Raw genomic sequence first — 72,089 nt, 5'->3', positions numbered from 1 at the left:
ATTGATAGGTTGAACACTTTTTTTCTTAAATGTACTTGCTACTTATATTTCCTTACCTGTGAATTTCTTGCTTGTGTCTTCTGTATAATGAGATTTTTGTGGTCATTTATCAATTTAAATTAAGAATACAACCCTTTGCAATATTCATTGTAGATATTTACTCAGTTTTATGTGTTTCTTAATTTTAAATGATACTTTTAAGATACATACATTTTACATTTCTAGGAAAGCAAATACACTGATATTTTCCTTTCTGATGTCTTCCAATGCTTTCAAGTTTAGAGAGTCCTCCTGATCTAGAGATCAGATCTTCATCTTTTAAAAAATTAAGTTAAATTAGAATTTTACATAGAACTGTTCAATCTCTCGTAACTTAATTTGGAATGTGTTTTTAAATAAGATCTGGAAAGTTAAATAAAGTCTTTGGACTTATGTAAAAATAATATGTAATGCTAAATTTGATAGCGCTTGATGATTCTGATCAAATGATCAAATTAATCTAGCCAAATTCGCATTGTCTACTTTCGACTTTAAAGGACCAAATTATGTCCATATTCTACATATCTTTAGAGGTATAATGAGTTTTGAAGAAAAGCAACCATGAGGGCAGTTATTAGGTGTTCTGTCTGAGTCCCGTTTCTCAGCTTGTTTGCAGCTATACTGCACTTGATTTTAGAGTGAAGCTCTCTAGTTATTATTGGGCAAGCTGAACTAATGCAGTGGTGGGTCAATGGTCACTGTTCTTGCAGACATGAAATGAAGCTTAATTTTCTGAAGAAGCCACCGTCACTGATATGAAATGGCATTCTAGTGACATTTTCTTCTCAGAAGTTAGTGCTGCTGCCTGTGTTCTGAAATTTAATCTGAGGCCCAGTGGGCAAGTGCTCCGACAGGAGTTAAGAATAATGAGTCATCCGGGTACCAACATCTGTTTCAAGTTGGAAATTGATGCACTGTTATTAAAAAAAAGGACTTCTGGCTTTTCACAAATGAACAGTTAGCATCTCACTGCTTTAAGAATTTGAAAAATGTTTTTATTTTGCTATCTTATAACTGACTATATAGTGGTGAAATTCTCAAAATTATTTTGAATTTGTGGGAAGAACATTAACGTTATTTGCTTTCTGAATCATTTTTCCCTAGAAATTGAAATTAATTTAAAGGAAATTTTATAGATCCAGGCACATTTTTGATGAGTGTCACTGAAGATGACATTTTTATGTGACTAAATTTATGACTGTATGGCTCAGACCAGGAGGTGTTTCTTTGGTTGGTAAGGCTAAGTCCCAACCTCAGACCCTTTGGGGCTGAGGTTATAGAATGACTATTGTACAGATGGAACAAGAGTGGGAAATAGTCCCAGGCAAGTAATGGCAGCTCCATTTCATGGTGAACTTCCTGTCACATTTTATTTCCCAGGTAGGTGGCAGTAATCATAACACTTTAGTGAAGAAAATAAACCTTAGGCATAGAAAGATTCCAAATATTTGTATAAAATGTGAAATGTCTACTTAATTACCCAACTACTTTTAAATAGTCAGGTTTGAGGTATTATGCAGTTGAAATGTTTGAATTGATCTATTTGTTTTTATGTGGCTGTAGTCTTAACATGGCAGATTAATAAATATTTGTACTGATTCTTTTCTTGATTGACAACTTATTATTTTCATAAATATGGATTATCTGTGAGAAAACTAAACTACTGAGAACTTCAGATAATGAGTTCTCTTTATAATCTTCAGCGCTCCCCTATCACTCACTGTACTTATTCCATTGTAAATATCTTAAGAATATTCTCAGGGACCGGTCACTGTGGCTCACACCTGAAATCCCAGCACTTTGAGAGGCCAAGGCAGGTGAATTGCTTGAGCCCAGGAGTTCGAGACAAGCCTGGGCAACATAGTGAAAACCTACCTCTATGAAAAATACAAAAATTAACAGTGTGGTGGTGCACACCTGTAGTCCCAGCTACTTGGGAGGCTGACTTGGGAGAATTGCTTGAGCCTGGGAGGTGGAGGTTGCAGAGAGCTGAGTCACAGAGCAAGACCCTGTATCAAAAAAAAAAAAAAAAAATTATTCTCAGAAATCTAGTTTGTGGAAAAAAAATACTAAAGCTCCAAAATAATTATCAACTTCGCTATCTAACTTCAATTACTATAAAATCTATTAAATCTATTTTATTAATTACTGATTAAATTTGCTCTAAATTATTCTAAACAAAGGATTTGAATACTAGCAACTGTGAACTGATTAAGCTTCAGGATCTAGAATTCATTTAAAGATGTGTTTGTGTTTGTTTGTGCATGCTGTATCTTTTACCTTTTACTCATTTACAGGTATTAAATTCCCTAAGGATGCTCCAGAGAAGTTTCCATTATTCTTTCAGCAGTTAGAGAACTGCTTCCAGCTGAGCACCAGCTTATTCCACCAGCAGGAAAAAGTTTGTTCTTCCTATTATTCTAGCAGTTCACTCATCAATCTTGCTTCAGCAACTTATTGGGCATGAAAAATTGGTTAGATGAAAGTACTCTCTTGCTTTTGGTATATTTGTTGTCTTACAGGCAGCAATAACAATGACAACAATAACAACAGAAAACTAGAGAATTTTGAACATACGCCCTCTCAGAAAAAGTCTGAAAGAAAAAACATAGTTTTTTTTTCGGTGTGTTTTGAGAAGCAGCAGCGAGTGTCAACCTTAATAACAAGCAGAGAGGGACTGTATAAAGGAAAATATTTGTTTTGTTGAAACAGGGCATTGCAAAGGGAGTATGTGTGCCACAGTAAACTATGTGCATATTCAGGAAGGTAAAAGAAGACAAAGGTTTTTAAAGGAAAAATGATAAAGTTTACATAATTGTTTTAAGGTAATTATCCTTGACTAAAAATGTCAATAACCTTGCTGATCCGAGGTTGGACAGGTAGTTTCTGGGCAGATATCCTTGCAGAAGTACATTTTTGTGTAAAGCTGCCATGGCCTTTGTGCAAAGTTGTGGTTTTGCAGAGTCTTTTGTGATAGTTCTTGCTATTGGTCATTTATGCATGAGAACCCTTCCTTTGTGGACTTTCCCAGCTCTATTTGCCAGAATTTTAAACACAAGTTACTCCATTTTGACTCTGACAATGTTCATAGGAGTGTGGGAGTTGAAGCAGACTAATACTCTAATTTTTCTAGGCTCAAGATTGAATTTAAATTGACTTAAAATATAAAAATGAAATTATCATTTTTGAGGGACCTGTACAAAAATGCTATTTGTTTTTTTTCAAAGGATACTTGAAAGATAAATTTGAAAGTCACCCTTTATAGATCTCCTAAAATTAGTGGAATTATCTGTTTCCAATCCAAACATCTCTGGGTAATTAAAGAAACTAAGGAAACAACCTCATTTACAATAGCTACGAAAAGGACTCAGGAAAAAACAGCCCAGGAGGTGGAAGACTTGTATATTGAAATTTAGAAAACAATGATGAAAAAAGTAACAGCAGACACAAATAAATGTAAAGATATCCCATGTTCGTGGATTGGAAGAATTAATGTTAAGATGTCTGCACCACTCAAAGTGATTGTAGATTCAATGCAATCTCTATTAAAATCCCAATGGCATTTTTCAAACAAACAGGAAAACAATCCTAAAATTCATGTGAAACACATGACCCTAAATAGAGGAATTTTCAGCAAGAAGGGCAAAGTTGGAGGTATTGTACTTCCTGACTTCAAAATATATCCCAACATTATAGTAATCAGAACAATATGGTACTGGCTTAAAAAAGAAAAACAGACAAATAGATCAATTGGAACAGAATAGGAAACCCAGAAATAAACTCAAGCATATACCATCAACTGATTTTCAACAAAGGTGCCAAAAATACACAATGAGAAAAGGATAGTCCCTTCAATAATTACTGTTGGAAAAACTGGATAAACACATGCAAAAGAATGAAATTGGACTTACAGAATGCACAAAATTCATGTTGGATTAAATGGATTAAAGACTTAAACATAAGACCTGAAACTGCAAAGCTATTAGAAGAAAACATAAGAGAAAATCTCCATGACATTGGTCTTGGCAATGGTTTCTTGAATATGACGCTAAAAATCGACAAGGAGGACTACATCAAACTACAAAGCTTCTTCACAACAAAGGAAACAATCAACAAAATGGAAAGGCAACCTACAGAATGGGAGAAAATATTTGCAATCATATATCTGAAAAAGGATTAATATCCAAATGTATAAGAAAGTCAAACTCAATAGCAAAGATAAAAGTAATCCAATTAAAAATGGGCAAAAAATCTGAACAGATATTTCTCCAGAGGAGAAATGACCAACAGATAGAGGAAAAAATGCTTAACACCACTGATCAGGAAAATGTAAATCAAAACTACAATGAGATATCACCACACATATGTTATGACTGCTATTATAAACAACAACAACACCCCCTTCCCCCCCAAAAAACCCAAAAGATAACAAGTGTTAGTGACTATGTGGTAAAAAGGGAAATCCTTACATACTATTGGCGGGAATATATATTGGTGCAACCATTACAGAAACAGTATGGAGATTCCTTGGAAAAAAACAAAAACAAAAACAAAAACCTACCATGTAGCAATCTCACTTCTGGGCATATATTCAAAGGAATTGAAATCAGGATCTCAAAGAGATAACTGCATTCCCATGTTCATGGCAGCATTATTCCCAGTAGCAGAAACAATCTTAATGTCCAAGCAAGACACATGAATAAAGAAAATGTGATATTTACATAAAATGACATATTTTTCAGTGTTAAGAAAATCGTGCTATCTGCAACAACATGAATGAACTTAGAGGACATTATACTAAGTGAAATAAGCCAGGCACAGAAGGACAAATACTACATGATACCACTTATAGGAGTAATCTAAAATAGTCAAACTCCTAGAACAGAGAGTAGAATGGTGGTTTCCAGGGGGCATGGAAAGAGGGAAATGGGGAGATTTTAGTCATAGGGCACAAAGTTTCAGCTATGCAAGATGAGTAAGTCCTAGAGATATACTGAATATTATAATGCCTATAGTTAACAATACTTTATTGTACATGTAAAAATGTTCTAGGAGAGTGGATTCTATGTTAAATGTTCTTATAAAAATATATACAGACAAACAGACATATATACATGCATAGAAACTTTTGGAGATGATGGCTATGTTCACAGCATAGATTGTGATGACAGTTTCATAGTTGTATATTATCTCTAAACCCATCAGGTTTGTTCATTAAACATGTACAACTTTTTGTATATCAACCATACTTCAATAAAGTGGTTTAAAAACTACAACAGCTGGCTTTCATTCATTATATATTTGTGTTTAACAAAGTAATAATAAATTTGTGTTAAACACAAATATAAAATGAATGAAAGCCAGCTAAATCATAGTAAGGTAAGAAAAAGTTAATGGAAAATACTAGAATTCTATAGTCCTTTGTATGAAACTTTTGGAGCAGATGCTTTCAGATATTGGAAAGACACTGTGGTGCATATACTATGTATTGTGTTCCACCCTTAGTAGTTTCTACAGCAATGTTCTTTATCACTTTACTATTTCTGCAACAAAACATGTAAGCATTCATGCTAAATGAAGTAAAAGAAAAGTTATAAATAATATGCATTAGTTCAGGTTAAGTTTTACCACCCAAAGATTGGAGATAAAAAACAACAATCTTACAGATCTCTCAGAGCTTTTGGATTTAAGAATTCTCAACATGGTATTATAAATGGTATAAGACAACATATATGCACAACTTGGTTGATGACGCTTGTACTGACAGGATCAATGACAGAAAATGTATACACCAGCAAGTGAAAATTATATTAGCTCTCTCTTACACTGTGTCTCTAACTTTCTATTAGTCATTTCTCATACGTTCCACCTAACCCTCAAAGCAGCTTTGCACGTTTGAACTCATTTATCTCATTTTGTAAATAAGGAGGCCGAGGATCAGAGAAGTTAAGTAATTTGCTCAAGGTCAGATAAATCAGACAGATTCAAAGACAAGTTTTTCAAATTTCAGAAGCCTTTGCTTTTTCTATAGCATAATAATAAGCTAGTGAAAGAAGGCATATTCCCTGTATCAGCTGAAAACCAGGATCTGAAAACAGGTTTTCGGATGCTGGCTACCAGGCTAGATATTTTTCTGTCTTGTTAAAAATCTGACGAACTACTATTTCTTTATGGTAGATATTAACAGAATAATCTCAACCTATATACAAAGAAATAAAACAATTACGTGGTTCTGACATAGTTATTTAAACAAGTGAAAGATGTTCAAGCCATACCATCTCAGAAGGAGTTTAAGCATCTTAAAGGCATGGGGTACCTGAAGCACCAGCAGAAGTTCAGATAATGATACTCAAATTACTTGCCAGAAAAACTGACAACAACTAATTAATAGGTGATTTTAATAGCTTTAAGCAATGATTATTTTAAAGTAATTAGTCCTCTATTAATAAAAATAAAATTATTTAATGCAAATGTTTGCAGCTTAATAGCTCCTATAACTCGTCTTGTCTTCTGTTTTTCTATGGGATTAACCACATGACTCATCTATTTTGGCACTTAGTTCTAAGTTGTATAATTCTCTATTTTATGAGAATGTAATTTGTCTTCTTGGTTAGATTGCAACCATTCAGAGGCTAAGAATTTAATGATGTGCTCTCTTTCAATTCCAGTGACCCTAGGCTGGGTGTGTGGTCTGTATTTAATATGTAAAAATAATTAAGTCTGATCCAGCCATTTTGGTAAACATTATATTTTTAAACATTAGGGAAACATTAGGGTTTCTTCTTTCTACAAATGTGTTCTTGAATGACTTAGATTTTGAAATGAAATCTCAACCTCACACCCTGGCATACATATCAGAGTTCTGGTTGTTTGGTGTTACTTTAAAGCTGAGTTTGATCATATCAGGAACAATTTATGAAGCTTTCTTCTTATGACCTTTCTGACAAGTACAGTAGTTATGCTTTCAATGTACTTTATTAAATGCTTATGGAGATTTTCTTTTTAGAGTGCTTCACCTTAAAATAAGAATAAGAAAATCTTAATAATATTCCACGATCAGAGTATTTTACAAAATGCAGCGCCATTGCATGGAACAGAATTGCTGGCGATGCTAAAACAAATCTTGTGGATATATGAGCATTAACTCTAGCCTGCTGTAGATGAAAAAGTTAAATTTGATGAATCTTTCTCTTGAAAGGCTGTTCCAAGCTAACAGGTAAATCTTAATGGAGAATCGGTGACATAAACAGTGAATCAAGTAGTGTTTCAGGCTTCCTAAACAACCGAATTATTTAGATGTCTTCTAATATAAAATTCTTCATGCCTTTCTATTTCTGAATCCCCTGCCAAGAATATCGTCATCCTAAAGTATTCTTTGAAAAGAGCAGAATGATTCCCTCCTGGTGTTACTGCCCAAGGCAACTGGAGTGAGGGAGTGAGGGAATCTCCTTATTTAGAGTAGATACCCGATTAGTGCAAATGGCTAGCACCCACCACTTACTGAATCCTTGTGGTGGTCTAGCTCCCCCGTGTCACACAATTTTTGCCGTATCTCATTCAATCCTTACCATAGTCCTCCAGTGTCATTAGCCTGTTATTATTGATGATGTGATGAAGGCTCACTGCTGCTCAACGACAAGCTTCAGACTTTCAAAGCACGTGTTCTTAGAGGAAAGAAAAGTTTAATTCTACTATGACAACTTTAATTGCTAAAAAATTTTGCATGTTTTACAGGAAGAAAAAGAATATTGCTTATGAAGGGATCTAAAATCAATCAACATATATTAAATGGAACAAATTTTATAAAAACTTGGTCATTTAAAAATATTTTCTCTGCCTTATTAAGGAAAGTGTTTCTGTTTTAATAATTGCCTTTTCATGAAAATTTGAGATATTGTAATATTGATTTTAGTCCAGTTTCTCTGTTCCCGGACCGAACCGAGGATTGGGCTGCTTAATCTCGCCGTCCGGTAACGAGATGCAGATGAACTGGGAAAGAAGAGAGCTTATTTCTATAACAGGATACAGGGAGAAGACCAGGAAAATATCACCAGACCAACTCAAAATTACCAAGTTTTCCAGAGTGCTATATGTGCTACGTGTAAGTGTGCATTCATTTAAAGACATAAGTGATTAACTTCTTCTAGTCTATAACTAAGGTCTGAGTCCTGAAGACCTTCCTCTGGAGTCTCAGTAAATTTACTTAATCTAGGTGGGTGCAGGCCAGGTGTGATTACCCTTATCTTGTTTCCTGCTAAATCAGGGAGGTTTGGGGAGGGTCTTTAGATCTCAGATAAACTTGTTTGTGGAGGTCTGGGGAGTTTCTTCAGACCCCCAATAAAACTTGTTTAATCCTAAACAAGTCCTGTTAAGAATTCCTTCGTTATCTTGTCATGCTTCAAGGCCCAGAAAAGGCCTGGGCAAGACTCTTGGTAGGCTTTCGTTACATCCCAGCCTTTGTATAAGGACACTGGTTCTCGCAACTTTTAATATTTAATGTAATCATTCAGTCAGTGCTGAAACCGTTGTCATGGAGGCCTGCCTGTTGTGCTGTTAGTGACACCTGGCCTGCCACACCTGAAGCAGATATGGCCTCTTAAAATTTGTTGACTAAAAATAGACTGGGCGCGGTGTCACATGCCTGTAATCCGAGCACTTTGGGAGGCCGAGGTGGGCAGATCACGAGGTCGGGAGTTTGAGACCAGCCTGGCCAACATAGTGAAACTCTGTCTCTACTAAAAATACAAAAAATCATCTGGGTGTGGTGGCGGGTGCCTGTAATCCCAGCTTCTTGGGAGGCTGAGGCAGGAGAATTGTTTGAACCAGGGAAGCGGAAGTTGCAGTGAGCTAAGATCGTGCCACTGCACTCCAGCCTGGGCAACAGAGCAACATTCCGTCTCAAAAAAAAAAAAAAAATTCCCTTTCTTCCAGTTCCTATCAATCCATTTCCCTCACCAAGGTAACCACTGTGAACAGTTTTTTATCAATAAATTTACCCATTTTCTTGTACAATATTAATTCTGTATGTACACACAGAATAAGATATAATTTGACATCACTGACTCATACCAAATGGATTGTTCCACAACTAGATTTTTAAATTTAAAAATATATCTTGAGTATATCTTCATGCCAGATTAAATGGGCCTATTTACTTTTTTTTTAAACTTATTCCAGTATGTTCCAAAGTGTTGGTGAACCATGGTTGATTTAACCAGTCCTCTACTAATGAACAATCCATAGGTCGAATGTTTATGTTTCCTCCAAAATTTATGTTGAAACTTAATCTCCATTGCGGTGCTATTTAGAGATGAGGCCTCTGAGGAAGTGATTAAGTCATGAAGGCTTTGCCCTCATGAATGAATTAGTGCCTTATAAAAGAGTTGGGAATTAGTGAGGCCCTATTGCCTGTGTGCCTTCGAGGACACAGCATTCCTCCCTTTTGCCTTTCAACCTTCTGACATGGTGTTTGTCCCCTCCAGAGGACACAGCAACAAGGTGTCATGCTGGAAGCAGAGAGCGCAGTCTTCCACCAGACACCAAACCTGCCAGTGCCTTGCTCTGGGACTTCTCAGCCTTCAGAACAGTGAAAAATAAAATTCTATTATTTATAAATTACCCAGTATATGGTATTTTATTATAATAACACAAATGAACTAAGACAGACTTTTTTAGTGGTTTCGAATTTTTGCCATTACAAGTAGTGGTGAAATGAACATTTATATATGTATATCTTGGTTCAAATATTGCTATAAGATAAGCAACAGATAGCTTGAGGTCTCACACTATATTTTAGAGTTTGATTTGGGCAGTTGGCAAGAATATAAAGAATAAAACATTTCCTACCTTCAAGGGATTTTAACCTACATGGAAAGATAAGTTGCAAGCCTAACAAAACAAAATAATAAAAATGTAGATAAAGATGATTCCAAGATTTAGATTTAAGGGCAATCATAAGATACGATAAATTGCTAACTATGTTTTCCATTCATACAACAGTTATTCAAAATGAAAGTCACATTTCTTGCTCTCTTATGCTTATAAGCCTAGAAGAGCACGTGGAGAGATGGTTGTAGGGCAAAGCGGAATTCTCGAAGTATTCATAGGGTGCCTTGGGAGGCCCAGTGAAGAGAATTCCTGGTGAGCCTGGGAAATGAGGAAACGATTTCTTGAAGAACTGACGTAGGAGCCATGTCTTGAGGAGTAAGTGGGATTTAGCTGTGCAGAGAAAAAGAAGACAAAATTTATTTAGAGATATTCCCTTGTGGACAGATACGTCAGAGCATTACTTTCAGCTGGAAGGCCAAGAAAAGTTTTCTGGATGAGGTGGGTTTGAGTCGGGTCTCTAAGGGATACAGGTCCAAATGGACAGTGTAGAGTGAGGATGGCTCCAATGGAATGGCCTGAACAGAAGCAGTGGACAGTGGCAAGTATATCCAAGGAATACGGAATAATATAGTTTGGCTGCAGCAAAAGGTTTGTGTGAGGGAGTATAACATCCAAGGAAGAGAAAGTGGATTAAGGCCACATCAGGAAGGCTTTTAATTTTTGGTTAATGCATTTGGACATTATCCTATAGGGCATGGGGAACACTTTGGGGGAAAAATATTTGGTAGCCATATTATAAAAGTACGGTAGAACTCTGGAGAATGGACTTGTGTTATGAGTGGAAATATATTACAATCACATGTCATTTCTTAGACTATTTAAAACATTTTTCTTATAGCTAAAAATTGCCTCATATTTTTAAGTGCTTATATATCTAGTACATTTTCAGAGTTGCTAATTCATTCCCTAATAATTTTCCAGTAAAAATCTAAAACTCCTCTCAATTGAGAAAGGAGTGGCATTTTCCTCTTTTTGTCCCAAGAGGATTTCATGGGCTGCCACATGGGAGGCAGACCAGAAGAGGACAAAAGGATACAAGGAATTACACTGGTTTGGGCCAGGAGGTGTGATGCAGGTGGTAGGACATGGTGAAAGAGGTATCTCTGGGAGAAAGAGAAGAGCAGTATTAAGGATGACTCCAATTGGGAACGAAAACACAGGAAAGCAGGGGCAGAGATGGGCAGGGAGGCGGTGCAAGAGGAATATTTGTTGATTTTATTAGTAACGTGGCATACAGGTTTGTTCAATAGTGAGAATATTTGTTAGTTGTATTTATTCCTGTTTTCCTCAGAAAATGATACAGTAGGAAGGAGGACAAGACCCTGGAAATGCATGCCCACTCCCTGGCCCCGAGGCCCATGGTATTTCCCCTCATATCCCACTGGTGAGAAATGTCACATGGCCACACTCTGCAAGGGAGTCTGGGAAGTGCAGTTCAACCATGTGTCTGGGTATAATTCTTTTGCTGTAGAAGACTCTAAGGAGCATATTTTGGTGGACATCTGGAAGTATTTGCTTTCTAAATACATTATTCACTCATTATATTGAGGGCTGATTTTATGTCAAGGTCTGGCTATATTCTGGGGAGTCTGTGAAATAACTGTCAGATATATGCATGTGGCAATTAAAAATTTGAGAACGAATACTTTGAGATCATCCAACTACTTGTTTCCTGACTTCCTATTTAAAACCTTGGTAATGAATGATATGGATTCCTGGCTAAAATCACCTATCCAGGGAAGTATCTAGCGTGGAGGACAAGAGTATTATCCTGAAATCAGATCAATCTCACTGTAAAGTAACACACTGACAACCTGATTTACAAGGCAGCCTCATGTGAATTTTTCCACTGGGAACCTGGTTCACTCCTGAGCAAGCTGACAATGAAGTGTCAGGACTGGAGATGGTGTGGGCCAGACCTGTGTGACCACAGGCAGCATTCTGCATGCTTACCTGCCTGCCTCCTCCCCTCCTTCTTGTCAGTTCCCAATAGCCAATGACTGTGAGCCCTGAAAGCATTCTTTTATTTGAGAGATCTGTCCTTTAGTTTAAATCAACTATTCACATTACATACACACATAATACATTTCACAGGCAAGGCCCTGCTGTCTTGACCTTATAGACTGTAGAACTCGTTTACCTTGTCATGATCGCATAGTGAGTCTGTACTTCAGTGAATATTCCTGCTATCATATCTTCCCTTTCTTCTCTTTCTCTTTCTATGATGACAAGGATGTAACATGGAAATTGTAGAGTTAGCAAGCAGCACTTTCTCTAAGCCCTGTGTGTCCCGTCCCCTGTTGAGTGCAGCTGGCAGGTGATGTGTTTCATGATGGTAGCTTGCACCTAAATACAGTGTTTAGAATACACAAATATGTGAGTTATTTCTTTTTTCTTTTACTATTGTCTCTGCTTTTCTCTATCTTTCTATTAAGGATGCATAGGTTTACATCTAAGTTGCTTCTGTCCTAGTAATGTCCCTTTATTGTTATGCAAATGCCAATACGTAATTATTATGCATGCTACTGTTTCCAGAAAGTCAAATAGTAGCTACCTAGGTGTCTCACAGGGAGGTACCAGAAGACTTTGCTCCTCTCCAAGAAACCTTGTTCAAATGTCCATCTTTGATATCTTCTATTGTTAAGTGAATCACCAGGAGGGTCCTTGCCTTTTTCATGCTTATCTTCTCAGGGAGACCAAATCTGAATGCCAAAAGATATAAAGAAAGTGCAGATTGCTGTACCCGTCCTGAGTCACATGAATTAAATAAACCATCTGCTCACACACAAGAAGAGACTTACATGCACAGTGTAGGGTGGTAAGTAACATGTTTAGACTCAAGAGGGAGACACTTAAAATTTGGATTCATTCTATAGAGATCAATTTAAAAAGATAAAGCGCCAAGGGTAAATTCTAAATGTCTTGCCATGGCATACTCGTCTCTATTTGGTCAAGTCTATCTGCCCCTCAGCCTCACTGTTGTGGTATGCCCCCGACACCCACCTTTCGCCTACTCACTCTCCCATGTTCTATATCCCAGTACGTGGCACAAAACAAATATTGGCTGAATGAATGAAATTGATTAATGCTCCTTACATTTGTGCGTTTCCTCAGCCTAGCGTGCCTCTCCCCCCACCTCCATCTCATTGACTCTTACTTGTGAAGGCTTCATTCAAGCAGTGTCCTTTCTGCCACCTGGGATGAGCAGGCATTCACCTCCTCTCTTCTCCTGTCATTTTTACCAGGGTTGCATTTATCATATCACTCCATAACTTTCTAGCTACATGTTTCTTTTCCTCACAGACTGTGAGCTCTTCATGGGCAAAGATGGGATTTAATTGTCAGGCAAAATGCAGTGCCTAATTCAATGCCTGGCACGTTGTCCGGCGAATGAACTTATTCACCCACAGTGAAATGTAACTGCAGGAGAGACCAGAACATTCTTGGCAGTTGGTAAGCTCATTCTCTCCCCAGTAGATAAATTTTCTTGGGAAATTTAATGGTTACAAAAAATTTCTTGGTGAATATGAATCAAACCCAAGGCAGCTAGAGAGCCTTCATGGACATTTTTATTAAATTTAGTGAGTCACCCTTCTCTTTCTATAATAACACATTGAACCTGTCAAGCAGAGCGAAATACCCACGTCAGGAAGCATACATCTTCCATGAAGACTGCCAGACACATCCTGCAGGGCTCTTCACTTGCCCTAACACCTTTACCTAATAGGAATGGACATTCGTTATTGTGACTGCTCCAAAGCTTATACTTTGGGCATTTCCAGATTATGAGTTTTAGCTATAAACCTCTTTCGGAAAAAAAAAAAAAAAATGTCATAAAGAATCCCAAACCCAGATGTCCTTGAAGCTTGAAACAGGCATGTGGCTTAGGTTCTACTAATCAGATCATACTCATCTAGGCATGGATTTGGAAATGAGAAATGTGGAAAAGCAGCCCTGGGCAGGGACACATATCTGGCAAGCATGTTGGTGAAGGCCTTCAGCTCATCAGGGTGGAGCTCCTGGCACCCAGTCCCCTGTGTCTTCTGGGCATAGTGAGCTTGGCTGTGGTGTCCTTGTTCCTCAAAGTGTTTTTGGGTATCTGTCCTAAATGCTTGACTTTTCTGGCCCACCTGGGATTTCTCTGAGTAGCAAATATCATTTAATAAAGTTATTTTCTGCCTACGCTAGACAGGATAAATTGTTTTTGCAACTAACATTCCTATTCTACACTCACAATGTTACTCTAATTTCAACAGCCATTTCCAGAGAAAAGTTGCATTCTAATTGTTCTGATGAAGGCTTCTGTACAGAATATTTGGATACTGTAAGTAATATGGAAGTTATTCCTTTTATGATCTTGCTCATTTTCCTTAATTTCTGTTGCTTCTCTCATTTACTAACCCCTCCCACCTTTTTAAAAACCATTTCACCATGGTAGGTTAGTAAAAACATAGGCTTTGGAGATGCAAAGTACTGTGTATGGGAGCTGGCTCTACTATTTATTAGTCACACGGCCTTGGACATTTTCCTAACCTTTCTGAGCCTTCCTCAGAAGATGTGAAAACAGTATTTATCCTGTAGAATTCTTGTTAAAATGAGACAAGGCCTGGCATATTGACTGCCATCAACAGGAACTCTTATCAGAGGGCTCTTGTCAGTCTCGCTCAGTTAACTTTGAAAGGCATCCAGGAAGACCAAGTTTGTTTCTCTTTTATGTTAAGTTTTCCGGCGCAAGACTCTATAATAGCTTACCTACTGAAGCTATTTATTGCCTATTGAGTTAATTCTCAAATTCTTACCCTGGAATTAAAAATCTTCTTTTACCTCGTCCTATCTTTCCTGTCCAGCCTCATCTCTTACAATTAGTTTGCAAGAGCCTTTTGTATTCATGATCTCAGCCCCTTTATCCTCACAACACACTGTGTGCATTCCCACTGCTCCCCCAACTTCCTTGCCCCTATTCAGGTGACCCCCTTTCTCGAGCTTACCCCTTCCTTTCTCTCTGCCAAGCCAAATCAAACCTTTCTGTTAAAATATATTGTATGTATAACATTTTGTATGTATCACATATGCATGCAATACAAACACACATGTAACATATTATGTGTATTGCACATGGTGTAACATTCTGTATGCATAGCTCAAGGCCTTTCCTGAACAAATACTGTGATTTCTCACCATATATTGATCAATTTTTGATGCTGAATACTTATGTCAGGAGTTCTTTCTATTGTCAGATAAATGCTTTACATGGACTGTCTCATGAACCCCATCAGGTAAGGACTAGTATTTTACTAGTTTTGCAGATGAGGCAACAGAGGCACAGAAAAGTTAGCAATAGAATCAATTACATTTAGTCTGAAGTCACACACAGTAAATGGTAAAGCCAGGATTCAAACCCAGGCAATCTCATGTTAGAATCCAATCCCTTAACTACATTGCAATTTTGAAGGAAGGGACACTTCTTCAATAATATGGAATTTTTTCCTATTATTTCCTTTTGTGCCTGGTATAGAAATGATAAAAAGAAACAAATCAATTTATTATGTGGAGCATAGTGAACACAGCGGAGAGAGAAATGAAATGGAGGTGGAAGCCTAATCAAGTGAAGCCTTGAGGGCCATGATCTTAATGTCACTGCCACGGCCATCTCCACAACCACCACTCATAGAGTGTGGGGCAGCAAGGTCAATAAAACAGCAGCAACATGTAGCGCACACACTGTCCCCAGAACACAGCATCCGGGAGCATGTCCTCCCCTCCTTCCTGTGAAGGACGTCATTGCTACTCTGACAGGCTACTCGGTTCAGTCCCTCCTTGAAGGAAAACCTTAGGAGTTGGTACGTCTGGGTGGTAGTGTAGCTCTGTGGAAACTTCTCATGATTGACATGGGAAACACATGACTGAGGACATGTGTTTCAGTCTAGCTCTTCCTTTTGTTAACTGTGATATTTGGGCAAGACCCTTCAGCTTCTGGAATCTTAGATTCCTTGTCTACAAGGTGATCATACAAATGTCAGTATCACAGTTGTGAAGGTCAAATGAGATAGTGTTCAGCTTTCAACTGGTTTTTTAAAAGTGAAGGTGAGATTATTGTAAACATGAAAATTATTTCCATGCTCACAATCTTTATATATCCTATCCCCTATTTGACAGTAAGAGAAGTAATCCTCTTTCTACCTAACGAAAGAGGAACATATACAACAAGACTCACTCTTCCAGCACTAAGTTGAGATGTTTCACAGACACATGTGACTTCTTAGAGTATACAGAAAAGGTAACAGCCTTAAAAGGAAATTTTGGGCTAAACACTGAATTGTAGACTTTATTTGTGGAGCTAAGTAATACATATGACACATCATTTTCTAGGTGGTTTGGACCCACGGGGATGTTCTTTAGGGTAGGAAATTTTTCCATTCTGGGTAGTAACTAAAAACTCTGACAGTCTGAGTCATATGCTTATGTGGTAATCTTCTAAAAGGGTTTTAGTGCTTTTGTGTATAACATGTATTTTGTTCAAGGCTATTTTCTTAAGTATTTTTTTTCCATTTTGACAACATAAGCTGATAAAAATCATTGATTCAGTAGAAAAAGTTTGCTTTATAACCAAAATTTTCAAAGTTGAAAAAGAAATCAGACCCTCACATTATGGTTATTTCAATTTTAGCATGGAAATGAACAACTCTCCCTAGGAAATCAAGATGAAATGGTTTTACTTTTAAATTTCAATTTAAAATAAAATCCCAAATTAGTTAGCCGGCAATGTAATTTACGTCAACCTTTCCCTTGTGATGATCAGATGCCAAGTGAAGTCTTTATCAGGCATCACTAATGTTAGCTAGCATCAGGTGGCATAATTCACATAAATGACTTATTCAAGGAACTGGGTGCAAATGAGGGTCCCCGAGGAAAAAAGTTCCAGCTTGGCTCATTCCTTTTTAATAATATCAACTTCTGTTTCTATGGAAACTGCACATCCTGTTTTGCTGTTTGCATAAGATGTCTTTAGATTTATTAAAATAGATTCAAATAGTTAAAACTAATAGAAGCATTCTGCTTTGAGGATAATATCATATAGACATTTTCACAGATGAGTTAACGAATCACACTTTATTGTAGGAAACTATGCTAATATAAAGTGCAAATTACTATGTTTTTGAATTTCTGCATGTTTCTAAAATACTAACATTGAAACTCAAAGTGGGAAATGATTGTTTAAAAATCATTTGAATAAAATATACCAATAGAAAAATGGGCAAAGAATGAAAACCAGTATATGTGTGTGTGTATACATATACACTATATATATAACTATATATAAATGGCTAATAGGCATAAAGTACATGCAAAATATATATTTATATAATAGGTATGTTATATAAAAATAGATGTATTATTATATAAATATAAACATTATATAAAGTATATTTTGCTAATAAATATAAAAATATATTCCGCATCAGCAGCAATCAGGAAATGCAATTTATAATGCTAAAATATCAGTGTTTACCTCTTGATTAGCCAAGATGAAAAAGAATGATAAAACCCAGGTGGGAGAGTTGTGAGAACAGAGGCACAGGAGGCGAATGTTGATGGGAAGAATATAAATCGCTGCATTTCTGAAGGGAACATGGACAATATGTATCAAAATCCTTAAATATATGTAATATAGGTAAGCCACTTGGTCCAGACATTACACCTTTAGGGATTTTTTTTTTTTTCAGATGGGATCTCACACTGTTACCCAGGCTGGAGTGCAGTGGCACAATCTTGGCTCACTGCAGCCTCTACCTCCTTGGCTCAAGTGATCCTCAGCCTGTTGAATAGCTAGGACTATAAGGAAGCTTACCAAGGGATTTATAAAGAGATAAACTAATAAGGAAATTCATCATAATATTATAATTTAAAAAACCCCAAATCTAGAAAGAAAGAAAATGTATGCCACCAGGAAATTCTTTGCTTTGGTCACACTCCACCAGAGTGACACTCCCACCTACTTTTACTCCTCAGTGTTTCCCTAGTTCCTCGCACAAGGCCTAGATGCTCAGTAACCGTTGTTGAGTGAATTTAAATGATGGTATCAACTACAGTTAATTAACTGACAAGATATCCACGGTATGTTAAGTAAAAAAAAAGTGACAAAATATAAAATGTGATTATTTAACAATCATCACTCTATGTATATGCAGATGAACCTATAATAATGTACACCATAATGACTAAATCAAAAAGTGATTGAGAACAAGGGGACTGTGAATGTTTCAGAAATACCTTAACTGCTGTATTTCCCTCAGATTGTCTATGTCAATACAAAGAGTGACATATAAAACACGATGATACCTAAAAGCCTCTCAAATAGTTCTTTTGGTAGGTATAAAATTAAAATTCCATTCAATAAAATGTTATATTTTAATTCAATTGAAGTACTTTCTTCTTTAGAATTAAATAAAAAATGATGCATCTAATGATGTTACAGGTTTTATAAAATACGATGCCTCTACATTGAACTATTATAGCAACATTTTAGCTGGTCTCTGTCTCCTTTCAATTCTTCTTACTTATTCACACCAGATTAACCTTCCTAAGCAATCTCATGATTTTATTTGCCTTCTCAAAATTGTCAATGTTTCTTCTTTGAGTATAGGTTAAGACATTACGAATGTTTGTGCTCCCCCAAATTCACATATGGAGGCCCTAATCCCTAATGTGATGATATTTGGAGGTGGGACTTTGGGAAGTAATTACAATTAGATGATGTCATGAGGGTGGATCCCCTATGACAGAATTAGTGTCCTCATAAGAAGAGGAAGAGAAGTCAGATCTCTCTCTCCCTTTCTCTGTGTGTGTGTGTGTGTCTTTGCCATATGAAGAGACACAGTAAGAAGGTGTCTGTCTACAAGCCAGGAAGAGGGCCCTCATCAGAAACCTAATCAACCTGTACTTTGATTTTGGACTTTCTGGTCTCCAGAACTGTGAGAAATAAATTATTGTTGTTTAAGCAACCCAGTCTATGGTATTTTTGTTAGGGCAACTAGACCTGAGACTAGATTTAAACTCTTTAACAAGGCACACAAAGAGCCCTTCATGATGGAGGCTCCATGATTTCCTCAGCCATTTGCCACATACCCAGCAAGTCTATCATTCTATACCCAATTCTGTTGACATCCTCTATATCTTTCTACTTCTGTTCCTTTTTTAATGTTAATTTGTCTACTCATATTGTTATTCCAGACCCACAATCCCAATCTTTGCCCGAGGAAATCCCACTCTTGTTTCAATATCACTACCTCCATGAGGCCTCCTAGATTGTCTTATTCATAATTGAACTTTTCTTTTCCTAGGATAACATTGTTGGAAATTGATTATAGTACTTACAAAGTCAGTCATATTTTACTGTTAATTTTGAACATGTCTGAATCTAAATCATATCTTATTTGGCTTTCTCTTCTCCAATCCTTCACCTGCCCAGATACAAAGCATAAGGCTAAGCAAATACATAGTGAATGTTTATTAAGTGCTAGATTTATTAAACTCTTCTATCAGATTTCTAAACCTAATGTTAAAATATATTTAAATATATTTTAAAATATAGTTTTCTTCACAAAGGTAATACAGTTTGAGTCTTCAAAATCTTTTATTTCAGATTGAAGATTTCTGTACGTGATTGAACATAGGTGACTAACATCACAATCACAACAGTAGTCATAGCACTTACTATGTGCCAGACACTGAGCTGAACATTTACAGGCACCCTAGGAATTGAATTCAATAAGAACTCTCTTGTGTAGATACTCTTATTATCTCCATTTCACTGATGAGGAAACAAGTTTAGAGAGTTTCAAGTAACTTGCCCAAAGTCACTGTTTTGGTTTGTTTTCTGGTGCTATAAAAGAATACCACAGACTGAGTAATTTATAAACAATAGAAGTGTATTTGACCCACAGTTTTGGAGGCTAGGAAGTCTAAAAGCATGGTGCTTGCATCTGACAAGGGCCTTTGTGCTACATCATTATATGGTAGAAGGTTGGAAGGGCAAGACAGTGTGATTAAACAAGACAGTAAGAGAGAGCCAGAGACTAAGAGGAATTCAAACTTGCTTGTATAGTAAGCCCTCTCTGGCAATAACTAGCCCATTCCCTTGATAATGATATTAATCCATTCCTGAGGGAAGCTCTCATGATCTAATCACCTCTTATTAGATCTCACCTCCTGACACTGTTGCACAGAGGACTTTTCCAACACATAAACTTTGGGGGACACATCCAAATCACAGCAGTCACGTTCTGTGAAAGCAATAGAGTCAGTTTGAAAACCCAAGTCTGTCTAAATGTAGCCTATGTTCTTAACATCGCCTGTTAATACATGGTTTTTTGTTTGTTTGTTTGTTTTTTTAAGACAGTCTTGTTCTGTTGCCAGGCTGGAGCGCAGTGGTGCAATCTTGGCTCACTACAACCTCCACCTCCCAGGTTTAAGCAATTCCCCTGCTTCAGTCTCCCAAGTAGTTGGGACTACAGGTGTGCACCACCATGCCCGGCTATTTTTTTTTTTTTTTTTTTTCAGTAGAGATGGGGTTTCACCATGTTGGCCAGGATGGTCTTGACCTCCTGACCTTGTGATCTGCCCGCCTTGGCCTCCCAATATGCTGGGATTACAGGTATGAGCCACCGTGCCCGGCCCAATACATATTTTTATGTAACATTTTACTTGACATTTGTGAAAAATCAAAATTAAACTTAAAAAACAAGAAGCTACTACTTGGAACTATCAGTCAGAGCAACATCATCCTCACTGTGCCTGTTTGGTTAGGGTTGGCACCTCTTAGATTGTGAGTTTCTTTGACTGTAGCATGGAATGTCTTTGTTACATGCTCTGATGTTCTCAGACTAAGTATACCATTATAAAAAAGATACATGGACGTATTATTACTTCCTTTAATTATTGGATAAATCAGATTTCCCTCTGATATCTGTTTGCTTAAAAATATATCACATAAGAATATTTTCCTTAGATTAATCTAAACTTTTTTGGGTAAAACTTAAGATTTAAACCTGAGACTTGGATGACAGTACCTTTATAGATATGTAAAGACAAAAAAAAAAAAAAAAAAAAACAACTCCCCATATACCATTAAACTAAATCAGATTAAATTTAAGTAAGTGAATAAGAATAACACATTCTAAATAACACACAGAGAAGAAAACAGGCTGTTTAGATAAAGGCATATGCAGGATAGCATGATACCTGTGGCCTTGCAAAGGCATATCACTATGCCTGAGCTTTGGCCCTAATACTCAGGGCTCACTCTGTTCCTCAGGGGCCACTCTGCTCCTATTCCCCATGACAACTGTGCTTCACTAGGACACTAATTAATGGTCTTGACGATTGCTACTTAAAAGGTTATAGTTCTTTTGTTTCCCTATTTATTGTATTTCCTGACTTTCCAACATTGATCATTTCCTACCTGAGATACAGGAAGGACTTGATTCATAATTTGTTTTGCCCCAAATAATTATTACACTATGAAATTATTGGTTTGACCTTAGAGTGAAGGTGTGGAAATAACTGTGTATATTTCAAGGTTAAATATTTAATAAAGGCAATTTGACTATACCCTTGTCTTCTCTAAATTTTGCTTCTTTCTCTGTTGAGAGTTGTCAATGGCCCCCAAAGAAATACCATCTGGAGTACATCCATAGTTAAACCAAATGGAGTTTATTGACTTGTTCCAATGAGGAAGACCATATACCATGGAGAGCTGTGGGGTGACTCAATAAGATGTAGTAGAAAGGACCACAGGATCTGGGTTTGTGTCAGACGATTTGGGGGAAGGTTCAAGGAAGTAGGTTTTGCTCCAGATTGGATGCTGTTAGGAAGCAATTCTATGACGGGGTATCTTTAATAAATCTTATCTATATGGCAGGAGGAATGAAGTGAGGCTAAAGCTGTAATTGGTAAAGAAGCAGCTTTCATATCAGCTAGAGTAGGGGATGTTTAATATTTTGGGGGGTTGGACAATGTTCTTGTTTTTGTCCAAGTTCAGACATCTTTTGGAAGTGCCTTGATTTTGTCATGATCCATCAAAGTCATACAGGGTGCTTGACTGATGTGGGTGCTCTGTGAAACTGTGTTCAGCAGGACAGCACCACAGCCTAGCTCTGGGTGCCAGGACAGTACTGACAACACCAGGCCAGCCCCTGCCTGTCAAGATCTGGCTTTTTTCTTCTCTTTTTCAGAGTCCTTAACAAGATTTTACAATCATTCAGCAACCTCAGAGACTATATCTCTCCTGACACCAATGACCTTGGCCTTGAATTCCTTGCTCAGTGAGTGTGCTTAGCAAATGCTGGTTGGAGAGTAAGTTCTCCCTTTTCTCTGGCCAGCTTGACCTTTAAGGTGACATTTGGCTGGATAAACAAAAATATCTTCAAATAACATAAATCTAATTTTAAATCTGCTTGGGAAATCATAAACCATTAGTAAAATATGTTCTCTTTGTTCTAAATATACTACTTTTTCAGTTTAGTTGTCTTAATTAGCATAATTTACCAACACTAAAAATAATTTCTAGAACAAAAGCCTCTGAAAATAGAAGCAAAAAGAGCTCTTTTCCTCCGCATTTTAGAGCTCAATCTCCCACAATTTTACTACAAACCCTTTAAAAGACTTTGGTGAAATACTGATCCTGATTTAAACACTGAGCTATTTTGTTATTATTGTCCATTAACTATTTGGAATTCCTACCATGAAAGTACAGTGCTGAAGATGCATACATTTCTCTCATTTTCAGCTTCAACATTCTTACATGATTAGCATTTGACAGATGAAACATACAATGCCTAAGATGACCTTGGTAAAGACAATAATCACAGCTTTTCACGTGGCTGCACTTTAAAAACCTCACAGTGAGGAACAGTCACCAGAAAATGGGGCTCCCTGTTATCAGGAAGATGAGTCAGAAAAGGAAAGGACTTTGATGGCAGAGGCCATTCACTCACCAATCAATCAATTAATCCACCAGACAATTTAATGTCTATTCACTGAATTCCAGACTTGAGCCTGATTCATTGCTGTATGCTGGAACACCAATGTGAGCAAGAACAGAGCTCCTTCTCTCATGGAGTTTACTGGAGTAGGTAAGGCAGGCATGCAAATTAATATCTGCATAATTGCAAATGGAAGTCCTATAAAGGAAGGGAACTGGTTTCCACGAAAGCATAGAACAGTGGGACCTGAATTAGACTGGACTTTCAGGAAAGACATTCTTGGAAAAGTGACCCCAGCGATAAGAAAGAGGAGTAGGTGAGATACTCCGGGAAAGAGGGAAAGGAGGATGGCTGAAGAATGTTTCAGACAAGAGGGAAGATCAGAAACAAAGGCTTTGGGGCAGGCATGAGGAGGGCTTGTGTCCTGGCATGGGCTCCCTGGAAACAGACTCTGAAATAGATATCGGCGGCCAGGTGTTCATCGGGTGTGCTCTCATGAATAACCCCTGTAAGGAAGGGAGGGGGCTGTGGAGTTGGGGTGTCCTTTGGAGCTGCCTACAATTGAGGCCTCTGTGGCTACTTATGGACCAATCTTTTGTCCCGAGGCAGGGGCATGACCTTGGGAGAACCAGGTGAGGGCAATTCCCAAAATGGGACTCAGGTGTGAGCTAAGCAGCTTAAACTCCCAGCAGCTGAGGAAAATGAGTGCCTTGGGCTTAAAGGGGAAGCTGGGTGGGATGCCATACAGGGCTCCTCTGCAATGACTTGCCATGCTCTGTGGGGATGGAGGTCGGACTGCTGAAAGGTAAGTGAGTGTGGTGGGACAAGAGTCTGGAAGTGGGAGCAGGATCCACACACACAGGGCCTCCTAAGTCTTCTTAGGGATTGTATCTTAAGAACTATTGAGGGGAATAATAAGGGCTAGGGCCAGCATGGCTTCAGGTGGATGATGCATATCCCGGGCAGGGAGATACTCTAAGCTGCAGGGCGACCCTCCTGTGTTTCTGTCTCCTTTCACATTAGCTCAGTGACTTGTATTAATTGCTCTCAAGGGTACCCACTTTAGCACTCTTTTTGCTGCTTTTTTTGTTTTGTTTTTGAAACGGAGTCTTGCTCTTGTCCCCCAGGCTGGAGTGCAATGGCGCAATCTCAGCTCACTGTAACCTCCGCCTCCCAGGTTCAAGCGATTTTCCTGCCTCAGCCTCCCAAGTAGCTGGAATTACAGGTGTGCGACACCATGCCTGGCTAATTTTTGTATTTTTAGTAGAGACAGGGTTTCACCATGTTGACCTCAGATGATCTGCCCAGTCTGGCCTCCAAAGTGCTGGGATTATAGTCTTAAGCCACCGCGCCCGGTCCCATTTTAGCATTCTTTTTTGTTCTTCCTCAGAATTTCCAACTCAGAAGCCAGGTAATACTATAAGTGAGACAATTAAGCATATTTGTGGCTGTGGGCTAAAAGATACTTCCTTCCTCTAAGGGTATTCAAATGCAAATGTTTAAAAAATCTCCCTGCAAGATATGCTATATTTTATTGGTGATTTCCCCACCAGTACTCAAACGTACCATGTAATATAAGAACTTCCTTAATCACATGAAGCATGTTATATGTGAAACTGTCATAATTGGTGTCAACTACGTTTAGGTAGAAAGATTTTGTGTTATGTGTGGCTATCTTCTGTACCTGTATCATCAGATGAAAGGGTATTCATAATACTACCAGAAAAATCAAGTTGATTCAGTAAAACCTCATCACATGCCTGATAATCACATACCAAGCATGCACACTTTGTATTTAGATGTTCGATTTGATATTTGATGCTACCATTATGAATCAGTCTTCCTGCTCTCACGCTCTAGTGTGTGATCCTTCAGGAACTCCTGAGAAGCAGCGGAAATGATTCTTGCTGAGCTCCTTCCCCTGGAACGATGAATCATGGTAATTCATAAAAACCAGGGAGAGCTCTTGTCTGACAGTTTAATAGCTTTCCCTTTAGTCAGTCGGTGAAAGAATCTAATTTTGAGCCTATTCATTTGTGAAAAAAAGGTCAGCGTAATTTCCCCATAGCTCCTGTGGTCTCCCTCCAGAATGGGCTGTCCTCCATACATGACAATGATGCTAGTACCATGTTGTGCAAAGTTCATGCTCTACGGTGTTTTTCCCCACTGACTCCTGATCCTAGGTCCAGATTCGCAGGCACAAAATCCTCACCTGGGTATCATTCCAGACCTTCAGCTCTCTCCCTCACAATCAATCATCAATCAGCATGTCTGGCCAGTTCAACCCCCTGAACAACTCTCTTCTCTCCATATCTTCTGCCTTCACTGTAGACAAGTGTACCACCATCACCCCTTGGCTTGACTTCTGCCCCTGTCCAATTCAGATAGGCAGCCTGTAATTGATTCCCTCAGAGGCAATTCCTCCAAACAAAAATCTGATCAGATACTTACCTTGTAAAAACCCTTTAGGGGCTCCCATTACCCTAGATTTTAACATGTTTATAAGCCAGGTCTATGAGCCTTCCCCACTTCCATCTCCATGCACATTTCTAGGTTCCATTGTAAAAGGAGACTGTCCCATCTGTCTGTAGGAAGAGTCTTTCAAATGAAAATATAGCCTAGATATTGTAGGCTACTTTTCCAACTGGAAGCTTTGTAAGAAGGGCTACTCTTTAGGGCAATAGTCATGATTATTGCAAACTTAAATACCTTTCCTTTGCATTGTTGAGAATAGTGTGAATCATCTCTCATATGAAAGGGCCTATTGAAATTATATATTTTAATTCAACAAACCCTAATATTGTATTGATAATAAAGATAACTGAAATAAAACCCCTAACCCTGGGGAGAGTAAAATCTATATGTGAAATAGGAACTCTTAAACAACTAACTACAGTTGCAACTAATTCTGTATTGGAGGTATAACATGCTGTGGATGATAGTAATTAATTCTGATTGGAATATCAGTAAAGACAGCATCTGATCTGGGCTTTGGAGTAGAAAGAGGATGTTCTGAATAAACAGAATATCAAAAGAGTTTGTCAGGAACAAATACTTGGGGAAGATATCCAATCATTGGCCTGGAGAGAGAAGAATGAAGAGTTACAGCAGGAAATGGTCCTGGGAAGATGGATTATACTTAGGTCAGAGGAAGCTTTAAATGCCATTCTAAGGAATCTTCACTTACTTGATAGGAAGCAGAAAGGTTTTGAAGGTCTTTTGTGGCAAATCTGGCTTGTAGTTTAGGAATGTTACTCAGCTGTAAGAAGGAATCTTGGAATAGTATAGAGATTGGAGGCAAGATAGTGAGATAGAAGAGTGAGTAGGCAAAAGTACTACAACAGAGGGGACAGGCATGGAAGATACTGAATAATTGATGAGTCTTGGCTACAGGTTGTATATGGCAGTGAGAGTAAGAGAGTTGGAAATATCCTGGTATTGTTTGGGCATGGCTAGCAGCTATCAAGATGGCTCCCATTGATCCCCACCTCCTCCCATTGATCACCACATCTAGTTTCATGCTCATGTAGTCCCCTCCCACATTGTACCAGGATTGGCCTCATTGACCAATAATGGCAGAAGTAATGGTGTGTGGTTTTTGATGTTAGGTTATAAAATCAGTGTGCCCTTTTTTCTTGGTTGCTCATTCTTGAATATTTGCTTGGGGGAAGTGGCTACCTTCTAGTAATTAGCCCTATGGTAGGCACACATGGTAAAGAACTGTGTCCTCTTGACAATAGCCATGTGAGTGAGCTTGAAAGTCATTTTTCTAGCCCAAAGAAGTCTTTATATAACTATGGCCCCAGCTGACATCTTGACCACCACAACCTCACAGTAGATCCTGGCCCTGAACCACTCAGCTAAGCTGTTCCCAGAATTCCAACTCTCAGAAACTGCGAGATGATGTTTCTTATTTTAAGCTGCTAAGTTTTGGGAATTTTTAATGCAACAATAGACAACTAACACACTTGGTAATTAGACAGTTCTGATTAGTTAAGGTAGGGAGTACAGGGAAGGGGAACTGGTTTTATCAAGGAGATGACAAACTTGAATTTTGAGATATTTGGGTTGTGCTGTATCTCTTAAGTCTGTGTTCATCAGGCATTTGGAAACAGATGTCGATTTGGAAGTCATCTGCAAGGTGTAGAATGGTGGCTGTTAAGCTGAAGAATTCATCAGAATCAGAACTTGTTGTTAAACAGAATGCTGGGCCCTACCCCCAGTTTCTGTTCTGTAAGTTTGGGCCTGGGCCCACAAATTTGTATTTCTAATGAGTTTGCTGGTGATATTATTTTGGGTCCAGGGACCACACTTTGATAACCACTGATGTTGAATCACTGAGAAGAAAACACAAAGTAATAATATTTATTATAACTAATAGTTCTCCTCTCTCTCTCTTAAGTATCATATATCTACATATACATTGTACACCTGCAATATTTAGTAACTAAAGAATATGAAAGAATTTTACATCATTGAACAAAATCAGGAGTTGGAGATTTTTGTAGACAACAATAAATTGAAAACAGGTGCAAGGTAAAAATTGAGTGTCCTTGCTTTATAAGGTATATATGTAATCAATACTTCTATGGATTCACAATGGACACCTTTTCCTTTACTCTGCCTCTGATTTTTGCTCTTAGTTTTGTATTTATGACCTGAAAATGGATTTTAGTTGATCAGCAAGCAAATATGAAAAGGAAATCCAAAAGGAACTTTAAAATATTCAATTATGTGCTACAAATAGGACTTTCATGTTTCTTCTTAGATTACTGGAATAAATCTCTAGAGATGCTGCTTTGACAAACAGGAAGACTGATTACATGGATCCCACAGAAAAACTGGTATTGGATGGTGTATCTCAGCAGATAAGGCATAACAACCAATTAGATTAAAGGACATTTTCATAATGAACAGCTGCTTCTCAATAATAAAGAGTTGTATTTCTTAACTCCTTTAAAAGTTTGCATGTACACTATACCAATTAATTTTTGACTTACATAATTAGCTAACCAGGGAAAGACAATGAATTGAGTTTTGTCGTATTTTTTTTTTTTTTTTTTTTTGTATAGAGGCCCTTATGGGTTGACATTTTCTTTGCATACCCAGGATTTGGTTTAAATGTCTACTTCCTTAGCATAATGCATAAAAATGAGGATAGAGTATGTAATCTCTGATGTTTCGATAAAGAAGGCTGATCCCTCTCTAACCTGGGTAACCCGGTTTCCTAGTAACTGATCTCTTGCCTTGCTGTTTGAGATAGAGTTCCAACCTTGTTGCCTGGTGACTGTGCTGATCTGGATTTCCTGCCAGTGAATGCCTGAATTCGAATGCCAACCACCTGCCTTCTAACACCGTCACCTGTTGTCTCTTGCTTAAAAATCCATAAATTACATACCCTGACCATGCATTATATCTCCCTTTCCTCCTGAATATTTCCTACAGATGCGCCTTTTTGTTGGAACCTGTGGACTCACACCTCTGTTGACCTGTCCTTTGACCAACCCATTCCAGATATTGTTCTCATGGGCTGGTGCCTATCCTTTGTTTGGTCAGTTGTGTCTCACTAGACTCTTAGCTTCTACCTTCTTTAGTCTGGTTTATTCCGTCACAGCCAAGCCACAATATTCCCCTGGGGGGAAAGATAGATAAAAGAACAGGTAAAGGAATGTGCAGATTATAGAGAATCAAGGATGAAAAAACCCTCTTGGAATGGCATCGTTTCACTCTGAAAGCTGAAACCTAGAGCCACACTGGATCACCATATTTTGTCATCACTGTGTTTTGTTCTGTCATATTCTCTTGTCTATAAAGAAAAGCTATCATCTCAAGTCAGTGAGGCAGTTAAGAAGTCTCATTTTAGCTGACATTTTCTATTAATCACTTTATTTTTTTGTAACCACTACTTGATACAGACAAGTCAGACACCCCACCGGAAGGTTTTTGTTAATGTGTGCTGATAAAGGCAATGACTGCTTTTGCAAAGGCCTCCTCAAGAGACCTTCAAAACAGCTCCTGGCCTCTATGGTTTTCTTCTCCCCCTTCATTAGAGGCATAGACTGTGTCATCCAGAGTGCTTTTGGCATAGAAGTTAGAGCACGATCAGCTCCCATAGGCAGGAAGAGGAAGGCAGCTGCTCAGCAGCCACTAGTTAGAGTAATATATGGATATATCAAAAAAAGTCCCTCAAACCCAGGAGGTTTGGGAGCAAAACCCAACAACACTCAGATTTTGTGTGTGTGTTCAAAGGCTTTATGGTCTCTAATACAATAAGAGTGTAATATCAATTACAGCTGATACATGAGAAATGACTTTTGTTTTGACTATGTATTAAGAGCATGAAAAAGTTAATGCCACCTCCCAATTTTGGCTAAAAGCCTCAGCTAGTATATTTTTTGGGGAAAGTTTTGATCTTATTGACAGTATCACCAATAGCAGTCCTGCAGGACTTAGGTCATAGGCAGCATAATTGTCCATATCGTGGAGTAGAGGGTGTGTGTGTGTGTACGTGTGTGTGTTTGCGTGTGTAAGTAAGCATGCATTCATGCATGTAAGTGTGGGTGTTTTATTTCCCAATTGGTCACACAGTAGTAGGATCTTCATGATCTCTGAATATTTTTTAAAAATGAATCTCTTCTCTTGAAAAATAATCTTTTAATTAACCTACTTTCTCCCAAATATCAGCATGTCTCTAGTTACTTTTAATCAGTTTATGTGAAAAATATATTATGTATATTTTGACTTTTTTTTCAGCTATTTCACCATAATAATAAGAGTCTCTTGTTTTCCCATTTCAGAGTAAAACAGGTGAAAACCATAAAACACAGAAAAGGGCTTCAGGAGTGTTTCTCACATTTGCCTGAGCAGATCCCCCTGGGCCTTTACTGTCTTCTCTGCATTCTAGACCACACCCTGTCATTAATGCACTAAAATCTCCAGGAAGGTCATGTAACTCACAGGTGGAGGGCCTGATGATTCCTATGCTCAGACAAGTGGAAGAACTCCTGTGACAGTGGGTGATTTATGGACTCTGTGGACCATCTCTTGAAGATCTTAAAGCCTTGATGGTCAATTCCAGCAAGAACACACAGGGACTTGGTGGTTGCTTGGATCTGAAGCAGATACAGTGATACAATCACAGAGATGGGTTGCCCCAATTACTGCAGGGTTAGCCCTCAGGAATAACTGAAAATAGAATGGTGCTTCTAGGTGAAATGAGAAATGAAAATAAAGATGGAACTGTATTCTCTCAATTTCCAAAGACCTTCAGAAAAGTTCACTTACACTCACTCTAAGGAAGAGAGTAGTTGAGGAAAGGGCAATATTTCCAAAAAGCATCAAGAGTAAGTCCCATGGAAAATTCTGATTCTGCACCCAAACAGTTACTAGAGACCAGAGTGAATAGAACACACAACAAGACCCAAGGAGGAGCCAGAGGAGGCCATGTTACCTGCTTAGTTTTGTGACAGGGGTATAGAGCTCTTCCTCTCAAATAATTTCCTAACTTTGTCATTTGCCAATTTTCTTTAATTGAATTGTGAATTCCAATCTTGCCTCATGCCAGGTCCCATACATACATACCACCTTTATTTCAAGGAAAATCTAAAGGAAGAAATAATAAAAAACGATGTCAGCTGCCAGGTCAAAGACAAATTGTAGAAAGGCTAAGATAGGAGGGGGTATAGCTCATGTCTAAAGCAGTGGCGATTTTTAACATGGTTTATTATGAGTTTGAACTCTACAAAGTTGCCAATACTTGACCATCTGGGATCAGCAAAATCAATAACTTCCTAAGATGGAACCTGATGGTGCCTATCCCCCCTGCAGGGTGCTATTTAAGCCTCAGCACAGCAGAGCAGAAAGCTCGAGGGACTTGGGGTCAGGCAGTTCTTAATGTGAATTTATGTTCCTGTGAGTTAACTATCTTATTAAATTGCTTAACATCAATAGTTTCATCTGTAAAACTAGTATATTATAACTCCCTTTTTAGAGTTAGGTATTAGATGAACTAATACAAGGACATTTGTTCAGTGCCTGATACATAGTAAAAGCTCAGTAAATACTAAGTCAAGATAGAACCAGCTACATAAATTGTAGGGCCCAGAGAAAAGGGAAAATGTAGGACCTTTTGTTCAAACATTTACAAACTTCAAAACAGCAAAAGCAAAGCACTAAACCAAGCATGGGACTCTTCTAAGAACTGGGCAGCCTGTGCCATCACACAGCCTGTGATGGCACAGGCTGCCCAGGAAGCCAATCTTTATTGCAGTCTGGTGACCAACTATCGCAGTTTGCCTGGGACAGAGGAGTTTCCTGGGACATAGAGCCTCTCATGCTAAAACCACAAAAAAATCCCGGGCAAACCAGACAGGGGGTCACCCTAGCGCTGTGATAGCATTTCACATTCATGAGCCTTGAAGACAGATCTCAAGATATTCAGACTTGTATCAGAGAATGTCCAATCACTCAGTGAATCTTTCCTGTAATGGGCCTTCTACTGCTCTCTGGAAGGTTCCTCATCAGGTATTATTGAAAACAAAATAGTGCTTTTAAATGCAATTAATGCAAATATAGGTGAGAAACTTACTCTGTTTTGACTGCTCACAAATTCTCTTTAAGGATTTCCCACACTCTAACCCAGAAAGGACCTATGACTCAGAGCATTTCATGTTGTTTGACAAAATAATCTTGAATTTAAAAAACAATTGATATAGTGCTTTAATCCTTGAAAGAGCTAGCACCTCCAGAAATTGTTGTCTTGTCATACATATGATTGAGGAGGCTGGGTTTATTTGCATGCCAAAGAATCCATTTTTAACAACTGCAAAATGTATTCACTATCTAATTTATAACTATGTCTTACATTTGCACAGATCAAACCAAGATGTCTTAGAGGTCTGTGATGCCTTAGGGAAAAATTAAGGTTGAAAACAGCCTCTGGACTTTCAAAGAGAGTGTTTTGTGCTCTTTCTGCATGAGATGTTCTTCCCCAACTCTTTCTCTGAAAAACACAAACAGAAAAGCGAAACACCTACTCACCCTTTAGATCTCAGATTGATGTCACTTTTCTGATTCTTCAAATTAGGCATTGCCCTGCCCTAGTTTTACTTTCAGAATGCCCTATTCCCGTTTGCCACAGCACCCATCCCCACCCCTAAATATTATATAACAGTGTGTGTGTGCTGACTCGGGCAGTATCCATCTCTCCACGGGGTTATACCCTGTGAAGACAGGAATCTTGTGGATTTTGTGGACTGCTCTAGCCTATGTATCCAACACAGTACCCAGCACATGGAAACACTCATTACATATTTGTTGAATGAACAAAGGAATGTAAAATCAAAACAATAAAAGATATGGGATCCAGGAGAAATACTCAAGTTTTGATAGCATTTACTATGACACTTCCTGTTACACATCACATGCATTCCTGGGAAAATGGCTCTTAAAAGGCATTAACATTTATATCCTTAGAAGGTAGCTGTATTGAAAAGCTATATTTTATTTCTATAAAAAGGCGATGAAATACTTCATAAAAAGCACATTGAAAACTATTTACAGCCTGTGCATTGTATTTTAATGACAGGGTAAGTGACCCCTTGGTCTTCTACTCAATGGCCTCAGGTACTAGTAGCAAAGACAAGATTAGGCTGTAGTCCTTTAGAGCAAGATTTGAGTGGCACAGTCGACCTCTTCGTAGCAGATGTGGATGCTATAAAAAGCCAGAATGGCTACTGAATTTATGAAAAAGATGATTACCAGGTCACTGCAAGGATAACAATCAGCTCCCTCAAGAGGGATCTCTCTGCATTAAATAGTCTTAGTGTTCCTTTGTGGTAGTCAGTGAACTTTGTCATGCTTGACAGGACCAGAGGCAAAGTACAGCTTTTTTTTTTTTTTAACTGTTTACTTGACAATGGGCTCATGCTATGTTAACAGAAATTCAGATCACAGGCAATAACAGTCTTGCTATATTCTGCACTGACAATGTGACATTTAAGATGTTGCTTTTAATTACATAGTTGGATGCACTAATCTTTAAAATGGATATTCATAAATGATGATTCCCCCAGAGCAGAGCACCCTGGATGGTGGGGAGGGCTCAGATTGGAAGAACTGAGGACACATAATAGTTCTACTCACATATGGTACCAGAAGGCAGAACTGGAGCTAAGGGTCCTTTACATCATGGCAAGGTGTGCTTGTGCCATTTTAAGAAGACGCTTTTTAAATGACACAGTGGTCTAGTGATGCAATCAGAACTCTTATGAAGTAGTGAGCCCCCATCACAGAACGTGTCTGGATGACCCTCTAACAGGGACTTTATGAGAAGGATGCCTGTAATAGACAGAAATTTAATTTACTTTTAATATTCCTTTTCATGATTATTCTAAATTTATGAAGTCTCTATGAATACCAGGTATATTCATTTATTTTTTAAAAGGTGACTCTGATTATTAGCATCTCAGACCTCTTCCATCTTAAAAAGAAAGTAAGGCCGGGCGCGGTGGCTCAAGCCTGTAATCCCAGCACTTTGGGAGGCCGAGACGGGCGGATCACGAGGTCAGGAGATCGAGACCATCCTGGCTAACACGGTGAAACCCCGTCTCTATTAAAAAATACAAAAAAACTAGCCGGGCGAGGTGGCGGCGCCTGTAGTCCCAGCTACTCGGGAGGCTGAGGCAGGAGAATGGCGGGAACCCGGGAGGCGGAGCTTGCAGTGAGCTGAGATCCGGCCACTGCACTCCAGCACGGGCGGCAGAGCGAGACTCCGTCTCAAAAAAAAAAAAAAAAAAAAAAAAGAAAGTAAATATTCAGATTCTCCATTTTCTCTTTTTTTCCCCTTACTAGCTAAATCACTTACCATAGTTGACTACACCTGCGACTCACTCCACTTTTCCACCCCACCATGACTCAACCTGCTGAAGCTGGGCTTTTGTCTCCTCTGCTCTATTTGGAACATCTTACCAAGTCCACTAATCATCTCCTGGTCAACAAATGCTCTGGAAAATTCTGAGTTATTACAGTACTATCTGGAGCATCTAACACAGCTGCACACTCCTGTCTTCATAATCTGGCCTTCCTTTGGCCATGGACTCAATTTAGAACCTATCCCAGATAATCCAGGATGTTCTCTTCATCTCAAATCTGGGCTGCCTTTGTGATACTTTTCTGGTTTTCCTCCTATTTCTTTGGCTTCTTATTCTGTCACCTTTGGGGGTTCCTCTTTATCTGTCTATCTCTACAATGTGGTATTCCTGCAAGTTCCATCCGTGTCCCTTCTCATTTTTACTGCACTTGCTCTTTCTGGGATTTCCCAATTACTCCTATGGCTTCAACAATCATCTATGTGATGATGACTTACAAATCTGTGTTTCTATCCCAGGTATCTCTGGTTTCAGCTACAAACCAACATATCCAATTGCTTTTCTTCCTCCCCTGGCGTGGCTCTCCTACTCACCTTCTCTGACCTCATCATATCCTCCCCCAAGATCTGCCCCTCAGCCCACTTTCCAGAATTGAGAAATGATACTACCATCCCCTCAGTTGCTCAAGCTAGAAACCCAGATGTCTCTTTTCTATTCCTTATATACATACTTACCCAAGTGTCAATTCCTTTCTATTATACCCCCTTCATGACTCCATGGAAATGTCTTATCTGTTCATCCCTGCATCACTCCTCTAGTCCAGAGCATCCTTATCTCTTGCCTGGGCTGCCACTGTGGTCTCATAAAAAGTATCTCTCGCTCCAATTTTTCCTGATGTTAGTTAACACCATAGATTGTGATTTTAATGATTTTTTTAAATTCCCTTATGTCTTTCTTCTGTTTAAAACCCTCCAATGACTCCCAATGCCCTCACGATAGAGTATAAACTTCTTAGAATGACTTACAAGGCTCATCATTTTCTGTTCTCTGCCTACATCCCAGTCTCATCTCTCGCCTCTTTCACACCCACTGCTATCTCACAGAACTCCTTTCATGTATATTTTGTTCTCTCAGACTGAACCTTCTCGGTTCTTCCCCTATGCCATCTACACCCCTGCTCCATGCCATTGTACCAGCAGTACAATGGATGAGTTTGCATGCCATTGTACCAGCACTACCATGCAAACTCATCTTTCAGGTTTCACTAACTTTAGGTGTTTGTTTATCTGGAAAACTCCCTGTGATCTGTGTTCCTGCTCCCTCCTATGTTAAGCTGTATATTCTTCTTTGGACTCCCATGCCTCCATGCCTAGAAAGAGTTATCCTAATGTATTCCCATGTTGGTTCACTTGTCAATATTCTGCTGGGATGCTTCATGAATATAGGTGGTGTCTGACTTATTGTTGTTTCCAGAGGGCCTAGCACAGTATTCGACATGTCAATTATATTCAACAATTAGCATAAACTAAACTTGACTTTAAGACATAATATTCCAGAGATTAATTTCAACTCCATTTAATGGAATCTCATGTGATATGGTATGTGTGAAGGGGTACTAGCAATGTCTTAGTGCTTGAGTATATACATACATATATGTGTTATAAACACAGACACAGCATATACACATTATCTTCTTTTCCTGTGGCTACTATAATAAATTATCACAAACTAATGGTTTAAAACAACAGACCTTTATTCTGTCACCATTCTGGACACCTGAATTCCAACATCTAAGTAGGTGTTAGCAGGGTTGTGCTGCTTCCCAACACTCTAGGGGAGGTGCTGTTTCTTGGCTCTTCCAGCTTCTAGTGACTTTCCTTGGCTTGTGGCCCCATCACTTCAGCCTCTGCCTCGGTCTTCACATGGCTTTCTCCTCTGTGTGTGTCTTCTGTGTGTTTCTTATAAGGGCACTTGTCCCTCAATTTAGAACCTATCTCAGATAATCCAGGATGTTCTCTTCATCTCAAAATCCTTAACATAATTACATCTGCAGATACTCCTTTTTCCAAATAAGGTTACATTTACAGGTTCCAGGAATTAGGACTTAGACATATCTTTTTGGGGGCCATCATTCCATTCACTAGAATATATTATCCTGGTATAACTTAAAGACAAAACCTTAACATCTTTTGTTTTTCTCCTGGAAAACCAAAATCCTCTATCCTGTACCTGCCCTGCTCTATTCTGACTTTAAATATATATATTTTATATGTAATACATATATTTTAATATATGTAACATACACACACATATGTTTATTTATATATATGTATATGTATATTTTTATTATACTTTAAGTTCTAGGGTACATGTGCACAACGTGCAGGTTTGCTATATATGTATACATGTGCCATGTTGGTGTGCTACACCCATTAACTCATCATTTACACTAGGTATATCTCCTAATGCTATCCCTCCCTCTCCCCCCACCCCACAATAGGCCCTAGTGCGTGGTGTTTCCCTTCCTGTGTCCAATGTTCTCATTGTTCCTTTCCCACCTATGAGTGAGAACATGTGGTGTTTGGTTTTCTGTCCTTGCGATAGTTTGCCGAGAATGATGGTTTCCAGCTTCATCCATGTCCCTACAAAGGACATGAACTCATCCTTTTTTATGGCTGCATAGCTTTTTTTTTTTGAGACGGAGTCTTGCTCACCAGGCTGGAGTGCAGTGGTGTGATCTCAGCTCACTGCAACCTCCACCTCCCAGGTTCAAGCGATTCTCCTGCCTCACCCTCCCAAGTAGGTGGGACTACAGGTGCCCGCCTCCATGCCCAGCTAATTTTTGTATTTTTGGTAGAGATGGGGTTTCACAATGTTGGCCTGGATGGTCTCAATCTCTTGACCTTGTGATCCACCTGCCTTGGCCTCCCAAAGTGCTGGGATTACAGGTGTGAGCCATCATGCCTGACCACATATATACATGTAATATATTCCTTAGTTTGGAGGAAAATAACAAAAGGCCTATAGATATATTTGTACTGTAGTCTTTCCTTTTGTTATTTTCCTTCAAAAACTTTCTAAACACTACCATTTTAGAGTTATTAAAATCAACTCTGTCTTCTGGATAGAATCCTAAGGAAGTGAACAGGTTGTTCCATAAATTTAGGCTCCTTTTAGTATGTGTGCTATTTTATCTACTGAAATATCTGTTCCTTCTCATTTTCAAAGAAGGAAGGGATTAGCTGGTAGCACAACCGGTGCTACAGTGCAGATATTTCTGACTAAATAGGATTGTTTTTGCATATCTGCAGACATTTTATATGATTTTTTCTTCCTAAATTATATTCTTACAATTCTATAATTCAACGTAGCTAAACATTTTTGCATATAAAACTGTTCCTAGACAATGAAGCTAAGAATAAACGTTCCCAAACAGGTTCATACATTTATAAATCTTTTCTTGTGTGAACTTTCGTTAAAAACTATTCAATCTAAAAATTAAAACTAGCCCAGGATTTAAATTGTGACATATTTAATAACTGCTTTTTAAATTTTACTTATAAAGTATGTTACTTAAGATGACCACAGTTCTCTACTACATTTTATGAAGAGTTGGTTTCTCCATTTTCAATAATGGTAAACTACACATAAAATAAAAGGCTTATAAAGATAATGCCAGAGGAAAAAAATCTGTCAGCATATTCAAATAGTAATGCCAACTCTTAGCATTGTATCATGTTTATAACCAGCTTTCTCTGAATCAGTTACCTTGAATTTCATTTCATTAGTGAAAGCATACAATCCAAGTCCTGGAAAATGCTGGTGAATTTTACAACTCAAAATAACAACATAGTCCTGTAGATTACTGATTTGTGCTCCTAAATTCTCTTTGTAAGGAATGCTAGAAATGAACAATATTTTTTAAAAAATTAAAAATGTTTTCTCTTAAAGTATTTTTTGAATAAGAATAAAATGGATCCTCTTTAAGGTTGTGGAGGGGCACCTACACAGAGGAGAAGGGGTCTTATCCTATAGATTATATCTTCAAATGCTCTTTGTCTTTTCTACCCTCTTTTTGATGATTTAAAGTGGTTGCACATTTTTTTTCCAAGAATGGGCTTATTTTTAAAAAGTTTTTTATTTGTCTAAAGTTCTGATTTAAGCCACTCAAAACTGCATGAACAGTTGTTGTTCATATGTGTTAGTAGTTGTTGCTTCTTTGGTAAATATCTAATAAATAATGATATTCCATAAATGTAATTATTTCCAATTGTCTATTATGTATTGTGAGTTATTACTCAAGAATAGATCTTCTATACTTGGTCTAGAAAAGTGATGGACTGACTTCTGTTTTGATGTCATATGGTTTTTCTTTGCCTAATTATTCTATTTAGTATTATGAGTTTTTGGCAAATGAGCTAATGATAACCCTGGGGAAAAAGTAATATACTCTAGAAAGAATTCTTTCAAATATATACTCTAAAAAGAATTCTTTTGCCAGAAAAAAAGAGGAACAAGAGGGAAATTATTTGAAGAATGTAAACTGTGAGACTATAGAGATTGATTTTGGTAGCAATGACTGCGCTTTAAAATACTGGAGGAAATTAATTAGGTAATATTTTGGGTAGATAGGCTTATTCTTAAAGTCTAATTAAATAGAAAATCTCTCTGGACAAAAAAAGTGAACCTTAGGATATTCAAGAATCAAAAAAGATTCAACTGCCTTGTTTGAAAACTGACATTAAAAAGTTGGTAATGGTAACATACCTTTGTTCTTTTGTGGATTTATAAATATCTTCAGGAAAAGTTTATATATAAATATTTAGTAACCTGGTAGGTTTACTTCATTTTATCTCATTCAAGTACAACCTTAGCTTTCATTAAGTATATTTTAATAATACAACACTATACAACATTGTAAAATCCTTTTTTTCAATTCTGGATTTCAGTTGTTTATCTTAACTTAGTTTTATAGTACAAAAGTATGTAAAGTCTATGGCATAAAAATATGTTTTATGAATCAGGAAAAGATAAAAATATAGTATTAAGCTTTCTACATAAAATGGAGAGCATTTTTTCTCTAAAAAAACCACATTTTACTTTTATTGTTTAGCTACAAAATCAGTGTAAGAAATAATTAATATTGTGCTTGTCAAAGTTCTTCCATTGTGAATGTGCTTATCTTTGATTTTCACTCACAAAACAGTAAGATAATGTAGATAAATGTTGTAAAGAAATCACTGACAGAAAAGATTGAGAAATAATGTGAGATTAAGAAATGTGTCTATTAGTGAAAGGATAATTTTCAAAGAGTTTTTTCTTTAGCTATATAATGGAAAAATCTCTTGAAACATTAATCATAGGTTATTTGCAACGTACATGTTCCTTTGCAGTTGGTAGCTTTCGGCTAGGATACAAGGCATGTCTAACACATGAAGGATTTATGTACTAGACCACAAGTATATTTCATTGTTTGACACTGTGCCTGATGCAAAGTAGATGCTCAAGAAATGTTTCTTGAATGAAATTTCCTGCTACCCTCCAATCCCATCTCAACTCTTTTCCCTGACCCGGTCCAGGTAGCTTATGATATATATAACAGTCTTTTATTTAGTACTTCCCAAATCTCAGACATATCACACTTTATATGTACAATTCATTCTGGCACAAACTATCTAGGTTTTTATTACTTTCCACTTTACAGATGTGGAAACTGAGGCTCAGAGAGATTAACTTCCCCAAAGTCACAGTTGTCTCTGTCTCTAATCTGATGCTCTTCTATTCACTCTTCTCACAGCTGCCAGATTAATCTTTCTGAATCTAAAGCTTGACCACGTCATCCAATGAGTAAAATCTTTCTGTAGATCTCACAAACTTCAGAGTAAAATTGAAACTCCTTAATGTAGAAAAAATATGTTTTATAATTTGGCCTTTGCCTTATCTTTCTTTACTCCTTCCTCACAACTCTGAGGTAGATATTTTATGATACTTCACCATCTGTTTCAAACTTCTTTTAGTTTCTTATTAATGGCAAGATTTTACTTCCTTTTTACCTCTGCATATATCGTTGCTTCTGCTTGAAATATCCCTCTACCCTTATACAGTTGGCCAACGCCTATTTTAAATACTTCTACCAGAACTATTTCAAAATTTCCCAATGGTACTATTATTTGAAAAGTGAAAACCATGATGAATTTATTTTGTTCCAGCAAGTATTGCTTTTAAGTGGCTCATGGGCGAATCTGTACTGATTAGAAAGAACTGGCTGTAACAATGTTCCAGAATTATAAACTTTCCTCTCCACATCCCAGACAAAGCAGTTGATACAATAATTAGGCTACCCTCCTTTCCGCAGGTCTTAGGGGTAAGGAACAAAAGTAAGCCCCACAGTCTTGGAGAAAAGGAGCCATTGAGGAAAGCCCCACCTTCTGATGGGCTGGGCACAAGAAAGTGATGGGGACATAGCGCCACATACGGGTGGGATTGTGGGATTGTGGCACTGGGTTTTCCTTCTAGCTGGGAATTCCTTCCTGAAGAAGAACACAGGGCTAGGGCAGCCTTTTCGTATAAGGGAAGCTTGACTCAAAATTACAGTCTAAAATCATGAAGACTTGGGTTAAGACTCTTTTTAGACATGCCCAGGACCTTTTCTTTATTTGTACATCTTAAAGTCAAGAATCAAGTATAGGCCAGACGTGGTGGCTCACGCCTGTAATCCCAGCACTTTGAGAGGCCGAGGCGGGCGGATCACGAGGTCAGGAGATCGAGACCATCCTGGATAACACTGTGAAGCCCTGTCTCTACTAAAAATACAAAAAACTAGCCGGGCGCGGTGGGGGGCGCCTGTAGTCCCAGCTACTCGGGAGGCTGAGGCAGGAGAATGGTGTGAACCCGGGAGGCCGAACTTGCAGTGAGCCGAGATCGCGCCACTGCACTCCAGTCTGGGCCACAGAGCGAGACTCTGTCTAAAAAAAAAAAGAAAAAAAAAAAAAAAAGAACTATAATGACTTAGTCATATCAATCTTTTGCAATCTGGAAGCTCCAGTATGACTTGATTTTATTATCATTATCATGATTTTAAAATTGGGCTCCTGCTAAATAAGCACCTCTGTTCAATACTGGCTGTTGAGAATAAAGGGTCTCCTGAGTCAATGAGTGCGTAGCTTCTCTTTATTAGAACAAGGGCTATTATAACAAAGAAAACTTCAACATATTCAAGAGTGGAAAAAGAGTCTCCAGAGAGGAAAAGCACATTGCATCTCGAAGATCTATGCAGATAAACTTACCTTAATGATGAGTGAGTTAATCAACTTGAGAGAGCTCTTGAAATACTCATATACCCACAGACTCCACACTAATTATTTCTGAATTTAAAAAAATGTGTCGAGCAGTTATGTGAACAAAGATAGGAAAGGGTAGGGAATGTATTCTTATATATTTGATGGTGTTTGGAATAAAATATCAAGGAATTTATATCTGAGAGACAGAGCTAATAAAAACCATTGAACAAATTCCCAGAAAATGTGTGTGATCTGAAGAATGCAGCAGGGAGCCAGCAAAGGACCAGGAACCCCTGCCCAATGAGTCCAGTGCTTTCAAGTTGTGTTGAGCTCTGCTTGAAGGTTTTTAGGCCAGATACATTCCAGAAATTTGTTGTGGGGTTTCTGTTCAATCACTTAGCAATCACAAGAGCAAAGAGGTGTTGAAACATCTAAGCTACCTGTACTTGACATCTGGAGCCAAATTACAGTCACTACTGCCTTAGTACCTTGGAGTTTTTCTCAGCAGTTTTATTTTTTATCTCTTGTTCACTCTTCCCTTTGTCGTGTCCTGTGACTATATAGTTGTCTCGTACACGATACTGTGGCCAGAGGTTGTTGTAATGGGAAGCTCATTGCACTTGAGGTGAATGGTTATAACACAAGGTCTGTAATCCAGGTGTAATACCTACCTGTTCCCTTCTTTTTCTAACTGGCTGAAGCACATCGCTAAAATGGGGTGGGTGGAGGGGGAGAAAGAAAAGATGGATGAGGGTGTAGATATCTGGAGAATGGGGCAGGAAGAGGTGGGCGTCCTGAGCTGGGGCACAGCAGAGTAGATTTCCTGCTTCATGCTGCTGCTTCTGTGCCTCCAGCGCCTGCTCTTAACATCTGGGATCTTACTTCCACGCCAACTACTCCATGCAAACTGTTCTTGCCACGATCTGCTTTTCTGTCTTAAATGTGGGTGCTATTCTTGGTTTGGGCCTCAGCTCTCCACTCTTCTCTTACTACATTATCTTCTTTGGAAATCTCTCTCACTACCAGATGGTAGGTTCAATGTGATAAAGAATGACGGATACAAAGTGAAACCAACTAAATTGTTCTTAGTCAACGAGAATGCTAAATGAGATCACAAAGGGTAGGACCAATGTTAGACAATGGTTCTCAACCAAGAGTGCACATCAGAATTACCCAGGCAGCTTTTTCTAAATACAGACCATCTCCTGGCCAAAGTCCCTAGGATAGTAGTCTAGGCACATGTATTTTTACAAAGTTTTCCCCCAAAAATATGAAGCCTGTTTCTGGTTAGAACTGCTGGTATAGGAGAATTTAAGCCCTGTTTAATCTATTTCCTCTCTGACTTTTTAAGCACTCTGCATTAAAGTTTGCCCCAAGTGAACTAAAAATAACACTTTCAGGTGACCAATCATAGTATAGTAAAGTGTCTGAAAAGAAAGACAGAAATAGGTGAAAAGGTGTAGTATGAGATGAAAAGGATGGAATGATAAATAGTTGTTCTTGTCACAAAAATCAGACTGCATGCATTAGGTGGGAGGAATTCAAAGGTTTTCTAGATGTGTGAACACATTAATTGTCAACGAAACATCAATGTCAGATGAGTTACAATCTTTAAAGTGGTATGCTTTCAAGGGTTAATGTTTGAGGTAAACATTCCAACTTTTAGTGTCAGATATTGATTTTGAATTTTAGGCAGAAACAGCTGCCTGCATTTTAGGTCAAGTTGCAACTAATCCCAGAATCCATCTACATAGACACTTCTTACTAGATCTCATCTATATGTGAATATAATACAAAGCAGCTAGATAATTATCTGATATCTTGAAATACTTGCATATGGATTATACAGAGAATACCACTGAGACTGCAAAAGTGGGATAAATAAATGGATGTTGCCGAAAGATTTGTGACTCAATATAACTAGCAGTTGGAGCTGTCCAAGCATAGAACGAGCTGGCACCCAAAGCTTTTAGTTGCTTAACACTGAAGGCATCGGAGCAGAGACTGCGTGGAGACTTGCAGGGATGTGTGAGAGGAGGGAGTATGGCAATATTTGGTCTCAAATATGGTGTCAGTAGGGGTGTGGGCTGTGGGTCAGAAGAGAGAGAGGGGGTGAGATATGTGGCTGCTGTACTTAAACACCTTTTGGAATGATGCTTTACAGATCCCGAGACACCCTCGGTTTTTTGCTGAGTTCTCTCTCCCTAAAGGTAGAGGCAGAACTGATCTGTCTATCCTTCTGACCTCCAATGAACCTTGCAACTTTAAGGACCTACCATCCTACAATTCCTAGTTTTCTATGGCTCTGGCACCAACTCTGATACCACCCCCATCTCTCTCATCACCAACTGCCTAAGGCCACAATTCCCCCCATTTATCCATCTCAGAAGCAAACCTGCACTTCAAATGGCATAATAGATTGTTATTTTGCTTTTATTCACCAACATAACTTCAAAAGTTTGCTTTCCTACAAGTGTGTATACTGAATTGAAGAGCCGTTGCCAACCTCAGGAAATATCCTTTATTGTTTCCTCTCAATCTGCAAGGTGCTGACTCTGTCAAAGTAGATTAACATGTCAGCAAGGAATTACTGTTAGCAAAGCCTTCTTTCTTGTCACACAAATCCCTGTTCTCTGTGGAGTTTGATAATTTATTTTGAAATTTGTTGGTATGTTTTCTGGTAGAGGTGGATCTCTACATACAATTAGATGTGTTTCTGATGACCAACGTGTAAAGCAATTATCTGTAAGTACCTAGTATTTTCCTACTTACTTTTATAGAAGTGTTTCTCCACAAGAAATAAAAGGATTCAATGTGCAATGAAATTTACTTTTATGACTCTAGGCATCACCTTTAGAAGCACTCTCTCCTTATCATTGTTCATTACATTTAGGTCTTCATAGAGCCTGACCTTATAGGTAATAAATGAAATAAACAAAACATTACACAATGAATCAGGTATGTTGGAGCTCTGATCTCAGCCTACCTTTTTTCTTACTGTATGACTTTTTAATTAACTTCTCAGCTTTCTCATCTTAAACACAAAGATAATAACATCTACCTAGTAGTGTTGCTGCTGTGAGGATTAAATGAGGTAAAATATGTAAAGCCCTTAGCATGAGGTCTGGTATTTGAGAAATATTATCTTCTTTTCCTTGTCCCTACTTTATTGAATGGGGTCAGCTTCATGCTTGGTCATTATTTCAGATAAAAAAAAAGACTGTAGAAATCACATAGACATAATTTTCAGATGACTTACACCAGGGATCCCCAACCTTGGGATTTTAACTGCTACCAGTCCGTGGCCTGTTAGGAACTGGGCTGCACAGTAGGAGGTGATGGGCTGGCAAGAGAGCATTACCACCTGAACTCGGCCTCCTGCCAAATCACCGGCGGTGTTAGATTCTCATAGGAGCGCAAATCCTATTGTAAACTGCTCATGTGAGGGATGTAAGGTTTGCGTACTCCTTATGAGAATCTAATGTCTGGTGATCTGAGGTGGAACAATTTCACCCTGAAACCATCCCTGTCCCATCCGGTGGAAAAATTGTCTTCCATGAAACTGGTCCCTAGTGCTAAAAAGGTTGGGGACCACTGACTTAGGCAATGTCAATGGTAACTGATTTATAAGGATTACAGACCCCACCCCTTCAAACAGAAGGCACCCCACTGTGGTTTGTGATGCTGATTGGTAATATTTCAAGGATCTCTAACCTAATTGAAACAAAGAAACTGCAAAGACATTTGTGTTGCTCCCCAAGCTAACATAAAGTTTCTGTGGATACTTATATGACAGTGTGTTAAAAGATATGATGTTTAAAACCAAGCACCAGTCACATCCCTGTCATACTGTAATCCAAAAGAGACATCCCAACCTGTGCAAAGGAATAGATATGATATATTTTTTAGAAGAAGCTTGGTTCTTCTCACCCCTTTTCTGGCTGCAAGAAGTTTTCATTTTGTTTATTTTTAAAATTTACTTTTAAAAATATCACGTATTGGCCAGGCACGGTGGATCACGCCTGTAATCCCAGCACTTTGGGAGGCCAAGGCGGGCGGATCACGAGCTCAGGAGATCGAGACCATCCTGGCTAACACAGTGAAACCCCATCTCTATTAAAAATACAGAAAATTAGGCAGGCGTGGTGGCGGGTGCCTGTAGTCCCAGCTACCCGGGAAGCTGAGGCAGGAGAATGGCGTGAACCCAGGAGGCGGAGCTTGCAGTGAGCCGAGATTGCGCCACCGCACTCCAGCCTGGGCGACAGAGTGAGACTTCATCTCAAAAAAGAAAAAGTGTGTGTGTGTATATATATGATACCATATATATGCATGATATATGTGTATCATATATGCATGATATATATCATATATAAATATGTATATATGATATGTATATGCATGATATATGTGTATCATATATGCATGATATATATCATATATACATATGTATATATGATATGTATATGCATGATATATGTGTATCATATATGCATGATATATATCATATATACATATGTATATATGATATGTATATGCATGATATATATCACATATAAATATGTATATATGTATCATGCATATATATTATATATCATGTATGTATTATACATATATATCATGTATATATGATATATCACATATATGATATGTTGTATATGATATATATATCTTGTATGATATATATGTCATGTATATCATGTATATATGATATATATCATGTATATATGATTAAATATCATGTATTATATACCTATCATATATAATGTATATATATCATGTATATATAATGTATTATATATCGTGTATATATAATGTATATATCGTGTATATATCATGTAGTATATAATGTGTTATATATCATGTAGTATATAATGTGTTATATATCATGTAGTGTATATAACGTGTTATATATAATGTAGTGTATATAACGTGTTATATATAATGTAGTGTATATAACGTGTTATATATATTGTAGTGTATATAACGTGTTATATATATTGTAGTGTATATAACGTGTTATATATATTGTAGTGTATATAACGTGTTATATATATTGTAGTGTATATAACGTGTTATATATATTGTAGTGTATATAACGTGTTATATATAATGTAGTATAAGTTAAGTGCTATAGAACTTAAGGAATCAAATAGTCCAATAAGTCATATTGACTAAACCTTGCAGCCCCTCAATCCTAGCTTCCTCCTTCTCCTCAGAGACAGACTCTTTCACATCTTTAACTGATTAATGAGGCATCTACCTCCCAGCTGCTACATTAAAAATTATGATTTTAAAAAGTTAGGGATCACATACTAACTACTTTGTATGGAAGATGATTTTCTCTTGCTCCTACCACATATACCTCCCCACCTGTTGGTATAGACATAAAGAATTTATTTATATTAATATTTGGTGTTTAAATGTGTAGATGATGTTGATAGCTGAGCTATGCAGTATACTAGGCTTACCATTCCTTTCTTGAAGACACGTTGTTTTCCCTGTATAATTGTGTGAGGGGTTTTGCTTATTATTTTTTACCTTCTTTAGACTTTGTTTTCTTCAAACTGCTTTTTCCCCATTTTGGCCACAGTGTTTCACATTTAATGCCCTCCTCCAAACCCATTAGAATGCTGGAGGAGGGGTATTCGGCTTGTCAACTATAGTCTTCAGTGGAGAAGCAGCTGGCTGGGACGTTCTTTTGAGAACTTGGATGTCTGTATCCTTAAATGTTTTCCCTACAGGTAATTAAATTACCCAGAGACATCGTTTCTAGTCTGCTAAATGTGTCGACTCTGTTCCTTACATAACTCTTATTTAATCCTCCTGTTTCCCTATGGCAGTGCCTCCTCAACTGAGCCTGGTGTTTCCCAGTCCAGAAATCCTTTTTTATCCTCTCCAGAAGAGAAATCTTTAGGCTTCCATTGGGATGGAGAAGAGACATTAGCCTGTCACAGTAATTAAGGGTGCAAAAACCCTAAACACTTAAATATATTTATCTTATTTAAATTACTTTTTCAGTGTTTTTTTCAATTTTTACCTCCTGTAATCCTGTAAGATTCGGAAGAAAACATCTCAATTTCCTTTTGAAGCTAAAAGAACTAAACCACAATACGACTGTAAATTATATAACGTGTTAATTCAAGAGCACAGAAGTCTGTACTTTTATTTATTGGTGTCTTGCAATATTTTTGCTTTAATGACATAAAATGAAGCCTGATATGCGTTAAGGTGAACTTTGGGAATTGTTGGGGTTTTTCCTGGCTTGGTTTCTTTTTAAAATACCTTTTCAGTTTCATTGCAAGATGCGTGATTAATCTACTATAAGACAAACTATGTATTCAAAATAAAGCTTTATACCTTTTATCACCTACTCTTTCTTAAGTTGTAGAGTTTTGAAGCATTTATTCATATTTCATTCCACTGAAATACTATAGAGTAGCTTCTTTTGAAGTAGGGTGGTTTATATTTTCAGACATAGAACTATTTTGAACAATATACATATTTTTAAAAGACTTCTGTTTTTAGTACTTTAATTCATAACTACTTTCTTTGATGATAAAATCTCCATTCTGGTTTTAAAATGCATCTTTAGTTACATAAGTGTATCCTGAAAACTGCTAAACTTTTGTAAATTATGAAAAGAAATATACTTACTAGTTAAGAATTCTTACCAAAAGTAGTTTGATACAGGGCTTAAAAATTGCTTAAAATAGACAAGATGAATAAGTCTTGGAGATTTATTTTACATCATGATGACTAAAGTAAATAATAATGTACACTTGAAACTTGCTAGAAGTAGATCTTAAATATTCTCACCACAAAATGTTAACTATGTAAAGTGAATGTGTTAATTAGCTTGATTGTATAATCATTTCACAATGTACATATATATCAAAACATCATGTCATATACTGTAAATATATACAATTTTTATTTGCCAATTATACCTCAAGCTGGGGGGAAAATAAAGACAATCACAAAAATTATGGGTGTCCTAGAATTAGCATGGGGATTACGAAACATTTAGATGCATCCTTAGGTATTTTATTTTGTGTGTGTGCTACTTTAAAGGGGATCACATTCTTGATTTGGTGCTCAGCTTGAACATTATTGGTGTATAGAAATGTCACTGATTTTTGTCCATTGATTTGTGTATTCTGAAACTCTACTGAGGTTCTTTATCAGTTTTAGGAGGCTTTTGGTGGAGTCTTTAGGGTTTTCTAGGTATAAAATTATATAGTATGTGAAGAAAGATAATTCGACTTCTTTTCCTATTTGGATGTCTTTTGTTTCTTTCTCTTGCCTGATTGCTCTGGCTAGGACTTCCAGTACTCTGTTGAATAGAAGTGGTGACAGTGGGCATCCCTGTCTTCCAGTTCTCAGGAGGAATATTTCCAGCTTTTACGCCTTCAGTATGACACTTGTTGGGGACTACTGGAGAGGGAGGGAGGGGTGCAGAAGGGCTGAAAAACTAACTGTTGGGCATTAGGCTCACTACCTGGATAATGGGTTCAGTCACACCCCAGACTTCAGCATCACACAATGTACTTTTGTAACAAACTGTACAAGTACCCCTTGATTCTAAAATAAAAGTTGAAAAATTATTTTGTGAGGCCATATACAAATCTTGACTGAGAATCTATTTTAAAATACATGATATTTTTTATTAAAAAAATAAAAAAGACCTCTTTAAGGCATGAAACACAAAAAAAGTATGAAAGATAAACCAAAAGAAGACCAACGAAGAACTAATTTTCTTAATAAAGCATTCTTAATAAGAAAAGGATGAGCAATACTCAACAGATCTTAGGAAAAGATGATGAGCATTATTGATAATGTGAGAAATACAAAGTGCACTTGTATATCATCTTCACCCATCCGATTTTTTGTAACATAGCAAGTTAATGATTGAAGAATAGGCATATTGATAATCCTTCTTAGTAAACTGGAGAATCTCTTTGTGAAGATATTGATGATATTCATCACAATTTAAAATGTACACATTTTGTGAAGAAAACACACTCTACAGATAAAATGTTATGTATTCATAAAGATTTATATAAGGATATTTATTACGACATTGTTTGCAAGTAGCAAATCACTTTAAACAACTTGTCCTTCGAGAGTGGAGTGGTAAAATAAATTTAGTCAGAGGCAATCAATTCCCATGTAGCTGTTTAAAAAGGATGATGCAGGTGTAAATGCACTAAATTGAAAAAATCTTGGGAAATTTTATTTGAGAAAGGAAGCAAAGTTCATAATATTCTATAACTATATTAAGTTGTGGGGTAAATGGTTAGAAATTAAGGAAGATACATATACATTTACTTTATTAGGCATAAAATTTCTAGGATATATTCAGCCATTTATCCACTCAATTTGACAAATATGTATTGAGTATGAATACCTGCTTTAAGCATATGAATAAAATATACAACCTCCCAGTACTCATGCAACTTGGTTTCTAGTGTGAAAGAGAGATGATAGACAAATCATAGTAAGTCAATAATATGTATGTTAGAAGGGGACAAAAATTTATAACAGAAAAAACAAAGCATGATATATGATATGGAATTTGAGAGCCTAAATGGGTGAACATTTTAAATAGAGTGGTCAAGGTAAGTCTTATTGAAAGAAGCAAAAACTATGATACAGCAAAAAGCTGGTGGCAATGATGTTTTTGAGAAGAGTATGTGAAGACTGGAAGAGAGGGAAGGAATATTTTTTATCTGTAATATACTTTTATATACTATTTGAAATATTTGTTGTGTAATTGTGTTACCTTAATGCAATGAAATTGTTTATACACACAAAAATTGCCCAAAGACAATTATGCTAATGTATTCAATCCTTTCTCTATTCAATCAATATTCTCCCCCAAACTTACATAAATGTAGTAGACAAACATGAATCTAATTCTTCCTCACTGTCACTAGCCTACACTAGAGGATAATCACTTATTTTAGTCACAGTGGCATTGGTAGGTATTTTGTCCCTGGAATTGAACTAGACAATCCAATCCATTTTCACTGATGAGTTCTAAAGCCAATAACTATTTCACAAGCATGTCACAGAGGTTATTTGGCTAGTTTTTACTGGGAGAGTATACAAATAAAAAATTTCAACAGAGCACACATAGTCAAATTGAAAATTCAACTAATGCTGCCTATAAGGTTTTACTTTGAAATAATTGTGTTTTACAAAAATGTTGATTACCCGAACTATAAAACTTTGCTTTATATTTCAGTGGCAACTTAATGATAACAGATCCATTCTTCCCTTTAGAGAATCAATAACACTGGTTGATTACTCTGTGTAGGGCACTTTTTTTGGACACAGTGGTCTCTTTAACTTCAAAACACTTAACACATAAGGAATCCTAAATATAAATGTCAATATACAGTTAACCCTCAAACAAGACTGCATTTGAACTGAGTGGGTCCACTTGTATGAGGATTTTCTTACTCCTCCTTACAACAAGACCAACCCCTCCTGTTTCTCCCTGTCCTCAGCCTAATCAACATGAAGATAACAAGGATAAAGACCTTTACAATGATCCACTTCCACTTAATGAATAGTAAATATATTTCCTCTTCCTTATGATTTTCTTAATATATTTAATTTTCTTTAGCTTACTTTATTATAAGAATACAGTATGTAATACATATAACATACAAAACGTGTCAATCAACTATGTTATTGGTAAGGCTTGTAGTCAATAGTAAGGTATTGGAAGTTAAGTTTTGGGGGAGTCAAAAGTTATACATAAATTTTCTACTGCATAGGAGGTCATCCCTCTAACCCTCATGTTCAAGGGTCAACTGTAATCAGAAACGGACATGTGGAGCATGAGGGTAAGGAATTTGCTTGTTTTAGAGGAGACTAAATTCCTTACCTCCCTACAGAGAGGAAGATAAATGAAGCTTGGAGGTGTTTTTTTTTTTTTTTTTTTTTTTTCCTTGGAAGAAGTGGGGAACATATGAGAGCAATGGTAAAGCAAAATCAGTTTTTGGAAGTGGTTTAGCTAGAGATAAGAGTCATTAAACAAAAGTATTTAACAGTTGTACTCAATAATTATTGTTGTGGGAATGAGTTAATGAATGACTCATGTGTATAAAACCCAAGTTGGAGTCTCTGTAAGGCTTGAGTAATAGGAGTCACTAGTTTCAAACCTGTCTTGAAATGACTTCCACCCTGGTGGCTGGCCTGACTGAGGAAGGCTGCACTAGAGGGAGAAAGAGACAGTGGAGGTGTAACTGTGGACCAAGCCCAGACGACTGTCAGTGCAGCTCACCTTGGACTTGCTGCAGGACTAGCTGCAGGAGAGTAAGCCCTGAGGGTCAGGGACAGAGAGGGCTTAAAAATGTAAATGGAATTCTCCTAAGAAGGTACAAATGTGCTACTGAGTATTTTTTCACTGTTATTTAGCTGTTAAGTAAACCATTTAATATTTTTGATGATTTTTGATGACAAGAACTTAAGATTCCATTGCGAGACTAGACTTGACTTTCATTTGTATTGAATGTCACCATTTTACATTTTTAAAAAGCAGTACATGGATTATACATAAATGCCACTTCCTGTACAATGGAACCACATCAATCGTTGCTTTTTGAATAATGCATATTAACAGCAGGAAACAAAGTCTGCAGAGATCTACACTTATTGGAAACAAAAATTAGAAAAATGTCTTCATGTGAATTTTTTAAAACATAGCTTAGGAGTAGGAAAAAAGCAGACTAATATATTGTTTTTAGAAGCAGACTGACCTATAAATGTGTTGAGGGAGAGCAGGCATCAGAAACATTTGTTTCACACCTTTAAATTTTCATTAAGAAAAATATTAGCTATTGAAATGTGACCAAAAACTGTCATCAGTAAATGTAATCAGATATATAAATCGGGCTATCAGCCACAAGGCAGGGCCAAAAGGCAAATTTGTCATTAAGAGACAAAAAAGAAACCCACTATTACATAAACAAAGGAATCTGTATACCCATATGTGACAATGAAAATTTTTGGACGAATCTATTCATTATAATAGCTGTTAATTAGATTAGAAATAATTTAACTTCAGAAATAATTTCTCGCTTATACATGTAATGATTTCCTCCCCATTATTTAATTCTGAAAAGAAATAGAAAATCTACAATGAGATCAGAAAAATTTATTCACTTTTGAGCTTTTGATCACTTGTTTTTTATAGAAATGCAAAACTGACTTAAAGTTCTACGGCAGCCAATGGGAAAGCAAACTGAAATCCGAAATCCTCACATTTCTTCCGTCATTCAGTCCAAGAGCCTCTCTGAATGGAGTCAGCTTTTATTGCTCATACAGTGTATGATCAATACAGCATATTATAAATATGCAAAGGAGCATGCATTCATTAGAGACATGAGGAAAGGGTGAGTTTATGTTCAAAGCATTTTTGTTTTCTTTCCAAGTTAAGCTTTGTGGTGAGGGGACGTGGTTCACAGGAAGACCAGGCTAGCTCCCTGCACCCCAGGTTCCCTGGGTGTTGAAGGTACATCAGATTCAACAATAAGTGGCCCAAACCTCTTGGAAGAATGCCAATGTAGAAGAGAACAATTGTAAAGATGGCTGACGAGTTTGGGAGGTGAGGGAACAGGTAAGAAAAAATGGAAAAAAATACTGACTTGCTTATTTGACCTTCATCCCATTCATGGGCAAATATTAACCTGCTGCTTTCAATTCCTTTTTGTCTGCTCCAACAGGCAAGCTGGAGGCATATGTATATAGAGTCAATGCAGCACACCACAAAGCCATATTAAGAAAGGAAGCCACAGAAATGTTCAACCACAGCTGCTGTAGCCACAACAAGAAACTCACAGGTTGTGGGAAAGACAGCTATGGCACAAAGGGTTTCTAAATGAAGGGGATGGGACTGCCTGTCAATCCCTAAAGCTTTTAACTCAGGGAGGTCTTTCAAATATATCTCACCTCAATAGTGGAAGAGATTTTCTTAAAGCCACTGGTAGATGCATTCACATTGCATGTTATAGGTTTGTGGAATAGGAATAAAAATAGCTGAAGTCATTGTAATGTGGTTGGAGGTGTTTGTATCATCCAGTCTTAAACGCTTAAAATTTCAAGGCTAAAATTTATGATTGCAAATGGAGAAATTGAGAGCACTTTGAAAACAGTTTATCAGCTACAACTAGCCCAGACTAACCCAGAAGATGATTCTTTGTGGTAGGATGCCTCAGGCCCTTTGTGATCTAACTCCTGCTTGCTTCCCCAGCCTGTGGCTCCTAACAAGTCTCCTTGGATTACACACTAAGGCCTATAAAACTACACAGTCCTCAGTCATTTGCTACTCACTCTCTAACCTCAGAAAGTTCTCCCTGTACTTTTTACCTTGCTAGTTGCTCTTCAATTTTCATGCTCCAGTTTGAAACTAATCTCCAGGGAGCTCTACAGTTATGTTAACTGAAATTTTATTCCCTTATTGTAATCTATTTACTTGATAATCTCCCTTACTAGACTGTCAGCTCATTCGTTCATCCATGTATTAATCTCTTGGACAAGTATTTAACTTTCTATGCATGTCACCAACACAATCTTATTTACAACAGTGAACCATGTGGAAATTGTCTTTACTTTCATAGACTTTCAATCTATGGAGGGGTCATGGAATCATTGATCTTTTCGGCAACCCTGCCTGATGTTGAGGATTCACTCAGTTGCCAGATACATCATGGAGAGACACAAAAGGGCTAAGTTCTGCATATGGGTTTTTATCACTTTAGTAATACAAAAAGCTACATCTAGTACTTGTAAAGTATGGTTCAGGGTAATAACAATTAGGAAGAGTTTTGGCTGCCTGTAACTGAAAATTAAATTTACAAATAAGAGTTTAGTGCTTTTCACATAACAAGTGTGTAACTAGACAGTTCATTGTCTCCACAATGCCATCAGGGATTCAGGCTCTTTCTGCTTTCAGCCGCATGTAACTTTTATTTTCACTATCCTTGCCTCATGGTGGCAAAGTGGCTGCTCTACCTTCACCATCATACTGCATTCCAGGCAGAAGAAGGAGAAAGGTAAAGAGCAAAAACACAGGCTAAGCAAGAATATCTGCTCTTATATTTTCCTGAGTGAAGCCACAGCCAGCACGCTCTGCCTACCTCTCATTGGCCGGGAGCTATGTCACAAGACCACACTACAACTGTAAGGCGGGCCCAGTCTCTGTTTTAAACTGGGCATACGTTGTCACTCTGAACAAAACTGGGGTTCTTTTGTAAAAAAGAAGAAAATAGATAGTAGGTAGCCAGTAGTGTCTGCTGTAAACATAAATCATTATTCAAAATCATTTTTAAGCTGGCAATTCCTAACTCTGGATTGACTGAAGTTCTGAAAATACTCATTTCTATTTATTGTTTGCAACTCAGCTTGTACTTACTTGTGGTGAAATTGCAAAATGGGTTTTGAGTGCTCATTTATTCCCAATGTGTTTCAAGCAATAAAGAACATATAGGGATTATATTGCACAGAGGCAAACTCCAAAGTGTTGGAAGATTTTAACTCCCCTGACAGCTGTGGCAAGCCTTATCCTGTTTGGCATAAAGCTGAACATCTGATAACAAATAAATGTCTCAAAAGATAAAAGAAACAATGAATGGAACTAACACAAAGGCTTAATTCTAACCAACAAGAAAGAATTAGACAAGTGGTATGGTGGAAATAGTCCAGGCTTTAAAATCAGACAGCCAGGTTTTAATTAAATACATTTAAAATGTATTTAAAATGTATTTAATTATACATTTTAATAAGTATAAATGACTTTTATACTTATTGACTATTTGACCATACGCTATTTTCTTAGTCTTTCCAAGCCTGTCTTCCCAACCATCTGAGATAAAAGAACTGAGATGATACTTCATGGGGACTGGTCTGAGTGCAGTGGTGTTAACAACTAATTGATCTTAACCAGTTACAGATTTCTTTGTTCCTTCTTCACTCCCACTGCTTCACTTGACTAGACTTTATAAATTTTTTAAGTGAAAAATAAATACTTCATGGGGTTGTTGGAACAATTAAAAAAGATAATGTAGGTTAAAGGCCTAATGCATAACAAGAACATACTTTTTAAACATAAAAGCCGTATTTGATTTTTGAACTGGAAGCAATCAGAGTATTTAGAGAGAAGTGATCCTTAAGAAAATTCTAGGAAAACACGGGCTTCAGAAAATACAAATTTGCCTTGGTGAGCATAAAAATGATGGCATTTCTGCTTTTGAAATATAGATCTCAAAATTTTTCCAGGACAAAATGGTATGAATTTACAGCCAGAGATGAGAAGGTTGGTTAGCAACAACAACATTTAGATCACACCTTTACTGTGATGAAAAAGAAATAGGACTCCAAGAGTATCCTTATCATAGATTTTTAAAAACACACACAGAGGCTGGTGGAAGAGAGGCCCATAAGTAAAAACGCTGTACAGGTCTAGAACAGCCATGCTGTCCTGCAGATCAGATCCTTGTTGGACTCTTTCTGTCTCTCTCAATCCTGCACTTCAGGAAGGTTTTTTAGAAAATCAGAACAAGTCAGAAGATCATTCATGAGAGAGAGAAGTTTGGAATCCTTATATACAGAATGGTCAATGAAGGTGGTGCCATTTGATCTGGAAGAAAAAATATCCCTAGAGACCCACTGTCTGTCTTCAAAAGCTCACAGGCTGTGATATAGTGCAGCCTTCAGATTGGAGGTGGCAGGATAGTGGCCTACAAATGCACTGTGTTGACCCAAATAAATTTTTTAAATGTTTTGAATTAGTAGCCAGCTCTTAAAGTCACGAGATTTTGTGTAGAAATCTTGATTTCTGACTTCCAATTTTTGAAGAATTAGAAATTCTATCTCCCTTTACAGCAGCCAATACCCGGGGATGAGTAGAGGTTGCCCATTGTATAGGGGATGTGCTCTCATTTTTACCGATATCCATTATTTTCAACATATCCCTTATCAACTAAGTAATCTTCACAGCAATCTTTCACCAGGATTTTTCCCCATACTTTTTCTAATAGGAGAGTTATATTGTTTTCACATCTTTATCGAAATGTTTCTCACTCCCAAACAGCATCACTCACTGGCATTTGAAGTTGTAGCCCATGGTGTAGGTTTACTCTGTATTGTGCTAAGTGTCAAATTAGAACATATGGCAGATTTGAACTCAGTTAAAGAGCTTCCTAACAGATTTGTTTGAAATTGGAGTGACCGGCGTTTTCAGAGTGTGGCTATTGATAGCTGCCTATAACTATGAATATTCAAGAAAAGGCTGAATGCTCCCTGACAGAGAAAGTCTTGCATGTCATACAACAGTTTCTCATTGTTGTGCTATAGATTGGAGAGGTAACCATGACTCCCACCCAGTTGTGCCAGCAAGTTGATACATATATATATGAGAGAAACTTTAAGTTCTGGGGTACATGTGCACAATGTGCAGGTTTGTTACATAGGTATACATGTGCCATGTTGGTTTGCTGCACCCATCAACTCGTCATTTACATTAGGTATTTCTCCTACTGCTATCCCTCCCCCAGCCCCCCAGCCCCCTACAGGCCCTGATATGTGATGTTCCCCTCCCTATGTCCATGTGTTTTCATTGTTCAGCTCCCACTTATGAGTGAAAACATGCGGTGTTTGGTTTTCTCTTCTTGTATTACTTTACTGAGAATGACGGTTTCCCGCTTCATCCATGTGCCTGCAAAGGTCACGAACTTATCCTTTTATATGGCTGCATAGAATTCCATGGTGTATATTTGCCACATTTTCTTTATGCAGTCTATCATTGATGGGCATTTGGGTTGGTTCCAAGACTTTGCTGTTGTGAACAGTGCTGCAATAAACATATGTGTGCATGTGTCTTTAAAGTAGAATGATTGATAATCCATTGGGTATATACCCAGTAATGGGATTGCTCGGTCAAATGGTATTTCTAGCTCTAGATGCTTGAGGAATCACCACAATGTCTTCCACAATGGCTCAACGAATTTACACTACCACCAACAGTGTAGAAGTGTTCCTATTTCTCCACATCTTCTCCAGCATCTGTTGTTTCCTGACTTTTTAATGATCGCCATTCTAACTGGCATGAGATGGTATCTCATTGTGGTTTTGATTTGCATTTCTCTGTCCATATCCTTTATGCATTTTTGATGGATTTTTTTTTCTTATAAATTTAAGTTCTTTGTAAATTCTGGATATTAGCCCTTTGTCAAATGGATAGATTCCAAAAATTTTCTCCCAGTCTGTAGGTTGCCTGTTAACTCTGATGATAGTTTCTTTTGCTGTGCAGAAGCTCGTTAGTTTAATTCGATTCTATCTGTCTATTTTGGCTTTTGTTGCTATTGCTTTTGGTGTTTTAGTCATGAAGTCTTTGCCCATGCCTATGTCATGAATGGTATTGCCTAGGTTTTTTTCTAGGATTTTTATGGTTTTAGGTCAGGTCTTACATTTAAGTCTTTAATCCATCTTGAGTTAATTTTTGTGTAAGGTGTAAGGAAGGGATCCAGTTTCAGCTTTTTGCATTTGGCTAACCAGTTTTACCAGCACCATTTATTAAATAGGAAGTCCTTTCCCTATTGCTTGTTTTTGTCAGGTTTGTCAAAAATCAGATGGTTGTAGACGTGTGGTGTTATATCTGAGGCCTCTGTTCTGTTCCATTGGTTTGTATATCTGTTTTGGTATCAGTACCATGCTGTTTTGGTTACTGTAGCCTTGTAGTATAGTTTGAAGTCAGGTAGCCTGATGCCTCCAGCTTTGTTCTTTTGGCTTAGGATTATCTTGGCTATCTGGGCTCTTGTTTGGTTCCATATGAAATTTAAAGCAGATTTTTCCAATTGTGTGAAGAAAGTCACTGGTAGCTTGATGGGTATAGCATTGAATCTGTAAATTATTTTGGGCACTATGGCCATTTTCATGATATTGATTCTTCCTATTCATGAGCATGGAATGTTTTTCCATTTGTTTGTGTCCTCTCTGATTTCCTTGAGCGGTGGTTTGTAGTTCTCCTTGAAGAGGTCCTTCACATCCCTTGTAAGTTGGATTCCTAGGTATTCTCTTTGTAGCAATTGCAAATGGGAGTTCACTCATGATTTGGCTCTCTGTTTGTCTGTTATTGGTGTATAGGAATGCTTGTGATTTTTGCACATTGATTTTGTAACCTGAGGCTTTGCTGAAATTGCTTATCATCTTAAGGAGATTTTGGGCTGAGACGATGGGGTTTTCTAAATACACAATCATGTCATCTGCAAACAGGGACAATCTGACTTCCTCTTTTCCTTGTTCAATACGTTTTGTTTCTTTCTCTTGCCTGATTGCCCTGGCCAGAACTTCCAACACTATGTTGAGTAAGAGTGGTGAGGGAGGGTATCCTTGTCCTGTGCCAGTTTTCAAAGGGAATGCTTCCAGTTTTTGCTTATTCAGTATGATATTGGCTATGAGTTTGTCATAAATAGCTCTTATTATTTTGAGATACATCCCATCAATACCTAATTTATTGAGAGTTTTTAGCATAAAGCACTGTTGAATTTTGTGGAAGGTATTTTCTGCATCTATTGAGATAATCATGTAGTTTTTGTCATTGGTTCTGTTTATGTGATGGATTACATTTATTGATTTGCATATGTTGAACCAGCCTTGCATCCCAGGGATCAAGTCGACTTGATCTTGGTGGATAAGCTTTTTGATGTGCTGCTGGATTCAGTTTGCCAGTATTTTATTAAGGATTTTCACATTGATGTTCATCAGGGATATTGGCCTGAAATTTCTTTTTTTGTTGTGTCTCTGCCAGGTTTTGGTATCAGGATGATGCTGGCCTCGTAAAATGAGTTAAGGAGGATTCCTTCTTTTTCTATTGATTGGAATAGTTTCAGAAAGAATGGTATCAGCTCCTCTTTGTACCGCTGGTAGAATTCGGCTGTCAATCCATCTGGTTCTGGACTTTTTTTGTTTGGTAGGCTATTAATTACTACCTCAATTTCAGAACCTGTTATTGGTCTATTCAGAGATTTGACTTCTTCCTTGGTAAATATATTTTTAAGATCACTTAGGAAAATTAGAGCATAAATCCTACACTGTTAGAATGTTGGGCTAGAAGATAATGGTAGCGTAGAGTAAGGTTCAACCCACAGAAAGTACTTAATGGAGGCAAAAATAAATAAATAAATAAAAGATTGGATGTTCCCAGGAAAATAAGAGAACTCAGCTCTGTGGGTCTCTAAGAAGGTATAATCAGGCCAGTAAACAATTCTACTCAAATAGAGATATAGCACTGAAGGGCAACGAGCATGATAACCAGGGATGCTATAATAGATTCTATGAGACCTTGTTATATGAGATGGAGACTGCATTGCAACTATTAATCTGTTTATACTCTTTGCGGTCTTTTAACCTCTTTAAATTTATGATATAATGATAAAATGTTCAGAATTTTAAGTGTGCTGCAAACATAACTGAGGACACGATAGAAGACTGAACTGAACAGTCTCTTCTTTGGTTCAAGGTTAGATAGTAATACACTGTTCATCTAGATTCTAGACCAAAGAAGACTCTGCTATGAACTCATCTCATTTATTAAAAGGGATTTTAAAAAATATAGAGAAATACGGGCCCAACTCTTTTAGGTATGATACAGACCTGAGACTCAGTTAATGCATTTTTTTTCCCACATTCAATATTGGATTGTGGGTGCAGCAAAATATGATTGCAGTCATGTGTGCTAAAATTACTATACACCGTGCATTTGCTGATTTGATTAAGGAAATATAAGAAGGGTTTTTTTTTCCAGTTTATTATTCATGGTGTGCTGTACTGCTGGTCCCACAACTGTTGTTGTTCCATGATGTGGGCTTCCAATATCCAATAACCTACATCATTCCTATTAACCTCAGTCAATAGGGATTAAGAGCGAAAGACCAAGGGAAAACTTGCAAATAATCACAAACTAAAGTGCAAAATTCAAATCTGAAAAGCAAGTGGTAATAAAGTTTTAGTCTGAAACAGCACTCAAGCTATCTTTCCTTTTCTTGTGCTGTTTAATTTAAGGAGGCAATAGTAATAGAGCATTTCGAACCACTTTGTTGTGGATTATAAGGATGTTTCTTCATTGGGACAACTCATTCCTCCTGTGGGGGAAACTCTTCCTCATTTTTGCATTAAAAAATAGGATAAATTTTCTGGTGAAAGATTAGCCAATTATTCTCATTCAAGGGTCTACAAGGCCATCACGTCAAAACATTTGTGAAAATGTTCTGTTCCTCCCTTTTCCAAAGGCCAGAAGTTTGCCCCTGTAAGTGGCAGGAGATATGAGTTTATCCTTGTTTTTATTATTTGATAAATGGATTTAAGTTAAAATATATTGCATGTTACAGCTGGGATGTTGACATTTATACAATCCACCTCTATCCCTGGACTTACTTGTACTAAGTTCTATATAATGTTATTACCCGTAAAGATTCATGTACTAAACAGGCCCCACACCACAATGATCTCCCGTGCAGTCATTTACAGCCATGCTGTCACTCCCTCCCACACTCCCTCTACAACCCCTCACTCTTGCCCCTCACCTCTCTTTTAATTGGGGTCTTGAGATTGTTTGCATTTAAAGTAATGATATTTTGCATGTTCTTACTTATTTGTGGGATCTAAAAATAAGAGCAATTGAACTCAATGGACACAGAGAGTAGGAATATTGTTACCAGAGGCTGGGAAGGGTAGTGAGGTGGGTGGGGTGGGTGGGACAGGGTGGATGAGTGGGAGCTGGAGATGGTTAATGGGTACAAAAAAAAATAGAATAAATAAGACCTACTATTTGATAGCACAACAGGATGACTATAATCAGTAGTAACTGTACATTTAAAAATAATTTAAAAAGTATAATTGGATTGTCTGCAACACTAGGGATAAATGCTCGAGGGGATGGAAACCCCATTCTCCATGATGTGATTATTACTCATTGCATGCCTGTATCAGAATATCTCATGTACCCCATAAGTATATATACCTACTATGTACCCACAAAAAGTTTTTAAATTAAACATTTTTTTGTAAAAAATGAAGTAATTAATGATATTTTAGCATGTAAGTCTGCTATTTTATAATTTATTTTCTATTTGTTTCCTCTGGTTCTTGTGCCTCTGTTTTTTTCTTGCCTCTTGCAGGTTATTTGAACTCCTTAAAAAATAATTCCATCCTGATTAAATGTAATTTTTAAAAAGTAATTTCAAGATAGTGATTTTGTGTGTATCTCTTTGTGTTGTTTTCATGATAGTTACTCTGGGTTTTATAGGTATGTGACATCGTCTATTAGAACCAATATTTACTACTTTGAGTGAAGTATGGGAACTTCACTTCTATTTAGGTTCCTTTATCTTTACCACGTTTAAATCTTATGTATCAGATGGTGTTATATTTTTGTTTCCATCATCAAATATAATTTATTAAACATATGAAGAAAATGAGAGTTTACTGTATGTACCCCTATTTCTTCCCTTTTCTTTGTTCGTTCTTCCTGATGCTGAAACATTCTTTCTTTTATCATTGTCTGCCTGTTAGAAGAACCACCTTTAGTGAATCTCAAAGGGTATGTCTATTAGAAACAAACTCTTTTAGTTTTCCTTTTTCCAAGAATGTTTTCATTTCCTCTCATTCCTGAAGGATACTTTTGCCAGATAAAGTGAAATTCAGAGTTGACAATTCTTTTCTTTCCACACTAGTGTACCACTTGCTTTTTGTCTCCATGGTTTCAGATGAGATACCTGCTATAATCTGAACTGGTATTTTTAAGTAATGCATTATTTCCCTCTAGTTGCTCTCAAGACTTTTATCTTTCATTTTCAAAGGTTTAATTATCATGTGTCTTGGTATGACTTTCTTTGTTTATACTGTGTGAGTTTCACTCAGCTTAGATGTATAAATGATATGGTTTGGCTGTGTCCCCAGCCAAATCTCACCTTGAATTGTAAAAATCCCCACAAGTCAAAAGTGGGGCCAGGTGGAGATAATTAAATCATGGGAGTGTTTTCTCCCATACTGTCCTCATGGTAGTCAATAAGTCTCATGACGTCTAATGGTTTTATAAATGGGAGTTTCCCTGCATGAGCTCTCTTTCTTGCCGCTGTGTAAGACATGTCTTTGCTTCTCCTTTGCCCTCCCCCATGATGGTGAGGCTTCTCCAGCCATGTGGAACTGTGAGGCCATTAAACCTCTTTCCAGTTTCCAGACCCAATCTTAGGTAGGTCTTTATTAGCAATGTGAGCACAGACTAATACAATAAGTTTATATCTTTCGCCAAATTTGAGGAGTGTTCAGCCATTGTTTTTCCAAGTGCTCTTTCTGCTCTGCTCTTGCTCTTTCTCTTCATTTTCTGGGACTTGTTGAAATGACTGTCATATCTTTTGTTAGTATTCCACAGGTCCCTGAGACTCTGTTCATTTTTTGTTTTAGCCCATTTTCTCTCTGTTTCAGGTTGGGTTAATTCTATTGTTTTATCCTCAAGTCTACTGATTCTAACCTCTGTCATCTCCACTTTTCCATTGAGCCCAGCCAGCAAGTTTGTCATTGTTTTGACATTTGTTATTGTATTTTTCAATTCTGTAATCTCCATTTGATTCTCTTTTGTAACTTCTATTCTTTGCTGAGATTTTTTTATTTTCATTTATTTCAAAAGAATTTTGATTATTGAAGTGTTTTCATGATGGGTGTTTTAAAATCTTTGTCAGAGAATTCCAACATCTGATCCATGTAGTGCTTAGCATCAACTGATTGCCTTTTCTCTTTCAAGTTGTGATTTTCTGGGTTCTTGATGACGAGTGACTTTATATTATATCCTGGGCATCTTGTCAATTATGTTCGGGGACTCTGAGTCCTATAATTTATTTCAGCAGCAGTTACTCTGTTTAGGTTCAGCATGCAGGTTTTGGCTTATTTTTGTGGGCTGTTCTTCCAATGGCCATTTACTTTTTAGAGCCTTTATGGGGTTGTTTTGGTGTGTTCAGTATATCAGGTGCCACTGGGGCTCTCACTGGTCCCTGCTGGTGCTGCCTATCGGAGCAGAAGGGCCAATTTGCATGGAAGTGGCTTTCAGTAAGAGTGGGGCATGGCAGGATACCTCCTTGCTGCCCTGATGTCTCTGAATAGTGGGGACAGAGAAATTCTCAGAGCTGATGGGACAATGAAACTTGCCAGACCCCGCTGCTAGGCTGTTGCCTTTGCTGGGTCCCTCACCTGCCCACCCTGTGTCTTTGACTGAAGTTGGAGAATTTCAGGCCCACAGGGGCAGAGGGGCTTCCCAGACTATGGGACTTAGTCTTATGGGGACTGGGTCTTCTCACCTGCTTCTACACACCTTCCCTAGAAAAACATATCATTTAAAAATTATCTTTAACAGTGATGTTAAGGAAAAGCCAGTTTAGTTATGGTTGGGACTATGCTCATGCTGTATTGGTGCAGCTGATTTAAGTGTATTTTCTAGAACCTAAACTCCACAGCTTTTTCATATGGCACAATCTAATATTCCTGCTCAGGACATTAGTTGTCTTATCTGCTGAAATGATGGTATCCAGAGAGTATTGATTGGGGGTTGATGGTAAGCTGGAGGGAGGCCCAGATGTGTGTTATAGGGTTTTACCTTGGCCATTGGTTTTGTCACAGACTTGGATATAGTAAATGATGGAGACATCAGATTTGAGGACAGCACAAAACTCAGTAAAACAGATACAAATTTGCGCTGAATGTCTCTGGTTCTTTAATATATCTAATTTCACTTTGAAACCGCAGACTTTCCCCCACTTTTTAATGGATATTTTGCATATGTTCCCACAATCAGGTTAATTTTGGTCCAAAAATGAAATTGTATAATTTAGAACTTCTTAGGGACCCAAATTCTGCCTTGAATTCTTGACCTCTAGCATAAGCTCAGAGATTTTACTAGGGGGTCTCAAAGATTAAAGTAATCACAGCAGTGTGGTTAAAAGTTTGAACGTTAGAGTCAGACCTCTTAGTTTTAAATCTTGGCCTCATCACTTATCAGATACAGGATCTTGAATTAAACTCTCCATGCCTTTTATTGTCTCAATCAGGTTAACAATAGGATCTACCTCATAGGCTGGTTGTGAGTGATATTTGAGAAAATATATGTAAAATATTTAACATAGTACCTGGTGCATAGTAATAGCTATTGATGTGATCTATAGTTAAAAGATCACAGGATTTTAAAACCTGGCTTCACTCTTACTGGTATGTGACCTTAACTTTGAGATTTCTTCATTTATAAATTAGAGGTAATAATAAAGAATGGCTTCTTAGTGTTGGCCAGACGTGGTGACTCACGCCTGTAATCCCAGCATTTTGGGAGGCCGAGGCGGGCGGATCACGAGGTCAGGAGATCCAGACCATCCTGGTTAACACGGTGAAACCCCGTCTCTACTAAAAATACAAAAAAATTAGCCAAGCATAGTGGCGGGTGCCTATAGTCCCAGCTACTCGGGAGGCTGATGTAGGAGAATGGCGTGAACCCGGGAGGCAGAGCTTACAATGAGCCGAGATCTCTCCACTGCACTACAGCCTGGGCAACAGAGCGAGACTCCATCTCAAAAAAATAAAAATAAAAATAAATAAATAAATAAATAAATTAAATATAAATAAATAAATAAAAATAATGGCTTCTTAGTGTTGTCATAAGACTAGTGAGAACACCTACGTAAAAGCACAATGTGAATGGCAAATGCTAGTCACTGTATTGCTCTTGGTGTGCATCGGTCTCAGTATGTTTCAGTTGTGAGTCATATTATAACCAACATTCTGATGCACAGTTTCTGCCCTCATACAAATTTTGTGGCTTCTCCATTTAATAGGGTCCCACAATTAATGATTTCCTCTATTCAGGTATTCATATTACAACCACGGACTTTAGATCCAAACAATTTTAATAATTAATATTTCTTGAATGCTTCCGGTATATCAAACACTGATTAGCACTGCATATAATGTAATCTCACAGCCATCTTGCGAGGTAGCTTATCTTCATTTCAGATGAGAGACTGAGGCTTAGGGAAGTAAGTTACCCAAAATCACACATCTTGTAAATAAGTGTCAGACTTGGCACTTGAACACATGTCTATCTGACTCAAAAGTCAAAATCTGTATTACACCATCCTTGGGAGACTCTCAAGCCATCAAGTCAGAAGTCATCCTAGATTGTTCACTAGCTTCCCCACCTTATCACTTCTTCCTATGTCAGTCACTCACTGAGACTTGTCCTTTACCTGCCAATTGTCTTTCCCAAGTCCTTAGCTCTCCTCCTCCTGTCACTACTGCCCATGCTGTCTCTTTTGATTTTTGCAATAATGAACTGATCTACCTGTGCAAGCCTCCTCCAGTCCTTGGTCCACAGCACCAACAGAGAAATCTTTCTAAAATGACAATTCTGTTCTCCTAGTAGTTCCCCCATTCCCATAGGGTAAGTGCCAAGCTTTTGAGTATGACATACAAGATGTCTGTCTTATCTAACTTAGGTTTGCACCATTCTCTCTCCCTACCTACGTCATCTTGATTTAATTTTTAACAATATCAATCTACTTCTACTGCATAATGCACTATGCTGTTCCTTCTACCCAGAATATCTCCTTGACCCCACTGCCCCGCACTTCTACTCCGGGGTACAAGTTCAATACATCTTTCCAAGTTACTCCAGACATCACATCCTGACCCTCTCTTTCCTCATATGAAATTTAAAATATCATTTGAACTGTGTCTTTGACTTCATATAAGATTCTGTTCTGAAGTTACTATTCTGTTTTAACATGCCTGCCACCCCCACAACTCTCATTGATCAAAAGTCACTGGACTGCAGATTTAAAGAGTAAATTTTATTGAATGTAAATTGTACATAAAAAATTATTATAAAAAGAAACTTAAATATCAATCAAATGTAATGTGCAGACCCCATTTATATCCCAATTTTAAAAAAATCTACAATTTTTGAATAATTAGAGAAATTTGATTTTTCACTGAGAATTGGGTTAAATTGAGGAAATAATGTTAATTTTGTTCGCTATGAGAGAAACATTGTAGTTATGGTTTTTAAAAGTCTTTATCTTATATATATACATGGAAACATTTATGGATAAAATGATATGATGCCTGGGATATTCTTTAAAAACGCCTATGGAAAACATGAAGAGGTTAGGGAGATTAAACAAAACAAAGCTGCAACATTTCTAATTATTGAAACTCGGTAATAAATACGTGAGGAGTTCATTATACTCTACTATATCTGCTCTACTTTATATTTGAAATTTTTCACAGTAAAAGTTAAAACTCTAAAAAGCAATACTGATGAACAAACCAGCCCCCTATGGCCCATCCCACTAGCTACCAACAGCCCTATTTCTTTTAGCACTTTGTCTTCCTTGTATTTTGCTGGGAAACAATAACCGTGAAACTATACAAGCACTTGGAGTCTCTGCTCCTACCTCTGGGGTAATGACCAGGACTGGTGCTGTGGTTTAGCCTTTAGCCAGAGACTTATACCCCACAAGGGTTATTGCAGAACATCACCCTTCTCCTCAAGCTGTTACATTCCCCTCCACTCATTCCCAACAGATAGCCTCTCCTCCTACTTTATGGGACAGACTCCGTCACTTTTATTCTTTCCAAATTAAAAATAAAAATACTACAGTACATCCAGGCCATGGAATATTATTCAGTGCTAAAAAGGAATGAGTTATCAAGCCATGGAAAGACATGGAGGAAACTTAAGTTCATATTGCTAAGTGAAAGGAGCCTATCTGACCAGGCTACATACTGTATCCAACTACATGACATTCCGGAAAAGGCAAAACTGTGGAGAGTAAAAACACCAGAGGTTGCTAGGGTTAGGAGGTAGGGAGGGATGGGTAGGTGAAGTACAGAGGAATTTTAGGGCATGGAAATAATAATGTATGATATTATAATGGCAAATATATGTCTCTACACAGTTGTCAAAACAGGTAGAATGTACAATGCAAAGAATGAACCCTAATGTTAACTATGGCCTTTGGTTGATATTGATGTGTCAATGTTGGTTTTGTCAGTTGCAACAGATATTCCACTTTGGTGGGGGATATTGATAGTAGAGAAGACTGCGTATGTTGTGGGAGGGATACATAGGAGCTCTCTGTAATTTTTCTGTGAACCTAAAGCTGCTCAAAAAAAAAAAAAGTCTTCTAATTAAAAACAAAGAAAAACTGATTTGCAGTTTCTCTTCTTCCACCCTTTGGCTTAGTAGACAACATGCCTATAATTCTTTCCTCTTACCAGTTTTCAACTCACATCTTATGACAAGGGCTGATGCATCACATGAACCCACAGAGCACCATTTACAGAGACTTAAGATGTGAATAGTCACCCCAGGAGAAGGGCACCCCATAATCAGTTCCTATGAAACCCCCAGTGGTCTATACTCTCTTCCTCCTCCTGTGCTTGCAGTTTCCACTCAGCGTTGAACAGCAATTTCTTCTTTCTTAGCCTGGATAACTCTCATTCCCCATTCACAGCAAGGCCAGATGTTATCTCCTTCTTTTACAAGCCCTTTCACCACTGGCCTAAGTCTCATCATGACCGGGTTCTCCTTGTGAAAGTCTTCATCACAAGCTGAGTTCCTCTGGCTTAGAGCTGTTACCATTCAAGATTGTGGGGTCTGTTTATGTGGCTGCCTACTAATGACTGTGAGCTCACTGAAGGCAGTGTGTCTTCACACACTTTACAACTCTATTTCCAGGGTCCTGCTTTTTCTATCATGGAATAGGAGTTTTGTACATGTTTGTTAAATAAATGAATGAGTAAATGAGTTAGTAATATTGCTATTGCTAAAATCCAGTGTTAACTTTTATTTAACAGTACTGGAAGTCGTATGTGAAATAGGACAGTGAGGAAGGAAAATGTGGGGTCAGAGACCCCACACACAGTCCCCACTGGGGCACTGCCTAGTGGAGCTGTGAGAAGAGGACCCCTGTCCTCCAGACCCCAGAATGGCATATCCACTGACAGCTTGCACTGTGCACCCGGAAAAACCGCAGACACTCAATGCCAGCCTATGAAAGCAGCTGGGAGGGGATCTGTACCCTGTAAAGTCACAGAAGGGGACCTGCCCAAGGCCCTGGGAGCCCACCTCTTGCATCAGAGTGACCTGGATGTGAGACAAGGAGTCAAATACATATTTGTATTTTGGACAGGCCTGTTGGATTTTGGACTTGCATGGGACCTGTAGCCCCTTTGTTTTGACCAATTTCTCTCATTTGAAACAGGGGTATTTGCCCAATGCTTGTACCCCCATTGTATCAAGGAAGTAACCAACTTGCTTTTGATTTTACAAGCTTATAGGCAGAAAGGATTTACCTTGTCTCAGATGAGACTTTGGACTTGGACTTTTGAGTTAGTGCTGGAGTGAGTTGGAATTTTGGGAGACTGTTGGGAAGTCTTGATTGTATTTTGAAACATGAGGACATGAGATTTGGGAGAGGCCAGGAGCAGAATGATATGGTTTGGCTGTATCTCCACTCAAATCTCATTTTAAATTGTAGTTCCCATAATCCCCACGTATCATGGAAGGAGCCCAGTGGGAGGTAATTGAATCGTGGGGCAGTTCCCCCTGTGCTGTTCTCATGATAGTGAGTTCTCATGAGAACTGATGGTTTTATAAGGGGATTTCCCACTTCACTCTGCACTTCTCTCTTCCTCTGCCATGTGAAGAAAAACATGTTTGCTTCCCCTTCCACCATGATTGTAAGTTTCCTGAGGCTGAACTGCAAATCAGTTAAATCTTTCCTTTATAAATTACCCAGTCTCAAGTATGTCTTTATTAGCAGCATGAGAATGGACTAATACACATAGGGTGTGCAGTACTTCAGTGGGCTCAAGGAATTGAGACACAGTTTATTCATAGCCTCTACCTTTAAGATATCTCCATCCATTGATCCATCCATGCAATAATTACACCTTGTAATTCATGCAATTAATGTTTATTAGGTTACCTGGCTCTTCCTGTTGGTTCAACAGGAAGGAGTACAAAGCAATCATAAAAATAAAACACTAGGAATTTCAATGAGCTCACTACAGAGTCATTCGACATGCTTGCTTTAAGCCCCAAGTATAAGCCTAATTTTTCAAACCCCTTTATTTAGGGAATAAGCCATTATTTCTGGCTTGAGACATCAAACAACACTTTAAGAATTCTTGCAATTTTTCTGCTAGGAGCAATAAATGGCATTTCATCAAATGTACTTCTAAATAGGTTGGATAAATTTTACAAGCACTGAGTGTATACATTTAAGCCTGGACTATGTACAGAAGAGAGAGTTCTAGAAGGAGAGTGACTTGTACAAAAAAATACCAATACTGCAAATGAAATGATTTGGTGTTGTTTTTTTCTTTTTCCTCATTATAAGTTACTCTAAAAACCCAAGAAATTGTTAGGGACTGACCTAGAACTCTAGCTCTCTCACCTAGGAAAAAAACTGGATGTGTCTTTATTTTAATCACTTGTACGCTGGACTTGAGATGTACCAGGGCTTCCTGCTGCCAAAAATTAATTTGCACATGCATCAGGGCATGTACTGAGTGCATGGCCTGGTTTCAGGAGAAATGTGCCCATGGTTATTTTGTGAGCTAATGTGAGCTTGTGCATCAGCACAGGGCCTGTCATTGGCTGGAACACTGGGCTATGACTCAGAAAACCCCCATTTCTATTTTTACCTTTTTACGGCCTTAACGTGTGACCTCAATCTTTTAACCCCTTTCTTCCTCAGTATTCTCACCTGTTTTATGCTTTTCCCTTTACAGAGGGTAAATGAGTTTATGAAACATTGCTTAATAGGAAAAAGATGTGTTTCGTTACAGCAAAAATATTGATTTTTATAAATCAGTTTTATAAACAAGTCCTTTATAAGCTGCCTTAAAAATGAGATATCACAAAGGAATATGAGGATCTGCCAAATGGTATGTGAAGATAATCCTGGTAGGCACTGTGATAATTGTCCCTGATATTATTATTATTATTGCTCTTAATGCTAGTATGAGAAATATCACAGTTTGAATTTCCATCTAATTAGATAGGTTATTCCTGTAGCAACATAATGGGAAAGAAGAAATTATTTTATTATATGTATATGTGTATATTCCTTCTCCCCTTCTTTCTCTCTTCTACACAGGGAGGAAAAATAGCTTATGATCAGTGTGCTCAGAAACAGAAGCATAAGGGTGAGGAAAGAGTCTTTGGGAGGGAGAGGAAAGAGATGTGGCTGTTCACCTGGAACTTACAAATGGGAACTCTACTGATGAGTTTCCTCTCAAACTTCAGCAACAACACGGAACATGATTCACTCAGCAGTCAACCTAGATTTTCTAGTGGACAGACACTAATCAAGAGGATTTTCCCCTTCCTTGTATTTGTTTAAAGATTATGAATGGCCCTTCCCTACGAGCCAGGTCCCACTCTAGGCACTGAATAAGCATAAATTAGTCTTTCTTTAGAATATAGCATTAGGCTATGTTTAAAAATAATACATAGTCCATAGAATTCCAAGTGTGGGCTTTGACTAGTGTATCTAATGCAGGAAATGGATTTGTATTTCTTCATTCACCTTCTCTTTGCTATGAAGAGTTCCCACTTGTAACCACAGGGTTGCCACACCAACCCAGCCTACACATTCTTGGATTAACACCATGTTTTTTTCTCTGACAAAGGCATGTTAGGCACTGGCAGGCATCTAGTTAGAAAACATAGAAAGTCGAAACCTAAAAGTATCTAAAAGTCAACTCAATTCAACTTGCTTTTATTGAGCCCTTGACAGTGTTCAGGAACAATGATTTGTTGAGGAACAAGAGGTGAACTGATTTGATTAAGGTCACATGGCTAGTGTCATGAATAGGACCTATATATATTTATTTTTATTAGTCTTTACTATGTCAATGAATTAAGTTTCTTTTATGTCCAAGGATATATATTTTGTTTATTAAATAAAGGTTCAGGTCAGGTTCCTCATGGCTCTTAATCCCAGAGCTTTGGGAGGCTGATGTGGGAGGGTTGCTTGAGGCAGCCGTTCAGACCAGCCTGTGCAACATGGCAAGACCCTGTCTCTACAAACAAAATTTAAAAATGATCTGGGCATGGTGGCATGCACCTGCAGTCCTCACTATGTGGGAGGCTGAGGTGGGAGGTGAGCCTAAGAGTTCAAGGCCGCAGTGAGTTATGATTGTGCCTCTGCTCCAGCCTGGGTGACAGAGTAAAAAGAATGAAATAAAAATAAAAATAAAGACAAGTTGGAATGAAAGGTCAAAACTATAACTTGGTGGTTAAGGACCTGGATCAAGAACTGGGCTGCCTGAGTTCAGATTCTGATGGTACGACTTAATGTGAGAACTTGGGAAAGTTATTAATTGAGATGAACTTCTCAGTTCTTCCATCTGTAGACAGATAAATGATAATAACAAACTCAGGGGTTTTTGTAAGAATAATCCATATAATGTAGTTAGTACAGTCTCTGGCTGTGTGTAAGCAAGAAATAAGGCAAGGTGTATAGCAAAAAGTAAGTGTTTGTTTTCTTCTAGAGTATTTTGGTAGAAGTCCTGTTAAATCACAGAGACATTCTAATGTTCATACAAGTTCTTGAAACTTGGGCTATAGATGTTATCTCAAACATAAAATGCAAAGAGCTGAATGAACTTACTCTGAGAAATGTGTGAAAAGTTCCTTGAATGTTTGTTTATTTAAAATACATACTTGATTTCTGGACCCAAGCCCAGAGCAAATTTTAAATGACATGTAAAGAAACACAATAAATCTAAATTTGGAAGAAGAAAGGAGAACAGCAAATGAGGACAAGCTCTCAGCGAGAATCCCATTTATTAATTTTCTTCTTTAAAATCTCTAGGGGCTAAACTCATCTCGCGAAGTTTTATACTTGGCCTTGATAATCTGTTTCACTGCCCTTCAGAACACAGAAATATGGCAAGACATATGAATCCAGGCT

Source organism: Macaca mulatta, chromosome 4 (genome assembly GCF_049350105.2).
Source record: "Macaca mulatta isolate MMU2019108-1 chromosome 4, T2T-MMU8v2.0, whole genome shotgun sequence".
NCBI lineage: Eukaryota > Metazoa > Chordata > Mammalia > Primates > Cercopithecidae > Macaca > Macaca mulatta.
Note: the sequence above shows the minus strand (reverse complement) of the source record.